Consider the following 68847-nt stretch of genomic DNA (forward strand, 5'->3'; position numbering starts at 1 on the left):
GGGGGTCGTGACCAGCAGACTCCCACATGAAGCAGCACAACGGAGATGATAGATATATATATTTTTTCGGCATGACGGACGCCTGTAGCTCCTTTACGGGGCAGCGCACCGTCAAACACTCAGCACATCCGAATAAACCGCGCACAAGAGCGAAACATCTGGATGTGTTGTACGATAAACAAGACGTGGGCAAGTCACACCCCTCCAGATAATCCGTTGTTCAAAGTGAAAGCTCGCCACAGAAATTTGGAAAAGGGGGGGAAGCAGGGCAGGACTCTTATTATGCTTGGAAACTATTTAAATATGTCAATATTAAGGGAGCATAATTACCACTCAAGCCATTTCAGCAAACAAGTCGGTTACAGCGCCTACTTTACGGGAAGTGCATTTCCTCTTGGCAGTCTTCTGGCTGGGAATTATCGAGTACACAGCTCTCCCGCTCCCCTCCATCCACTTCATCGCCGGCACCGGGGGGACCAGCATCTTCCAGTGGTGTGTGCTGGGGTGCACGTAACTGCAGATGGGGAACCGGGCCGGTTACCGTACCCTGCTTGGAAGTGATGCTCTAACCCCTGAGCAAGGTCTGCTGTGGGTCCGAGGACACCGGGCAGCCCCGTGGTGCTGAGGAGCCCCGTCCCGTGCACTCTTACTGTGCGTGCTCTCCTTGGGGTCAGTGCCGACCCCCCTTCACATCATTTCTGTGGTGAAGGTCTACTCTTCTTCCCAGAGCATCTGCCCGGAGCAGCCCTCGCAGGCAAGCTGAGGGAAGGGTCAGAGGAAAGAGAGGACTGCGGTTAAGGGACCAGACTCCGTACCCAGATCTCCTGAGTCAGCTCCCAGCATCGCCACCGACGTCCCGTGTCGCGCCGGGCGAGTTGCTTCACCCTCTGCGACGCCAGCTCCTGCCTTATAAAGCCCTTCTGTGGTCAGCTGTGTGGCAATGCAGAGTCGTGCTGGCTTTCTTTTGCTGGCTTGGGGAAGTTACTAATGGTCTTTGACTTCTTCTGTTTTGAAAACACTGAACCCAAAAGCGAGGTTCCTTGAACCATTAGTCATCGAAGGAAACGGCGGCTTCCCAAAGCTGCTGAGAACCTTCCCAGGGCTGCTGGGAGGGGACAACCTCCCCCTCCCTATTGGGGATGCTTGGAGCGCATCCAGGCTGGCACGTGGTCCAGGGAGACGTTGAAACCGGACAATTCCCATGCACAAAACCCATCTCATGGGAAAGCCACCCTTGTAGAGTGGCCACCCTGCAGCCGTTCCCTGCGGGATCACCCACGGGCGCTGCTGACCCCTCAGCTACCTAATGCCATTTACGCAAGAATCCACGAAGGACACCAAAAAATAATCTTCAGCCGAAGCGGTGACAATTAACCTCATCACTCATTAGCTAGGGTCTGTTTGTAATCCTTATCATTGAGTATGAGCGTTTTCCAGCATCCCTGCGTGTTGTGGAAGTGCTTTCAGCCTCACTTTGCAGATGGCCAACCAAGATTTCGGGGATTTATCCCAGACCACCCAGGAGACTCACCCATCTCCACCGAGACGCTGGACCACTGTCCCCTCTGCTGGGACCCAACGCTGGGTGACAGCAGCGGTCACAGTCCGTCCTTCATCAAGGACATGTCCCAAAGTCCACGTGGGGCGACACGATGCTCAGATGAGGTGCAGGCATTTGGGTTTGGTCGTCGGGCTCTTCACGTTCCTGATTTTGCCACTGCTCTGACTAGTTTCGAATTGCATTGACTCAGCGTTGCCCAGGATATTCTTACAAGCCCGACGTGAAGTGTGCGCGGGCTCATTATTGTTCATAACACACAGACCGTGGTACGGGCCCTTTTACGTTCGTTAAAAGCACTTGAATATTTTTAATTGATTCTTTTTTTTTTCTGTTTTTGCAATATCCACCCAAGTTGACTCTCAATCCCATCTAACGGCTGCAGAGGAGCTGTAACAAAAGATTAGCTCATGTTTAATGTCTGGTTAGTGCCTAAAAGGCATCTTGAAAATGTAAAATGCCACAGAAATGCTGAATAATCTTATTTTTTGTTGTCAACGCTTCCCTTGAGCAATGCCCTTAAGCCTGACAAATGCTCACCGCAAGCAAAGCGAACGTCCTCTCATTATATTTGAACAATCAAATCTCATGCTCGGGCGTAGGGAAAGCCAACCGCGATGGTGCCTGGCTAGCTGGGGACGTTATTTTTCTGGGCAGCCCCATTTTTGAGTCGCCCCAGAATTTCTCATTGCGAAGCTCAAATTTCTGCCTGTTGCTCAATCGCTGCCTGCAGGAGCTGCTGCCGTGCGAGGTCCAGCCTCCGGTGCCCCAGCAGAAAGAGGACGGATGGGGTCCTCCATCAGCAGCCGGGGGGGTACCTGAGCTGAGCTGCTTCGTTTTCCTGTGTTTCACCCTTCATGAAAGGCGTTGGCAAGCGTTATGCTAAATCCGTGCTGAAAAGGCACCACTGGGACAGCAAATATTTTTTAAGCATATTTTTTTTCCATTATATTTTGCCCATGTAGGGGGGGATGGCCCCATTCCCTGCATCCAGAAGACACCCCACTCCATATTCATTATTTTTCTGTCGCACCCCTCAGATCGTACCAACTGATCCCATAGCTGCATCCATGTTTTTCTCCCCAGACAGCCCCAGCTCATGGCATTCCGGGGAGCCGGGGCTGGCTGCGGCCGCACGCTCTGTGCCGCATTGATCGGCGCGGTAATTCCTCCAGCGGCGCAGGGCACGCTGTGCATTAATCTGCTCCCGTTAGCCGTAATTTGATAACATTAATGCTTGGAGCCCAGCCTGCGGGAGCATATGGATGGCTTCCCACTTGCGCCGGGCTCCTGCTCTTTCTCATGGGGCGCTGTGACGCAGGGCCGGGCGCCGTAATGCGTGCAGTTTCGGGGGGGAAGTCTCTTAATGTGGGTAATGCGCTCAGGAAGTCAGTTGTGGGGAAAAAAAAAAAAATCAACAAAACCTTAGAGGAGGCGGCGGGGGAAGGTCCTTTCCATCAGGCTGCCGTGCTGCGCCGGGGTTAGAGTGATGATGGACCTTCACAGCCATCGCAGCGTCGGGTCCCGGTTAATTATGGCAAGTGGCAGAGTTGACACGGGCAGTAACTCAGCACGGGAGAGACATGGACCTGTTGGAGCGGGTCCAGAGGAGGCCACAAAAATGATCAGAGGGCTGGAGCACCTCTGCTATGAGGACAGGCTGAGAGAGTTGGGGTTGTCCAGCCTGGAGAAGAGAAGGCTTCGGGGAGACCTTATTGCGGCCTTTCAGTACTTGAAGGGGGCTTATAAGAAAGATGGGGACAGACTTTTTAGCAGGGCCTGTTGCGACAGGACAAGGGGGAATGGCTTTAAACTAAAGGGGGTAGATTCAGACTAGATAGAAGGAAGAAATGTTTTACGCTGAGGGTGGTGAAACACTGGCCCAGGTTGCCCAGAGAGGTGGTGGATGCCCCATCCCTGGAAACATTCCAGGTCAGGTTGGACGGGGCTCTGAGCGACCTGATCTAGTTGAAGATGTCCCTGCTCGTTGCAGGGGGGTTGGACTAGATGGCCTTTAGAGGTCCCTTCCAACCCAAACCATTCTGCGATTCTATGAATAACAGCAATGCAGATGAACTCAGTGGTGGCAAACACCGAGTGCCTCAATCAGGGTAGAAGGTCTCGGGTGCACGGAGGAGCTGCTCGGTGAATTGAGGACAAACATGCTGTGCTGATGGCTGTGCCAAGGCAGGGAGCTTCCTCCCAGGCAGGGTGGCAGGAGGGATGCTGATGTTTTACAGCATGGACCAAACTTTTCTGATTTGATCCCGTTAACCCACCGCAATGTCTTAATATTGCCTGGTCACTGCAAATGGGGCGGGGGAGGCGGGAAAGCACAGCCCCACCTCTGCACCAGCGCTACCTCCGGCAGCACGTGCCGAGGCTGTCTCGAGGCTCTCTGCATCCCAAGTAGGTGCAGGGATGTAGAGAGGGATGTGGTGACATGCGTGCCAAGGGGGGGTGTAACGAAGTGCATGTTAACGAGAGGAGAAGAGGCCCCCGTATAATGGCCACGTCCCCGTGCTTTTCTGCCTCCCGGGTTATTCAGAAACTCGGAGAAAATAAGCTGCGGGTTACCGTCATGTTTTCACGAGCAGCTCTCCCGTCTCTCAGCAAGCCGAGCGCGTGGGGGCGAGTTTCACAGCAGGAATCACAGCTTCTGCAAGGTGCGAGACTGTCTGGCTCCCACCACCTGGGGATGTTGTGCGGCTCTTCCCTCGCCGGCGGAGGTCGTGGTCCTGGATCCGGATGTCCAAGGCTGCGCTGGCCTTGTCCCGACTGGTAATTAAGGTGTGGGCAATCACTTGAGTCTGGGGATTAATTTTTAGACAGCTAAAATTAGGAGACATTAATCCCAGCCAAAACGTGCAACTTTTGGCCCTATACGTTATATAGGATTATATCACATTGCATCCCAACCACGCCATCCTGAGAAGAGGGGCTGGTCCCTGACGGTTGCTCCACCTTCATCACTCCTGGTGGCCACAGGGGACGTGGACACGGGAAATTTGGGTCACTCGCTGCTTTGGCTGGATGACAGCATCCTCCAGCCGTGAGCTGCTTTCTTGCCCTTTCCTCATGGGACACGTAGCTCAGTAAGGACGGACTTTCTCAAGGCGGGACAACAGTAGTTGGTGGCTGAAATCAAGTAAGTTCCTTTAAATTTAAGGTCTGTTAGGAACAGCCCAGCCAAAACCTAATGTAGATGGAAATATAGGAGCTGGAAGCTTGAATCCTTCGAGATCAACGATAAAACTGCTGTTGCCTTTGGTAGGGCCAGAGCACAAAGAAAAACCCAGCTGTGTTACAGGGAGTAATTGTTCTCCTAAAGCAGTGGGTCACGCGAAAGAGTGATTTCTGGCTGTAATCCCAACAGTATTACACTTGGAGAGAGGACTGAGACAGTAATACCGAGGAAGCTCGATACTTCATGTCTGGTTTATTTGTTTGATGAAAAATTATCAAGGAATGAATGGGAAAAGTAGTTCTTCTTTTCTCTAATACATAAATGTTATCCCAGAAAATAATTTCTCTTCCCTGTAATAAATTTTGGGGAGGAACTTCTCTGACAGGCATTTCACCCCAGCTGTCAGCTGAGAGAGATGTATGGGAAGATGTAGAAACAAAATAAGGAGATTTAAAAATAATCTAGATTCCATTTCTCTATCAGACATAATTTAAAGAGAGCCTAACCATCCGCATTTCATTGCCTGCAGTCAAAACAAGGTGTAACATATATCCCTTCAGAAGCACTTGAGATGATTAAGAGAAAGGCTTTCATAGGAGCGTATTTCCTTGAATAAACACCAGCTCTCCTTCCCCGCTTCGGCACCGAGTACCCCACCACAGCGATCTCAGCACCTCACAAAATGAATTTCAGATGGAAAAAGTAATCTGAGGGTGCAAAAAACGCACCAAGGAAAGAGGATCGCCTCCTTAGGCAACGCGAGGTCTCCAGGGAGACCCATAGCCAGCCCGCTTTTCAAGCAAATATTAAATATCCAGCTCCGAACGGCCTCAGACACCCTTGGCCTGGAAAGCCCTGCCGAGGCAGAGCATCTTGCTTGTGTCATGCTTTCATATGGATGCAAGCTTGGATTTTAACCAAAGCGCTCTAATGGATATTAAACAACTCCACAAGCAGCTGCTCTATGGTGATATTAAGTGGAGACTGGATAAAGTTATCCATTTAGATTGAACTGGGGAAGTTCTGCTAATGCACTTGAACAACAAAGGTGCACAGATGGCAACTGAAATGCTTAGGGAACTTCTTAAGAAAAATCCAGCTGAGCCTTATAAACAAATGTCCTTTGTAAAACCGGCATCTAAGGAGCGAGCGAGGGAGACTCTGTCTGAACTACTTTAATTTTTTCTTTTTTTCCTTTTTTTTTTTGCCATCAGGGACCTGCCTGAAGTGTGAGATGTTTAAATTATCAGTACCGTTGCGACAGCCACATGGCTGCAGGGAGTAAAAAAGGGAAGGCAGGATTTGCATGTGGCCCATCGGTGCCTGTTAAGGAAACGGCAATTCTGGTTTTTCTAAAAAAAAACAGGGTAAAGAAAACCAGCTTTATCCAATTCTTTCCTGCTCATTTCTGTGGGGCAGGGGCCTTTCTGAGCGCAGCACCTTGCATCCATTCGCAGAGGTCTTTGAAGCTGCCCAAACACAAAGCAGGCTGAAGACCTGACGGATGTTGCCTCGCTTGACATGCACACAACTAACGACAGAAGAAGGCGACGCAGCTTAGCCGACGGCTTTGAACTCATGCATATGCCTTCCAATTATTTAAATGGCCTGGTTAGATAAACATCAGCACCCAGGGATCACCGTTAATATGCACAAGAACAAATGTTCCAGATTTTTAGCCCGTAACTTATTCAAACCAGTTGGTCAGGGACCGGGGCTGTTGCACTCATGTTGCCTTCAAACCCGAAGCCTCCCAGGGGAGGGACTTGTCTGGCCCCGTTCACCTGTCCATGTGCTCTTATAGAGAAACAAGGGTAATTGCAGGGGTCGAGCGATCCTGTCTTTGAAAGGTCCGCAAGTGTGCCTCAACGTCAGAGGAGCTGTTCCTCTGCGAGAGGTTCTTAGCAGGTGACGGGGTGTTTGTATTTTGCCGGGGTATCGAGCAGGCTGCATCGTCAGCATCCTTCCATCGCTGCTCCCCTCGTACGTCGGATCTGCTCTCCTCCAGTTGTTTCAATGCCAGGTCCCCAGCAGTACCGGGAGGATGCTGCCTGCTGTGGCTCCTGTCACCCTGGCCGAGTCCCTCCTTTGACTGTACAAAGATCTAAGGGCAACCAGGCTCTTCATGGGGTGCTGCGGGTCTTGCTGCCCATGGCAGGGTTTGAGGCCAACAGGGGACCTGAGACGTTGACGAATAAGTGCTAATTCAATGTAACTAAGCTTCTGGTCTGTGGCTCACCAGGATATCCAGAGGTGGTCTACAACACGATCGCCATTCCCAACGTGTATTATCAGGTGGCATTAGCAATATGTCTCCTTAAAAGTTCATGCCAGGAGACGGTGCCCTGAGGAAGGGGAGGAGCGCACACATCCTAGTGTGATGTCCAGGAGCCCAGGCTCAGCCTGCCTTCATCAGCCATCCCACACCAAGCTCCGTGCCCTCCAGCAACGGGGTGGAAGCAAAGAGCTGTAGGTTAGAGACACGGTAAAACACCGCCGCTGTTCGCTCGGTGGCTGCGTCGGTCCTCGTACAGCTCCTCCTTGCAAGTTTGACCCCAACCCTGGCACCTTTGGTCAGTTCAGCAAGGCAGTTCCCCAACACCCGGTGTTACTGCTGGGTCCCTCGCCCTGATCACCCTTCCCGCAAACCATTTCAACCACCGGCAAAGGGAGGTTTGCACGAGGACACTTCTGGAGCAGAGATGGTTGCAGTTGGGCACTGGCAGCACCCCAGCTCTTGCAAGATCCCCACCACCACCAGCAAAGGTGAGCTCTGAGCTTTCCCGGCTGCCAGTAAGAAACGTTCTTCTACAGCCTGGGCCAAGCAGAGGACAACGACGACTATTCATTGCTACCAACTAAACCAAGGCAGAGCAGGTGGGACAAGAAAGGGCAAGCTATCACAGGCGAGCGCTTTAAGTGACACAATAGGACAATAAATGAAAGCAATGAGCAGACAGCACTTTCAGATCACTGGTTTTCCGAATATTGCCTGTCCCTGTTTAGCTAATTTTACCCTTGGTCTGCATGGGAAGGTGAGTTCATCCTACAGGCCTGAAATACAGCACCTCGATACAGACCTGGGCCAGATTTACAAATATATTTGATGTGGTTTGCACGTCTGTAAGTTCTGTTAGGTCCAAGCTCCGGTGTAACCTGGGCTTTCTGGGGCACGAGACCTTCATTTGGTGGAGACTGACTGAGGGAGGGGAAGGTGAAAGGTGGGTTCTGCAGACAGCCAGGAGGAAGAGTTTGCTGTTCCAGTTATGGGTTTACCAGAGTTAAATTATTCTTTAAGTACTGGTATTACTTACCTTTGCAAATCCAACTGGTTGAGGAAAAAACAAGAACATGTTGACAGGCTCTTTGAAAATTGATTTTGCTATAGGCTGAAATGACACAAGCCGACGGCAGAGGTGTGTACTGACATTTCTGAAAGCCAAGTGACGTATGTGGTACGTGGACTGGGGTCAGTGGTTTGACTTCTCATGGGTAAAGGGGTCTGCGTCTTCACTGCTTAACCACGACCAGCCACATGCGGACAATATGGACGTTCTTGTCTTCTTTGGAAGCACAATAAAACCACTCACATGCTGGAAGAGCGTGCTAGATGGAGGAGTTATGCCATAATAATAAAAATTACTATACAGGCTGTGCCAGTCAACTTCCTCTTAAAAACAAGCCCTACCATGTGCCTTATTCCCTGGCATTCAATTTAAAAAGTGTTTCCCATTTCTGTTTTAAACCTGGACAGCAAATGCTGTGATGTTAGGAAAGGATAAGGGATTTTTTCACTGTGCAAAGCAATTTTTTTACTTCACAAACAACCATGGATATCAGCTTCGAGGCCTTACACCAGACACTGCCCTATTATCTTGAAACCTTCCCGATAAAAGGACTCCAACAGCCGCCCCCCCCCGAGTTTCCCAGCAGCCATGGAAGTAATGCACTGGGCGTTCCTGTAAACTGGTGCTATTTAGATTAGATGCACTTCGTAGGATAGGTGGAGACTTCTTTTCCAAAAAAAAAAAAAAAAAAAAGAATTAGATATTGATGTTTAGCTTGTTCATACTTACAAACACATACTAATGTATCAAATGCAACATAATGGCCGTGTGCTGCAAACCTTGGCCCGGGCGAGGACTTTCTGAAGTCCGCAGAGCTGCTCGCTCGAGTAGAGACCACTTGCATCAACGAGGACTCGGGCTCTGCAAGCATCAGTGATTAACTCGAAACACAAACGGTTGAGATCAAAACTTTTCAGAAACCCATTAAAGAAAAGGCTGGTGCCAAATCAATAAAAACACCGTTTGCAAGACCAATTAGCCGACGTATGAAGCAGAAGAGAGTGAATCGTACATTCACCTTTCCTGGACTCATTTCTGGCACAGCCTAACTGTATTCCGTAACTGTCTGCCTGGGTACCTTATTCACATACACAAATACTTCCATATAATCATATACTGGGGGTGGGGGCTTGCACTTTTTCTTTAAAATACTCTTTGTATTGGGAAAAGGAGGACTTTCTTGCTGCATTTTGACGCATCTTGGTTGCAGCAGCCCTCTATGTTTCACGGCAAGTATTTTCAGAGCAAGTCAGAATGATGCTGGCCTTCCTCGTGTGCATGACAACTCGTGCAGAGCTACACCCGACACCCCTGATGCATCGTTGCGCAGCAGGTCCGTGTCGGCGAAGAGCGGGGGCAGCGAGAGTTCACGGCTGCTTGAACTCCGGGGACACCAAAAGTGCCTCGGCCTGCAAAAGTTTTTGTAAACCTGTCCTTGAACAGCAAGAGATGGGGATCCCCGGCATCACACAGGGCTGGCACCCTATCTGCCCCCGAGGTAAGGGTCCGATGCCAAAGGCAGACTGGGGAGAGATCAGGTTGGTATTTGTGGGTACCCAAAATGTTACCCCAAGGAACTGGGCTCAGTGTTTTTAACACAGGGTTGTTTCTCCAATTGCATATAGTCACATATATCTGCTTCTTTGCAGGCTGAGCTGACCCAGAAGCTAATTCATAGGGTGTTTAGTGCAAATCAGTGCTGACAACTGTAACCCATCGTCTTTTGGGTTATCCAGTATGAACCAAATATCAAGATTGCTACTCTTGCTCTGAAGTCACAACTGCTACACTTGGAAAAGGCTGCGCAGGTTTTAGTAATACATGTTGGTTGACCTGATCTTATTTGTCAGCCATTCTTAGAAAAGAAGAAGTTGTATATAATATTTTGGTGTCTAACTACAGGGTCCATTTTAGTACTCCATCTGCCGTTCTTGTGCACTGAACCCTTATATTGTAATGTATGTTGAAAAACGCCTTTACAGTTTATCATCTGGTAAAGGAGACTGGTGTACCGGTCAAGTCACTCTGAACGGCTGAGATGTCCTCGCCCTCAGGGCACCAGTCCCCATTTTCTCCTTATTTGTGGTCCGGCAGAGCAGTGACCCTGCTCACGTTGGGGTTTCCCGAGATGCTGAGAAGCCATCCAGCTTTTCTCTCAGGAAGGGGGCTCTGAGCGCATGGGTATGGCTTGTGCAAAGGTCCGTATGTCACAAATAATGGTGGCTGTTGCTTCGTTGGGATTTTCTCATTGAGTTGCAACGGGTGCAGTTCCCAGCCGTGCTTCGCAGAGCGCCCGCCATCATCAAAAGACATTCAGGAGTCTTGCGCACCTAGGACATGTTTCAGGGAAAATGAGCGAACCTTGGAGGTGCAGCAATGGAAATAATAATCTAGTTCAGGATTTGGCAAGTGGGTAAGGGCTTATGTCCAGAAACAGGGTGGAGGCACGACGGGCTGATGCCGCCCAGCAGAGAGCCAGGACTGCCATTTCTTTGAGAGAATGGGGATTGTTTGCTCTGGTTGCTTTCCAAAGTCATTCTGATGCCTCGGAGGTGAAAAGGTTTCAAGGAAACATTCAAGATGCTCATTCGGTCACATCCAAACCTTTTTTTTTTTTTTAAAACATGCCTCAGCAAAATGACTCGCTGTTTCACACGGGAAGGCTGCACAATGCGTCAGCAGTGGAAAGTGCCGGAGGCAGAGCAACGCCGCAAGGACGGCACCGAGTCCATCGGGCGTCTGGAGCGGTCAAAGGCCAACGAGATTTTCCAATATCCTCTAACTGGTGCTAGAAGGAGAAATATGAAAAGTCTTTGGGGTGCAATATGAGCTGATTAAAAGAAAAATAAAACAAAGCCCTAATTAACTGTGCTATTAAAGGTCCATCCACTTCGCTGGCAGAAAGAGCAACATCTTCTAGGATGGATGCTTGCTAATAAATCAGGAGGGCTTTGTTCATCTGCCAGCTCCCCCACAGCCTGGCTGGGTGGTCTTGCTGCGAGTCAAATCTCTTTAACCTCAGTTTCTCTATCTGCAAGATGGGGAGGAAAACTATGTATTCCCCTCTCCCCTTTAATGAATGTTGAACTCCAAAAAAAAATTTTAAAAAAATTAGAAAGTGCTATAGAAATCTGAGGTGTTGCTGCTATTTGTTACATAGCAAAAGCCAAAGTTCCTGGGTGAGGAGTCCTTTTACCCTTTGTTATCGCAGAGATTTTTTTAAGATAGAGTGGACCCAAGAGAGGCGATGTGTCAGCTGCTCCCTAAGGAAGGAGATGGACAAAACCCACCGAATCCTGCACGGGACCCCTTCCAAACTGGAGGAATTGGGCAGAAGTCTTCCATCAGCAGACTGATAATCCGCTTTGCTGCCTAGGAAGGTAGCTGGCAGGAGCTGTCTCAAAACGTCTGATACCGCCTTGGACCTGGCAGGGTTTCCCACAGGAATGCCGTGGCCCGCTTCCCATGACGAAGAGGACGGCGCGTGGAAATCAAAAGGCCGTCGTGACGGCAGCTCTGCCGCCGAGGTGCGCTACGAGACACCGCGGCTGGGGAGGGGGGATGGAGTACGGGAGCTTTGCAGGAGGAAGGAGAGACGTGGGCGGGCTGCAGTGAGTCCTCTTGCTAAGCTCTACCCCACCTCGCGAGAGAGCAGAGAGGGGAAGAGCTGGTGGAAGCGGCGTAGGAAGAGAAGAGCTGGGCGCGAAGACACGTGGGGCTAAACCCAAACCCAAATGGGTCACACCCAGCTCCTTGCCAGGAACGACGGAGGGCCACACATCAGGATGCTCGTTAAACCAGATCAGGTTTCCCTGCGCTCGCTAAGCCAGGGCTCGCTCAGTCTCTTTATTAGTTTATAGTTTTTCCTGATCCAGTCTGTTTTTCAGTTAATTGCTTTTTACCTTGGCTTATCTAGAACAGGCTTTTTACGTAACAGCCCTTGCTGAGATAGAAAGCGTGATAGGTGGAGCCTGGGCCCTGCAATTTGGTATTTAGGCTGCTCTGTCAAGAGTGTGGTCAAGAACGTTGTAAGAAACGGTAAACCCGAACATCCATGGCGTCTGCCAAGGCAAAGAGCTGCAACTCAAACGCGAAGGCAGCCATCCGGAGGGAACTGGATTTGTTTTTCAAGGTAGCCAGTCTAGACGTAAAATTACCATCTTGCACCTTCATATTCTCGTGCTCGCTTCTTCCTGTCCTTTGGGGAAAATTCTGAGATCGCATTTCGTGATTTTCTACCATCAGTTCCGCGATTTGCTAACGCAAACTGCAAGGTGTTAGCAAACAGTAGGAACGGTAAAAATACTTACTTCGCTGCTGTTGTGAAAGCGTAGGTATAATGTATCTATTTACTGAATTACAGAAAATTGCTTTCCTCCTGCAGATGAGTGTTGGCAAAATTGGTCACTTAATTCTGAAAGACTGAGAGTAACAGCAATTACTTCAATGTCATGGCAACACATGCCAGCACTGTGAGGATCTCAACATCTCCTCGCTGCAGTCCTCCCTCGGAAAAAAAATCGTATTTTTTGGCAGCAGTTTAGCACTGAGGTTTCCTGGGAGCAGCGCTCCTGGGGAAGCACTACCCACGCTACCAGGTCTGCTGGATTTGGGGGAGCATCTCCAGCCAGCCCCATTTCGAGCATCCTTCAGGCAGCTGCCTCTGCTCTGCCCAACCCAGAATTACTATCAGCAGGCGTTTGACAGCACCTCCCTGCCTGCTGTTAAAATCCTCCCCCAGGCACGCATGGAGCTTTTCAATAGAGCAACCTCTGCGAGAGCACAGGACCCAACATTTTGGGCCGCCTTTGCAGCCATCTGACGCGATCAAGGGCTTTAAGGGGCTTTGGTGGGTGGTGTGATGATAGTCGGTGCGGGTGTGGGGGCTCAGGCTTTTGGCTTCTCCATGTGAGAGTAAATGTAAATGATCTTGCTATCCCAGCTGATCGTACGGGAATAAAACCCTCACAGGCTGTAAATTACGCTGAGTCTCTAGGATCTACAACTCACCCTCCCAAAAATCAGCTCTCTTGCCTTCAGCCAGGGCTCAGTCGAACGAACGTATGGGTGGAGTATGGGTGGATTCCCAATGATATCATGGAAGGATGTGGGTTTGCCTGCGAATTCCTGTGTCTTCTCCTGAGCTAATTTCACTCTTTGTTTACTCTTATCAGGACCTCTGCAGCCAAGAATTAATTAGCAGCGCTGCCTTAGTGCATCGGGGTCCTACCAGTTCAAGGCATTGTACGCACACAAAGCCAAGAAGATCTGCACAGCTTAAAACAATTTTTTTAAAGGAAACCATTACTAAGCACTATTACTAGTAAAATATCAGCTAATTACACCAGCAAAAATAAACACTTAAGTGGGGAACGTCTCTCCAGCTTCACCGTACAAAGCAAGCAGTGGTAGGGGCTGGGAAGATGTTTTTAGTACGGGCTTTGGCATTTTTTTGCTTGCTGAAGAGCTTTTCTACTGCCCTCCACCATGCCTGGTACCTGGATAAGCCAGGCCAGATAGCCTCAGTTATTGCATTGCCTGGGGCTGTGGATTTTTGCTTGCTTTTGTGTTTTGGTTTGGTTTGGTTTGGTTTTTAAGAAGGATATAAAGCATCCTAAACAGACTGATACTGTATCGCACAGCATTAATGCAGTTACTTGAAGTGAGACACACAGAGGTTATTTGCTTCCTCTATTTGCTAAAATAAATAAATTGGGGGTAGATTAAGTGCTGTGCAATGAAGGCAGCATTGTACGCAATATTCCCCGGCAGACGCTTACATTTCCTAGATAAGATACGTGGCAGCGAAGGCTGATGAACTACAGACTTTCACATGAAACTACTACTAACTACTATTACTACTAAAAATATCACCTAGCTATACTTGCTAAAATAAACATTTATATGCACAGATAATCCCCGAGCCTCAACGTATAAACCAACCGGTGGTGGATAACTGTTAGAAAAAGCTGTGCCAGTAAGTAGGTTGCTGCAATTTGCCTGTTACAGGCTCTCTTCTGGCATCACGTCCAAAGCTATTGACGGTAGTTGGGACGCATCGGCAAGTGGAAGCAAATCCAGACTGCCTGTCCCAAAAAGAAAAAAAAAAAAAAGTAATTTCTTTTTTTATTGGCTTTAATTAGAAGAAAATCATTAGCAAATATTTTCACATCGTAATTTTCATGCCGATGAGAGCATCGGACCAAAATAATGGGAGTCTCATTTCCTCTTAGGAAACTAAATGAAAAATGAGGCTTGGAAAGAAGCTCGTGAAGTCAGCTTGTCTGTCGCACAGCTCCAGGAGAGGATTACCCGCAGCCAGCGGGGCTTCAGGAGCCCTTTTCCTTCACGGAACGTGTGCCGGGAAGCTCTGCATAAGCCAGCCCAGGGATAAAAGCCTCCATCCCAGTGTGCTCCCACCTCCGTGTATCTCCTCTTGAGAGAAAGTCCATAATCCATGTCTGGCAAGTAGACATCCTTAGCCGTAAAAAGGTTTCTGACCTACAGGAGGCATTTATTTGTTTTTCTGTTGTGTAGGAAGACAGGACGTTAAGTAGTCATTTGCCAGACAAAACCAACTCCAGAATCCAAAACCTTCCACAATGGGAGACCAAAAGCCAGATGAGAAACTTATTCAAGCATTCTTGTGTAATGTTTCTGCTCAGTGAAGATTATGGCTATGGTTTCATCTGAATAGTTTGCAAGTGCGTGTGAAATAATAACGTTACTAAAGTTACCCTTCATAACACTGTTCTTGTTAATTTTTTTTTCCCCCAGGGTGGACTGAATTTAGCCATTAACGTAATTCTAGATTCGAGCAAGATCATCGAAAACACCTTGGAAACATCACTGAAGCGCCCCAATAAACACTTTGTTGTTGATGCCCAAAGACACGACCATCTCGGGCAAGGTGGAGCCAGATACGTTGCTATGTTCGTTCTTTTGGACCAACCCGATCAACAGCAACCTGTTATTTCAGGCAAATCAGGTCAAATGCAGCTATCAGTTCTCTTAAACTACTTCTGACCCTGTGCTTCTGCCTCTTTTTGCATGCCTGGGCTGGGAATGCTGCATGCGAGGCAGCACCGTGGCCTTGAGATAAAACAACACAGTTCCTGAGGCACGAGAGAAATAGCCGTCAGTGCTTACACAAGGAAGAGTTCGTCAGGTAAATCTGAACGCAAAAATAGCGAGGTACATGCCAAAATCATGTACTGGGGCTCAGTACATACAAATCCCGGAATAAAGATAAGCCAGCCTAACCATCTGGATAAGTGTGTCATACAACAATCTATGCAATTTGGGTTTTGCTCTTAAATCCTCCCGTCCTAAAAAAAAAAATAAAAAAAATAAAAAAAAAATCAAGTTAACTTTAAACAGGTTTTTTCTACCACAAAGATCTAAATTGGAAAATCCTCGAGCAAGCTGTTCCTTTTCTATTCCGAATCTTAAAGCAAAAACCGCCCCCAAAACCTGAACAATTAAATTCTGCCACAGAAATCCATGCAGACAGGCCCCCTTTCAATGCTAGGTATTTGTTTTCCTGTATTAAGTGCTCCTAGTAGACGCGTGAAAGAAAATACCTCAATTTTTGCCTTTCACAATGTGACTTCTAAGAAGCATTTTTTTTCCGTGCCAAGAAAGATCAGTCACATTATTGCTGGCAGTAAGTAGCACTCCCACAAGCTGTTAAATTCTTTACCTGCAGACGAGTGGCTCTTGAGTAGGTAAAAAAACTATTATTTCCTGCCTTTTGAAGATATGAAAGAGACCCAAAAGGATTATGAAATCACTGTAACTGATAACCCTCAGACAGCAGCATTATCAAAAGGCGAGGATAAATGACAAAATTCATCCAGCATCTAACTGTTTAAAGTCAAGAAGTTCAAACTGGAGATGAGTTGCCTTCAGCAAAGCCAGGGTCTACAAGGTGTTGTGTTAATGAGTACAGTGAAAGAATAGCGGATATTATGATTGACAGCAGTAGTATATATATAAATATATATATATATGTGTGTGTGTGTCTATAAAAATCTGGAAATAGCACACAACACTTCAGAGGAATGAAACCATAAACCTGGGGTAAAATTAACAAAGGTGCCAGCATGATACAGGAGCCTATTTCCCAATTTAAAAGAAGAAAAATCCTACAGTCTAGACCGGGAGTCTGGAGCCACGAAACTCCTGCGGTCACTTCGTCCAGAAGAGGAGACAAGCTCGCCCACAGTGCGCCAGCGCAGAAGAGCTCAGAAAAGGTTCATTCGTTGTGCGTGTCCTACAACCACGTACGACCAAGCGGTTACCTGAAAAGATTTTTGATGGGTTATTGCTTTTTAAAGACTACAAGTCCAAGTCCTACGCATGCGGTGAGCACTGGGACCGGAACTGGGCTGTAGACATGTCTCTCCCCTCCTTCTTCCTAGGATCTACCACCTTCGTCGCTCGCTTCATTTATGGCTGACCCATGGCTGACCCATCTGCCAGCAAGGTCAACATCAGGAAAATGAGGTCCATGCCACCACGAGCTCCCCGTGGTGTAACACAGACCAAACCCAACTTTCCAGGCAGGGACAGCTCTATCTTTAAAGGCGTTGTGTCTGTCCCCCCCCCCCCCGAGAAAAATTGTAAATACTTTCAAGCTCTCCCTGATATCAGTAGTAATTGAGAATGCCCTACTTCCCATGGGAACGAGCTTTGTTTCCAGGCATATTAAAAGTACTTTTAGGTTATTTTGGCATCTCATTTGAAATAATCCCATTGGGCTCTTGCTTTCACCGTGCGTACTAGGTTTGGCCGGCGTTCCACAGAGCACGAGGCTACGGCACGAGAACTAAGTAACTCAATCCTCTGCTTCTGTGTTATCTTCCTCTCACCCGTGATATTTTGAAAATTCACAAGACCACCATAATTGGTGTTATTTATTATCCGTCAGTGTTAGCACCCTCACAATCCTGGAGGATTTCTTCATTCTCAAGAGGTAGCAGTTCCTGCTCCATAAATGGCTTAGCATCCAAGCAAGCAAGTCAAGAGAGGGCCTTGAACCAACACCTTGGAAATGAAAAGAAAGCAAGCGGCCTGTTGATAAAACTTGAGGTTTTATTGGCAGGGCTAACGCGTGTCAGCAAAAATATCCTCGCAGTAGTGTAAACTTGGATTATCAACACAGGCAGGTAGGTCCTCCTGCTCTTCTAGCTCATGCCATTTGGGAGATCAGTTTAAACTACCCAAGAGGAAGAGTTTTAAATTCCCTACGAGATGTATTTCCTGAGCAAGGGGTATCTGGTTGCAATGGTACAATTCTGCCGCTGACTCCTCTGAGCATAGACAAGACCAACTCCTGCCCTACCCATCCTCACCCGGAGGGCTAAATCTGCCGAAAAAGTATTAATTCAGAACTATTCACCTGGAGCCACACCTGACCGGTGTTTGCACCGACAACCAAGCCAGAAAAAGGGCAGATGAGGCAGGGGAAGAAACCAGGCGAAGAGGCACTCTGCAAGCGCTCCACGAGCAGAGCTACTGAGGGCAAGGAAAGACATGATGACACCACATCACTCCACGAACAAGCTCTGGATGAGCAAAAGATGGCCCGCAGTTGGGTTCACAGAGGATGAACCATGTACCAGCAGGTAAGAGCAAGCCAGCAATTAAGAGATTAACATTCTGGCAGCTAGCATTTTGTCCATCGTAGCTGACAGGGGACTCGGAGACAGATGTCTTACCTGCAGGGACAAATGAACTCACGTTTTGAAGCTAACAGCTTCCCTTGAATTCCTCTCATTCTTCTATACCACAGACTGCTCTTGCTTTATGGACATCTTCTCTTGAGCCACCCCTGCCAGAATGACTGGATTTAATATTATATCACAAAGGGACAGGAGGAGATAGTGATATGTGTCCCCTCTGCATGCCATTTCCCACGAGGCCTAGAAAAGATCATCATGCTTTATTTTACGATCAGCGGGTCATTCATCTATATCTGCTTTGAAGCCATGGTAGACTTTTTGCCAATCACTAATAGAAACTAAATAAACACAGCCAAACAGTGTCATCTATCTGTGTGGTGAGTAATTATGAGGGATTCCTCTTTAAATAGACGCTTAAGTAAATATAGAAATATCACTTTACAAACGCTGGCTCAAGAAGAGATGTTGGGGAATTACAAAGAAGGGACACCTCACTTACATATGTTACATATATAAGTGCAAACGTGACCCTACGCTGTTATCAAGTACATAGCAAAGGAATTTATTTTGGCTTTTGTAGTCACGTGTGTGCTTTCTTCAGTGCACCATACTCAAGATGGAAAAGTAGTTTTCTATTTCCAAAGCTTCATTCATAAAAATGACCTTTTCATTGAATGTTTTCATTCTAGTATGCAACACTATTTATTTCCCAAGGAGGCTATTGGGGGACTATTTCATGTAATATGTTACGAGTTCGTGCAGCACGATGGAGGGTTATAATGCAGCTGTATGATCCTTCTGTACCCTATATATATGTGTGTTTATTAATGACCCTGTAGCACTGAGCACAAAGCCCTGGGTGTTCCGGCTGATGTGAGTTACTTTGCTCTGCCCACTTCAATCCTCCCTCCGCGTCACCGGGACGCAGTATTCGGCCTCATCTCTGCTCCTGCAATGTCAGGCTGGGCTGCGGGTGGAGAGGTGGACGTTTCTCAGTGCCATGCGGAGCCGTTTGATACCTGTAATGCAGTAATTTAAATATTAAGGATGGGTTGGTTTGGGAAGTTCAGCTCTCAGTGAGCAAAACTCAATTAACTGCGGGAAGAGGGAAGAAAGAATCGGGAAGGGGAAGCGATGGTGAAGCAAAAAGGGTTTCAAATGCCTCCGTAATCGTCTGCGGGTTGGACAAGTGGCTGGTGACTCCCATCGACGCCTGCCAGCGTAACACCACGATGGCTCCCGTGCCCAGCTGAGCTGGAGAGTTTGACTGAAAGATTTATCTCCCAGACAGATAATGGAGACGGTGGTATAGAGAGAACGGGCGTACATGCAAGCGAGAGCGGGGCACAGAGAACCGCTGCCGGGCAGGAAACCAGGGCACCCGAATCTGGAGGAAGAAGGGAACAGGTCCCTGCCATGGGCAAGTGAACGGACGCACTTAGAGCATCTGGGGTTTGAGCATTGACTGTTGTTGCATTTCTATCATTTGTTCTTCTTCCCCTCCCCTCCGCAGCCCAATCCCTTCAACCTCCACACACTCACAGCCCCCCCCCCCCGCCTTTCTACCGATAAAACTCTTGAACCAGAAAGGAAGAAAAATGCAGACCTTTTGCAATATCGCTGCCATTGCATGAAAATAAGTTGGCAGGGAGGCCGGGAGTTAGGATTCCTGGGACTCGCAGCCACGCAGAGGGAGACGGCAATAGGACACGGGCTTTTGCAAGAGGACATCCCTACTTCTCCAGCGCTCAACGCCTCGGAGCTCAGCAGGATTACATGGCGAAACGCCATATCATTGTTTGCTTTCTATCAAACGGGGCCATGCCATCGCTTTTTTAGGGAAACGGCTGCTTTCCGACTGCCTGCAGCTGCTCAGCAGGACCTGTGGCCACGCATACGGGCTAGGTACAGCCCAAACTGCGGCCAGCAGGTCGAGGGAGGGGATTCTGCCCCTCTACTGCGCTCTGGTGAGACCCCACCTGGAGCACTGCGTCCAGCTCTGGGGTCCTCAGTACAAGACAGACACGGACCTGTTGGAGCAGGTCCAGAGAAGGCCACAAAAATGATCAGGGGGCTGGAACACCTCTGCTATGAGGACAGGCTGAGAGAGTTGGGGTTGTCCAGCCTGGAGAAGAGAAGGCTCCAGGGAGACCTTATTGCGGCCTTTCAGTACTTGAAGGGGGCTTATAAAAAAGATGGGGACAGACTTTTTAGCAGGGTCTGTAGCGACAGGACAAGGGGGAATGGCTTTAAACTAAAAGAGGGGAGATTCAGACTAGACAGAAGGAAGAATTTTTTTACGCTGAGGGTGGTGAAGCACTGGCCCAGGTTGCCCAGAGAGGGGGTGGATGCCCCATCCCTGGAAACATTCCAGGTCAGGTTGGACGGGGCTCTGAGCAACCTGATCTAGTTGAAGATGTCCCTGCCCACAGCAGGGGGGTTGGACTAGATGGCCTTTAGAGGTCCCTTCCAGCCCAAACCATTCTGTGATTCTATGAAACAGCTGCTCCCAGCTGGGCAGTGGCACCATCTCCCCCCACGCTGCTGCAGACCTCCCGGGATGCAAGCGTTTGTTGGGGTGCAAAGCAGCGGTCCCCGAAGCAAACCTCGCTGAGCTGCAGCGCATCACTCGCCTGTGCCTTACCCTGGTGTCTCACCTGGACCACGCAGCTCCCTGGGCATCTCCTGGCAGCAAGCGGGGTCCCACCGAGGGTGCCTCACCCACACTGTGATGGGTGTCGAGGAGAAGGGAGAGGAATTGCCCTCTGGAGGGATTTGTCTCCTCTCGGAGACCCTGAAGAGATCCTAGATGACATTAGACCAGGAAATCTAACTTTCTTCTGGCCAAATTTAGGTAAGGTGAACACCACCTTATAAATGGCCCCGCCAGGTAAGTACCAATAGTGACATTAATTATTTCAATCAATGTCAAACGGTCGGTGAGTTAATTGAGTTTTTCCTATCCCGTCTAGAGAACAGCGATGAAGTGCCTTGGAAGACGCTGGAACAGAAATACGCGCTGCCCTCAGGGGTGCATATAATGGCATGGGGTTTCTGTACGTTGCAACATTCCTTTAAAACCATGTCATCTAATGACAGACTTTCTTCTCTTTGTTTGGGGGGAGGGAGAGAGAAATTAGCTTTGTTATACAATTTCCGCCCTCTTAGCTATTTCTCGTTTTACTTTTCAGATAGATGCACGCCATACAATACATGTTCACTGTAAATAAAAAGTATGTTCTGCTTTGTAGCACCTGCCTTTTGAGAGCCTTGGAGGAGTAGCCGTGCATCCCCGGGCTGCAAGTAGTTCATCAGCCTTGGAGTAATAAATAACTCGGCGAGGAACCCGTCAGCAAGCAAGCTCACAGCCTGGTAAACTGAGGCAGGGGTTCGGCCCTATTTAAAAAAAAAGGGTCTCGCGGAGCAGGGATCAAACCAGCAATTCGGTAGAATGTATGAAAAATCTCTACAAATGTATGAGCAGCTCTATAAAACTTACGTTATTTGATACAGAACGACGCACGTTCAAGCTGAAACGGTGGTTTTTTTGTTGGTTTGGGGTTTTTTTTTCTCCTGTTTACCCGCTTGCCCCGCGCCGGGGCAGCCAGTGCTCCCTACCAAAGCCCGGGACGATCCCACCCCCGCAGCGCCGAGGCCTCCGCCGCTCCCGCCCGCCTCAGCGGGGCCGCGCCGGCGAGCAACGGCGCCGGGGGGGGGACGACGACGCGGGGCTCCCGCCGCCGCCGCCGCCGCTGCCCACCCAGCCCCGGGGAGCCTCCCCCGGCCTGCGCCGTCCCCGCAGCGGGGCCGGGGCCGGGGCGGGAGCAGCAGCCGCCGCCGCCGCCGCCTGAGTCACGGCTGCCGCGGGGCTGTGGCAACGCGGAGCGGCGGCGTCGGGCGGGGCCGGCTGAGGGCGAAGGGCGGCGGGAGGCGGCAGGGAATCCCCCCCCCCCCCGCGCCCGCGGCGGCGGGCAGCCCCGGGCCCCCGCCCGGGCAGGCGGCGGCGGGAGGGGCTCTTCCCGCTCCCCGGGGCTCCCCAACCCGAGGGAGGACCCCCGTGGGGCGGTTCAAGCAGCACCGAGGCCGGCGGGGGGTGTCTTGCCTGGGGCCGAGCACCCCGGGGGGCAATTTTATTCCACGTGAAATAAATAATAACTAATTTTATTACTTATATCTTAACCAAATACCTCACGTTTGTGCAACTGAGAGATGCTCTGAAGCCGTGGCGCGGCTCGCACCTTTTATCCCAGGGCTGCATCCCAACTGGTGCTGTGCGAGAGCCTTGGGGGGGGGGGGGGGGGGGGGGGGAATGTTGTCAGCAAAATCTTGTACGCGGGGAGGTAGCGCTTAAAATAGTTCAGCTGTAGAGAAAGCACGTCCTTGCTTCTGGGACCCCGAGTAGCCTTGTGTCCGCGGTAAGTCAAAGCAATTAAGAGGGCTCTGTGGCTTTACTTAATCTAATTTACTACATTTTTCTGCAATGAATGTGTTGCAAGATAGTTTAACTAGTCCAAACTAAACGAACCTTCACATCGGTGCCCGTGTAGCTTACCTGCTGGCCTTTGAGCCGACACGCTCGCCAGCGTGAGACGGAGGAAGGTGACGCACTCAGACTCGCCTTAAGGCTCACCAGAGGTACCAGGACAAGATGGCATGATGGTTCTAGCTTGAACCGAGGAGCCGAGATCTTGCCGTCCCCTTCTTTCTCTCTCCGTTCCAATTTTGCACTGAATTTATGGGTTCAGTTATTAGAATCATAGAATCATAGAATCACTGAGGTTGGAAAAGACCTCTAAGATCATCGAGTCCAACCGTCCACCCAACACCACCATGCCCACTAAACCATGTCCCTAAGCGCCTCATCTACTCGTCTTTTAAATACCTCCATATTGGAGCGGAACATGAAAAGCTGGAGTCTGCAAGGACAGACGGCCAGCTGTGCGTTTGCTTGCCGTATAGATGGGTGAAATCTGTAATCAGGCCGATGTAACCGGCCCCATCAACGTGTTGGAATTAAGGCTGCGGTCCAAGAGAACGACCTCCCCACGCAGGACCCCGCAAGGGGCCGAGCGCTGGTGGGGAAGCCCCGAGAGCTCTGAACTCCCAAAAGCTCGACCCGGAGGTGAGGCTGGCTCCTGGTAGGAGTCAGTATGGTCTTGAGAAACCCGAGCTGCAGACTTCCTAGCACATCACCATAAACAAAGGGAGTAATAGAAATAATAGTAATAATAATGATAATAATACTTAGCACGTAAGGACAATAGCTGTTGGGGCTGTGAATGGGAGGGTTCTTGCAAACCTCTGTTTATGGTGCCAGTGATATCACTCGGTCTGGCAGGAGGTCTGCCGCTTGGATTTCTTAAGGCCTTTAGGAGGTGGTAATCGTCTCGCTTCTGCTTTAAATACAGCGTTAATTACAGTTTTGAACAACGGCTATAAACTCGTCCTTTAATTCTTTGTAGAGTGCTCTTCTGCGTCTCTATGATTTGGGGGGGTGAGTGTTGGAGGGCTTTGGGGGGGGTGTCAGAGTTAAATACCATCACTGGGGCTATCAAATGAAAAAAAAAACCCAAAAACACTTTTAATTTTGCTCATTGCAGTTGATACACTTCACTCTCAAAGTTGTGTCTTGCCTTTGAACTTGAAGGCACAGTTAGCACAGGATCCATTACAGTGCACTTTCCCTCTTTGCTTCAAATCGGTTTTCTTCTCTGTTCCATAGGTGGTGGTGGGTGGTTCAACTTTGTGTCATTAAATTATGCCAGCAAACCCCCCCAAAAAACATAAAATGAAAAAAAAAAGAAGGAAAAAAAAGGGGGGGGGGGGGGCTGTAATATCCTTTGGCTATTTCAGATCCAAAGTTACTTTTACGTCTTTGAAAAACCAAATATTAATACATTTGGGAAATGGTGGGCCATGTTCTGCAGTCCCTAGAAGACCCATCCAGCAGCCCACAGGTATCTCAGCCAGTATGGCTGCTTTTACCCTCTCAGAGAATATGTAATTTTTCCTCTTAAATGAGGAGAACAAGTCTGGGCCTCCTTTGGATTAATCATTGCTATCAGATGGCATGCCTTCTTCCCTCCAGATGAAATGAATGTGCAGGTTTGGGTAACGTGCTTTTGAAAATCCAATCTTTAAATTGCACTTTACTATTTATACTTTTTTTTTTCCCTTCAGTTTATGCAATTTGGATTGTGAAATCAGGGTAGTCAGATCCTGTCTGATCCTATATTTCTTGTTTACCTGAAACTCCCTTATTTCAGGTTCAAAGGCAATTTCTCATCCTGGAGGCAGTGACTATCAGACGGGGTCCCAATTTCATTTCAGTGCCACTCTCCAGTTCTCAAGCGATTTCCATCACTTGGATATTTTAGAGAAAAAAAACTCAATTCCCAGCAGGTTGTTTTTCCCTGGAACTGAGCCATGTGGAAGACTGTCATGAAAGCACTTCTGTTGGGTATTACTATTTGTAAAAAGCTATTAAAAATCCCAACCCTACATTTAGACAAATGAGGACTTTTCAATCCTCTGTTTTAATACGCAGGCTCTACTAATTCATAAATTATCAGGTACGAAGGGCTATTCCTACTGTCTAGACTACCCACCTGAGTAACTCAGACCAGAAAGACTCCCTGCATCCGTACAGGTTTAAACCAGCTGGAGCTCATCTTCTGAATACCACCAAAACCTCACTCCAAAATTATTATTGACAGAGCATCCACCACAACCAGTGGTTAATTACTCAGCCGGGATCGTTACCCGTGAAAAATGATGCTTCGTTTCTCACTTGTATTCTCCCAGCAGAACAGCCAGCTTTTGGCTCGTCCTGTATCTTTGAGAGCCTCGAGAAACCATTATCAAACCCTTTTTTTCCCCATGCAGGTATTTCGTGACTAAGTTGTTGTAGACTTCTAGATAAAAGCTGTTACTTGTCTGCAATTGTCCTGATTTTGGAGCATCTTTTAGTTATTTGCATGCATCTTCTAGGTTCCCTCTTAAGCACATCATAGGGGTATATCATACAGAGCCCAAAATGTTGTCATATAGCGATATGATGCTCCCATAGGAATGGAATGTAAAGAAGCATCCAAGAATTTGTTATTTAAAATGAGAATTTGTACTGGATTGGAGGACGAGAAACCTAAAACGTGTTCTTTAAAGCAGACTGTTGCACAATGTAACTGCAATACTCCACACTGAAAATGTCAGTGCTTTATAAAGGGCTTGCATCGCAGACGTCTGATCATTGAATCTATTTTTTTTTAACATCAAGCTGCAGGTCAGTATGAGGAACACTGATCCCGAACAACCCATCATAAACATGGGAATTTTCTTTTTCCAAGAGGCTGATCCCAGTCTCTGACTGGACAAAATTGCCATTAGCATCAGTGGGAATTGTCCCTGGAAAAGAACCCGTGAAAAGCACAGGCTGGTATCTCACCACCCGTGAGGACAGGGCTAATGTTCGAAGGAGAGAAATCAGCTCCACAGTGCATCTGGCCAGGCCACCGCAATAAATACAGAAAGACACATAAATGATGGTAAGGTTACGACCTATCCCATTAAAAAGGAAGGAACTCCAAAATTACACCCCTACCTGCTAGCAATAGGAAATACAGAAGCTGGTGATTTTCCTCTTGCTTTGCCTGCTACTCTCCCATCCCCTTTACAACTGTTTCCTTCTGCCAAAAAGGGTTTTGGTAGTTTTGTTTGATTTTAATGAAGGAATTGTGGGTTCCTCCCGCTGGTAAACTGATCTGCAGCGGCCGCTGGCAGTCCCCTCTTTCTGGGTAAGCAGCTGATGCTGAAGGAGGGCACGTCCCTGCATTGCGGCTGCCATCTGAGCAGCCCAACTTCAGGATCTGATAAATCCCCCTAAAGCTCGATACCTCCCGCCAGAAGTCAGGGATTAGCTTGATCACGTTAGGACTGAAATGCTGCTTTTAAGCGGTAACACCAGACACCCCCCCCCCCGGGCATAGGTGTTGCAATGTCGTGTATACCATATATTCAGCATCCAGGAGGCAACGGATCCCCACGTCGGATGTACCCTGAGGTCTACAGGCAAATCGGGACCACTGGTTGAAACCAGAAAGTAGCTGTCTCCACCTCCACTCTGGACTCCAGAGGTTTCAGGAGAAGGAATGGCAGGGTAACAGACACCCCTATGTCCCATGTCAGCCCCGGCTCTTTACATATACCCCATTATCTGGTCCAGAGCTTGCCATAGGTAACTATAGGTATAGGTAACTATAGGTAACTGCAAATAAAACATTGCAGTTCATGCATCTGGCAAAGGTACTTACTTGAAATAAAGAGGATTTTGATTTACGCCACTGAAACTAAAATGCTGAAAGGGGGATACCAGCTATATTGTCCACATGTGCTTACCTTTAAAATGTTCCAGCAAAGCTGCAATGCTTTCTGTTTCCGTATAGAAAAAAATACCCCTTTTTGAGAGCTTACACACCAAAAAAAAAGTCTGAAAACAGGTATTCACTATTTCGGATATCTGAAACACAGAAGTACAGGTACAATAGAAATGAAGGAAGAGTTACACGTAAGGTGGTGCACTAAGGTTGTATATTTTATATTAATATTGAGCCTCCCGCTCTGCAAGATCCTAAGGAGTTCCACAGAGTACACACAGATCCCAAAGGCATTGGGATCTCTGGGTTGGACTGCCGGAGGAAGAAGCCGATCCCTTCCTCAGCATAATATGTAGCAAAAGGGATTTGCAGGCTTTCCTTCATCTGTAAAGCCGAATATTCCACCTGCCCCCAATCCCCCCCCCCTTTACAGCTCCCCTTCAACAGACCCACGTCTCCTCTGTCTGGCCGCTGGCTCCCAAACGGTGTCACGTTCTGCTGCGCTGCAATCCCCGGCTCCCGGGTCATCCCCTCCCAGACTGCCTGACCTAAATCCCTTTCCTCTCGCCTCCCGGTCATAAATCCCACCGGCGACATTCGGCAGGAGCTGGGCAGAACCTCGGCCCCACTGGTGACGCGGCACTGCCGTCACGGGTTATTTGGGGGACAGCGGTGTGACGTGGGCAAAGATGTAGGTGTGACACGGATTATCGGACACTGTATGGCTGTGAGGGACTGCCGGCGATGCCACGAAGAGCAGGCACCGCTCCTCCTGCCCACCTCGGCTTGCACCGCCGCTGTGGGACACCAGAGCCTCTTTTGCAGCAGCGCTTGCCCTCCGACACCGGCCCACGTTCGTTCTTCCCTTCCCCGCAGCACACTGGGTCCGGCCTGATCCCTGCACCGTGTATATTCCTCTTTGATGGACATCGTTATACCAGCATCTTATGTTCAAAACAGCAAATTAGGGAGAGATTATACCGATTTAATATATATCTTTTAATATACAATTTCCTTTATGTTGGCATAAGGGAGTCCAGGTAAGGAGACTGCCTTGTGTTTAACCCCTCTCTAGACGGAAAACCTCAGCAATACAACCTTTGTGCGGTCGAACCATAAAGCTAACAAAATTTCAGCTAGCAAAGCACACGCGTGAAGTCAGGCACGTGTGAGTGCTTTGATGAGTTTTGTTGCCCACGACCGAATGAATCCCCCGAGCCAGTGCCGGTGCCTGCCGTAGCTACTGATGGACCACTTGATTTGGATGGACCAGGGCTTGAGAAAGGAGTGTTTTGCCTCGTGCCTGATAAGCACAGGTGAGGGTCCATCTCTCCAGGCTTTTTTTCTCATTTATTCTACCCACTCGCAGTGAATCTCTTTCCAACAGATGCAACCTTGGAGTGGCTGGTAGCACCCAAGAGCACCAGCACCGAAACGGTGATTTTTAGCTTGCAGTGCTGCGTGAGAAGAGCGAGAGCATGAGGACCTCATGTCTCCCTGTGACCTGCTGCTCAGCACACAGCAAGGTTGCCTGGAGAAGAGTTTTCTTTGCAGACCTGAGGTCTCGTAGCTTGAACTTGCTGTGTGCGATGTGAGCTGCTGGAGCGGAAGGAGCCCTCGGATACAGCCAAAATGGCATCGTAACCCAGACTTTGAACATTGCTTGAGAGCTCTGCTCTGAAAATAATGCGTAAAAATAGAAGCAGGGCCACAAGCTTAGCTATTCCTAATGTGCACAAAAGGATGGGAGAGTGCCAGGAGCCTGCCTGCGCTGCCTCTGCCCTGCCTTCAGCTTGGCTTGTTCTCCCCTACCTCCCCTGAATGGCTTTTCACTGCTGTTAAAAAAGAGAGACATACCCCCAAAAGAGCAAAGTGTGTTTGTTATTGACCCTCGCCTCGAAAGTGTATGAAGAGGGATCAGCTCTGTTTGTTTGTACCCGGTAATGATGTCAGGAAAAGGTTTTTTTCCCCCAAGTCTCGTTTTATCCCCTTTGTTGGAAGTGCCTTTGGTGAGTCTCACACCCTGGTGCTGTTAGCAAAACAATTAGGTTAACAGTGCCTTGGCTCCAACTGTCTGTCAAAGGCTGAATTGCAATGCAAATGAACTCGGCTTTAGCTCTTCAAAGACAGCTGGGTTCAGGAAAGGTCCCCAGAAACCGCCATGAGAATTGAGGTCTAGGGATGGGGAGTGTGGGCTCGGTGGGATTTTACATACAGGACCTAACGTGTTTCGCATGAGGGATGCAGTACATTATACAAACACATTATAGAAATGCAATATGTTATACAAATATTTTCAGTACTTAAAGGGGGGTTCTAAGAAAGATGGGGGCAGATTTTTTTTAGCAGGGCCTGTTGTGACAGGACAAGGGGGAATGGCTTTAAACTAAAAGAGGGGAGATTCAGACTATATAGAAGGAAGAAATGTTTTACGCTGAGGGTGGTGAAGCCCTGGCCCAGGTTGCCCAGAGAGGGGGTGGATGCCCCATCCCTGGAAACATTCCAGGTCAGGTTGGACGGGGCCCTGAGCGACCTGATCTAGTTGAAGATGTCCCTGCTCCTTGCAGGGGGGTTGGACTAGATGGCCTTTAGAGGTCCCTTCCAGCCCAAACCATTCTGTGATTCTATGATTCAAACAGGTTTTATTCCTTCTCATGGGTTAGCAGCAACCCTGGTACATTTTGGGACAGGTTTCTGGTCCAGGCTGACATTTACCTGCCCGTGAGCAACACCATCCACAGCAGCACAGGCTGTGGGTATCACCCCCCCTTTCAGACCGTCTCCCCAACCCAGGTACCATGCACATTTTTATCAGCTTCATTATGCTTATTTCTGCATTTTCCATATGGGCACATACATATGGTCTGTTTAAGCAAGTTTGCAGGGTTAATTAGAAAGCAGTTCTTTATCAGTTATTTAATATTTAGCACTTCTGGGGTAATTTTCACCTGCGGAGATCACAAAGACAGGCAAGCGCTGCTGGCCCAGCTGTATGGATGGGCAACAGAGGTGTTAAAGCCCAGGTCCCTACTCACGGGGAAAGGGATGTGCCCAAGATCACCTCGAGTACCTATAGCAGGGCCAAAAAAAAATATATTATTACCTCCTGGACCCCATTCCTATTCTCCATCCCTTCACAGCATACACCACGTTATGCTTTTTGTCACTCTGTTGATGACAATAAAGTAATCGCAGTCGTCAAGTCATCGGCAAGGCAAGAGGAACCGCAAAGGGGAAAAAAAAAACCCCTAAAGACATCAATCTCTTTTATAACAGCCTGGAAAGTTTTTAAAATTTAAAAAGTATAATGCTTGTATTAATGGGCATGTCCAGTGTGTCTTTCACCAGCAGATACGGGAATGAGAAGGAACTCTCCCCCCCCCCCCATCAATTTACCATATGCATCACGGTGGAAAAGGGATTGAGGTTCTCTAAGGAAACGAGGAAATTGGCCTCGGTGTACGTGAGGTCACTCCGGAGGCTGGTGAACAAGATGTTAACCTAAAAATGTTATCAAATTTCCATTTTTCAGGATGCAGAAGTGACCATTTTAAAAGCAATGGGATTTTCCTGCAAGCGCAGCAGAGCCGGACGCTGATGCTGTTCTGCTTTGGCACCCTCCTCCGTCACCCCAAGGCCCGAGGGCTGCGCCCTGGGCACCGGGCAGCTCACCCGACCTCTGAAACGGCCTCGGCTGCAGCGTCAGCAACTGCAGAATTTGATGGACCATTTAATGGGCAGCTTATGCTTGTGCCCATTAATTATTTGGAGGTGAAGCGAGGAGCCCATCTCTTTCCTCAGCCTCCAGTTTCGTAACAAACCTTGAATTTTTCTTTTGGATGCCAGCAAATAATGTTCTTCCCCTCCTCAATTTTTTTCATACTATTTATCGCAAAGCAGATTCTGAGCAGATTTGGGGCCTGGGCGAGTATAGTCTCACGAACATTTAATAAGGCTGCCCCAAAATCTAGCGCCTATCTAATTTAGAGCCAGGTTCTGCAAATACCGTGAGCGATTCCAGGCCCGTTAGGAGTCTCCCTGGCCTGCTCCTGTGAATATTTGCAAGGCCGGGCTCTAAAATTATCCCTGCACTCCTGCCTGCACCAAAGGCAGGCGATCCAGGACAGACAACCCCGGGAATACCCTGCCTGCACGGCGCGTTAGGTTTGTCCCCCCCCCTGCGTTTTATGGCTGGTGTCTTGTTTAGTTGGGCGCAATTGTTTTAGGAATGGATTTGCTTATAGCAGCCATGATTTAAGAGTCTTGGCTTCTACTTCCAATGCGATAACTGACTTACCGAGTGACCTGAAGCAACTTGTCCGCCCACACTTATTATATGAAAAGGGAGCTACTCATCCGTGGGAGTGCGTGCGGGATGGGCACCCTCGGGGACTCCTCCTGCCCTGCAAACCCCGGCGCTAGGAAGTCTAGCCAGCGTTCCCGGCTCCCCGGCAGACTGCAGCAGGGCTGCACAAGCCGCGCAGCCTCTTGGTGGCTCAGTTTCCCCATCCTCTGCAGGTTCTCGCTGGCAGAATTCGAATGGGGGATCTGCGGAGTACCCCGGGGTGCCAGAAATTATTACCGCTAGTAGTACCCATAACAAGAAGAGTCACAGCGCTACGTCCTAATCATTTCTGCTTCTCATTTTGTGAGAATTGGCGTATACTTACCCGCTATGAAACACTTGCCCTTCCTTTGGTGACAGGTGCTGTAAACGTGCAAAGTATTATTAGCATTATTGCTTTTCGTGCCATGCCCTCTTTCGATGGCCAGAATCACACAGACGTATTTTTTATTATTATTATTTTTTTTTTTAATGGCTGGATCGGGTTTAATACCTCAGTATTTACAGCGAGCTACAGCATCCCCGGCACACCCAGGGTTCCCCCCCCCCGCTTTGCCCCCGCTGGGCGCCGAGGTGCTGGGGCAGGGACGGGGACACACCAGCCGCTCCGCACCCGCGCAGCACTCCCGGCGGGGACACCCCCCCCCCCCCCCCCCCCCCCCCCCCGTTTCCCGGGGCAGGGGTGGAGTGGGGGGGGGGGGGGGGGACGGGGACGGGGACGGGCGACGACGACGGGACGACAGCACCCCCGGGCGCTACCGGCGCATCCCCCCGGGGTGGGGGGGGGTGGGGGGGGTGGGGGAGGGAAGGACCCACAACCTTTCAGCAACCCGAGCCGCCGCTTGCGCAAGGCGGTTTGAGATAAATATAATATATATATATATTTATTTATTTTTTTTTTCCCGGAGCGACACGGTGTCTAGACGCCCACGTGACGGGGCCGGGGCCGGGCCGGGCCGGGCCGGGGCCGCGCCGCTGCGCACTGCGAGCCGCCGCCGGGGGGGGGGGGGGGGGGGGGGGGGGGAGCGGAGGGAGGGGAGGGAGCGCGGCGGGAGGGGGGGGCGGAGGGGGGGGCGGGCGCGGCCGAGCGCGCAGGCACCGCGCCGCCGCCGGCTCCGCTCCCGCCGCGCCCGGCTCCGCCGCCTGGGCTCCCCCGCAGCAAGGGAAAGACGGAGGCGCCGGTGCGGGGAGGGAGCCTCATCGCACCGAGCGGAGGGAAGAAAAAAAAAAAGCGGAAAAAAAAAACCCCAAAAAACCCAACCCCAACCAAAAACCCCAAGAAAGGAGGAGGAGGAGGAGGAGGAGGAGGAGGAGGAGGAGGAGGAGGGGAAGGAAGGCAGGAAGGAGGAGAGAGGAGGGGGAAAAAAAAAAAAAACCTCAAAACCCCACCGAGCCAGACGCGCCGGCAGCACGGAGAGGGTCGCCGGCGGGCTGCCCCCGCACCCATGTAAGCACCGCCGGGGAGCTGCGGCGGGAGAGGCGGCGGCTGACAGCGGCCCCGGCGCGGAGGGGCGCGGAGCGGGGGGCGGGCAGCCCGGCTCTTCCCCCGCCGGCAGCACGCTCCTGGGGAAGGAGGGGACACGGCCCCACTTTCTTCTTTTTTTTTTTTTTCTTTCTTTCTTTTCGTAGCAGCCGGATCAAGACTCCGTGTGTGTGTGTGTGTGGATTAAAACCTTTGGGAAGAAGGAGGAAAAAAAAAAACAAACCCAAACCCCGCATCAGGACGACCTGGGCTTTAAAAAGGGATACAACACTCTGGATGCGCTTGTTCTTCTCTTTCGTGACAGATGCTTAAACCGATTCCGACGTCCAAATCTTAGGGTTGGTGTTTTGTTTTTTTAAAATTTTTAATTTTTTTTTTTTTAATAGACATCGTTTTGGCTTGCTTTTTTCTTTTTCTCTTTCGATTCTGCCCTGCGTCGCATCAATCCCGTCTCTCCCCCCCTCCGCTCCCCCCCCCCACCCCCCCCCAGCCCCCACACCCCCCCTCCCCAGCGCTGGCGGGTTGATGGGAGCTGCGGCCCCCGGGAGGCCGAGGATCCCCCGCGGCTCCAGCCGCGCTCCGCAGCCGCGCAGGGCGGCGCGGCGCCGGCAGGCTCAGCCCGCCTCCCCCAGCGCGATGCGCCGCAGACTGTAGACGGGCTTTTTATTTTTCTTTTCTTTTTTGGGCAAAGCCAGAGCGAGCAGCGGCTCCCCCCTTCCCTCCCCCCCCCCCTTTTTTTTTCCCTCCCCCTTTAATTTTTTTATTTTTATTTATTTTTTTGTTTTTCGCAGCGGGCAGAGGCGCGGGCCGGCGCAGCCCCCCGCGGGAGGCGGCGGGACCCGCGGCCCCAGCGCGGAGACTGGCGCATGCCACAGCCCGCCTCGGCCCCGCCGCCGCCGCCGCCGCCGCCGCCTTCCCCCCGCCGCCCGCCGCCTGCCGCTGCCCGCCGCCGCCGCCGCCGCGTCTCGGCTCCCGGCCCCTTCATGCGCGGCGGACGACATGCCCGTTTTGTAGCCGGGGGCCCCTCCTCTCGTCCCGCATGTTCAGGACCAAACGCTCGGTGCTCGTTCGGCGGCTTTGGCGGAGCCGTGCGCCCGGCGGCGAGGAGGAGGAGGAGGCGGCGGCGGGCGAACCCGGCGCGGCGGCGGCGGCCGAGGCCCGGGCGCATGTCTGCGGCGGGGGGCGCGGGTGCTGCCCGGGCAAGGCGGGCCGCGGCGGCCGGGCGTCCGCGGGCGCGGAGGCGGAACTGAAGGCGCTGACCCACGCCGTGCTGAAGCGGTTGAAGGAGCGGCAGCTGGAGGGGTTGCTGCACGCCGTGGAGTCCCGCGGCGGGGCGCGGACCCCCTGCCTGCTGCTGCCCGCCAAGGCCGACTCACGGTTGGGCCAGCACTGGTACCCGCTGCCGGTGCTGCTCTGCAAGGTGTTCCGCTGGCCCGACCTCCGCCACTGTTCCGAAGTGAAGCGGTTATGTTGCTGTGAATCCTACGGCAAGGCTCACCCCGAGCTCGTCTGCTGCAACCCGCACCACCTCAGCCGGCTCTGCGAGCTAGGTAGGCGGCGGGGGGGGGGGGGGGGGCGACGGGGATGGGGACAGGGGTGGAGGGGATGCAGCCCCGCTCGGCTCCCTGCCCACCGAACTTTTTTTTCGGGGGGGGGGGGGGAAACCCAAAACCCCGCAACAACAAAAACTTTGCAGTGCCGTGTTTCTTTTATATGTATGTATTTTTTTTTTTATTTTTTATTTTTTTATTTGGGGGAGGGGGTGAGACACCCCCCCACCGCCACCACCACCCCCACCCCCCCACCCCCCCCCCCGGGGGGCCCCGGCGCGGCGGGCGGCGCTGCCTCCCCGCCGTCCCCGCGCGGTGCCGGGGGATTAGGGGCCGCCTGGCGCGGCCGGCCGGCCCCGGCGCTGCCGCGGCTCCGCCGAGCCAAGGAGGCCCCGATCAGACAGCCCGAGCGGCAGATAGCAGGGAGACTGGCGCCAGACGGCCCCTTTTGTTTATCTGACAGCTAAATATCAAGGCAATCACCGCCTCGCTGCCCTGCCTCCAACCCCCAGAGCTAAGACAAACAGTTTTGCTAAAAGAATGCCACTGTTATCATAAGTTCCTATCTTTTTTCTTTCTCTTTTTTTTTTTTTTTTCCTTTCTCATGGCTCTGCCTTTATTTTCTCTGTACTTTTCTAATTCCAGAGTCTCCCCCTCCACCCTACTCCAGATATCCAATGGATTTTCTCAAACCAACTGGTAAGTGGACTTTTTCAATGCAGACTGCAGATAAAAAAGGGAAAACAGCCCCTTTCTCAGGGGAAATGTCTCCTGCCTTTGTCGCGCCGCGATGCATTTTGCTTTTGGGCTGCTTGCGTGCTTCTGTACCTTCTGATACCCCTGGAAGAATTAACATATAGAATTTAATCTAAGACACCCTCTGCACAAAATAGGATTTTAAAACTCTGGCAGGAAACTTTAGGAGGGATTGCAATGCAGCACAGGCCTTTGCCGCTCAGGTCACTTGGGAAGCCAGGAGAACCGTGGGCTCCAGTTGTAAACGGCAGCGGTGCTGCCTGCTCCTGCGCCCCTGGGTGAATTTGTAGGGATTTAGGTTGGGATCCAGCACAGCTCGGGCTGGCATCTCCGCCATGGCTGGGAATCCCAATGAGACTCGACAAACGGGGTTGCTAGGAATCTTTCCGTGTTTTAAGGGAGCCTAATCCCACCTTGTCAGGTTGGAAAAATTAGGAAAGGGGGTGGAAAAGTTACTTGTTTTCCATTTTTATTTTGTTTTTTTAGCACCGCTCTGCATGCCTGTTGCTTGTAATTGAATGTCAGGGTGCCAGGGGAGAAGCCCATTTGAGGCTGGCACCAGCTCTTTTGCGGTTGTCTGCATAAACTCTTGGTTGGCAGCGCGCTCGCCGGGTGTGAGATAAATCGGGCTGGAAGAAGGAGGAGAGGTGGGGAGAATCGGAAACGGAGGGGGGAGCTCGGGGAGGGGCAGCTCCTGGCTCCCCAAGGATTAGTGGATCTGGAGTGTTGGCTGGAGCACGGTGGTCTCTGTGGTCGTGCCCCTCGGTCACAGCAGGCAGGAGGGGCACGGCGGTGCAGGGAGGCAAAGATAGATATATTTCTGAAGACCAATACCAGGTCATTTCAGGGGGGTTTTTTGCCACAAGAGCAGTTCCTATAAAATCGCTGCTCTTCAGATTCTCAGGACTAGAAGAAACCCCAAACTTGAGGTTGCTTTGGACACAGGGTACCGTTGTGGGGTCCCATCCTGCCCACTGCTCCCTCGCAGGCTGGACTGTTGTTTTTCCCCTCTAAGAAACACTAATAACTCTTTTTATGCCTTGTGGAAATAAGCAAAGCTGTTTAACAAACAATCGGGTTGCAAAGCATGAAATATTTTGCCTCCGCGTGAAAAAACAGGAGATAAAGGCTTATGAATGAAAGAGGGATATCGGGAGTAGGCTCAACATCCCGAGCACGTGCTGGGATGCGGAAGGGTGGTTCCATAATAGACTCTGAGGGTCTGCTGGGTCGCAAAGTTTTGCGGGTTTGGGTGAGATTGGCATCGTTTCGACTGCGTCCCTGCGGGGCAATGCTCCCCCAAAAGCTTGTATTTCTGCCTTTATTGCCTTTGTTTCTACCCAACGATGATCCTGGCGTGGGATGCAAAGGGGTTCGGAGCTGCAGGAGAGAAGGGTTAAAGCTTGCCTTCAGTTTCCTGTAAAGATGTTGGGATAAATCTATTAGCAGGGTTTAAACATCCAATCTGCCTCTGCCAGGACCTCATTTTCAGTTAGCCGAGTGATATATTTATTCATTAGCAAGTGTTGACATAAGGTAGCAAAATGTGTGTAAACAGAAAAGCCGCAGAACATGAATGTGCCATTTCGAAAGGAAAAGTTATTCCTATCGGCCAATAGGAAGTGATTAACGCTGCCCATCGGAAACGCAGAAACAACTGGGTTACTCACCAAAAAGTCCTCCTTTTTTTTCCTTTTTAAAAGAAAAATCCATTTGGCAGCTGAACTCTGACTAACGGGGCCGTGACAGGCACAAGCGGAGCCTGGAAGTCTGTTGTTGCAGGTGGGTTTTGCAAGCTCAGGGTTTCTCGGCGTTTCCTCTGCGGAGGGACCGAGGGTTTCCCGTCCCAGCATCGGTGCCATCTCCTGCGGCATTTTCCCAGCCGTATGTCGAGGATTGCTGGCCATGGGCTGGCTAGATGGAAGAGGGACAGTAGATGACGATGGGAGGGTGTGAAGCCTTTTACCTGGCTGATGCACATGAGCCATCTTCTCCCCTGGGACCTTGGGTGGGAACGGTCCCTCCAGTTTAGACTTGGGCAACTGGATGGCAACTGCATCTGCCAGTGGAGCTGGGAACGTGCATCCAGCCGAAACTTCTGCTTTTCCATCAAGCGTGATAGTGGTAATAAAAATACTTAAGTATTTAGGGCTGCGTCTTGTAAGTGCTTCATATGGACAGACAGACAGTGCCCGTGATCATAGAATCACAGAATGGTTTGGGTCGGAAGGGACCTCTAAAGGCCATCTAGTCCCACCCCCCTGCCGTGGGCAGGGACATCTTCAACTAGATCAGGTCGCTCAGAGCCCCGTCCAGCCTGACCTGGAATGTTTCCAGGGATGGGGCATCCACCCCCTCTCTGGGCAACCTGGGCCAGTGTTTCACCACCCTCAGCGTAAAACATTTCTTCCTTCTGTCTAGTCTGAATCTCCCCTCTTTTTGTTTAAAACCATTATGATGGGGATTGCATTTTTTTTTTTGGAGGTGATGGAGGCTGAGACAGGCTGTGTTGCTGGCTGGGGGAAAGCAGGGATGGACGGGGAGCTGGGGGTCTGCTGCAGCCAGGGAAATGCCACATCAGACACTGTGTTGATAGAATAGATCTGGTATTTGTGCACTCGCCGTAGAGCGGAAAGATCTGCCCTTGACAGCCGGGTTACCTGCAGGAAGGCTGTAAGTCCAGGCTGGCTTGCTCGTTCATCCAGGAGAGGACTTTCCCTCTTCCTTACATGGGATGGTTGCAGGGATGGGTGACGGTGGCTAGCGCGGGGCCGGACTCACCCTGCAGTCCTGGAGGCATGTGGGAGCTCAGCATCCCCGATATCCCTGCAGGAGCTGCCACTTGCGGCTGTGTTGGAAGCAAGATGGATAGTGGTGCCCCCAAATCATTCAGGCAGATGTTTTGACCCATCATTAAGTGGGACAAGGGACTGCAAGTGGCTGTGTCCATCGTGCTACTGGGTGGCTGCTCGTGGTGGGGCTGGAGTATGAGAGTGCAGGAAACCCACTGAGATATCGCTGCAGAGCCAAATGCCCTCCTGTGGCATCGACTTGCAGGGGAGCGGGAGGTTTGGCAGCTTCCAGGAACTATTCAGCGCCTTGCAAGGCTGGGCTGGTGGCCACCAGGAATAATTGTATGTCTCCACGATGGTTTTATATTGTGGGAAGGCAGTTTTGGGAGGAGGTTCACCTTCAGTTGGCTTGATCGCACCTCTGATCCTACGACCCCTCTGATGCTGAAAATAAAACAAGCCTGAGTACCCCCTACTAGCGAGAGCCCTAGGCAGATCTGTGGGAGATGGGAAGAGTGCAAGGATGAAAACAGCCACGTGTAGAGCAGAGAGCCCAGGAGGGTCCCGCTTTTGGGCTTATCCCACACCTGACCATCATGCTTGGTCTTGAGTCAAGGTGCATCAGCTCTGAGTCCTCTAAAGAGACTTCAGAAGGTAATTAATGGATGAAGGGAACTGGCTGTTGGATGATGGGACATGGGAAGAGAGCTGACAGCTGTAAAGAGGTCTTGAAAGCCCACTTGGGCTTTCCTTTGATGGATAGTGTGGATCAGGGAGTGGTCCAGCTGTTGAGGGAGGCTCTGAATCTGTCCTTGTTTTCAGCCTCAGTGCAGAAATGCCAAATGGCACGTAGATTCGGAGTCAAACCAGAGCAGCGCTGCCGTAACGCCAGCATCACCCCATTGCTAGGGTTATGCATTTTAGGTTGGGATAGGATTCTCTCCTGCCATCCTGTCCAGTGTGCTAACGGAGGACCTTGTCACATACGATACCTAGAGTAAGACAACATGGAAAGGGCAAATTATGTCCTTTATCCCATCAGGGAGCTGTAACTGGGGGCAGATGGAGCCCAGCGTGGGGGAGGGTGGTCCAGCCTGCGTTCAGAAAACATCTGTAGCCCAAGGAGTTGAAGCCGTCTCAGGGAAAAGGGCATGGGGAATCTTCTATCTGGATTAGAAAGGGTTAAAAAAAGAAAAAGCGTGTTTCTTTAAAGCATAGAAAGCAGGACAAGGCATTTAGAGAGTGTATCGTATACAGTATTTCACAAGTAAGTCCATTTCCTGTCTCCCCTATTGTTTTTGGTTTGATTAAGTATATCCTGTTAAACTGTATATTCCTGTTAGGGCTTCTACTTTACTCTGATAAAATGAGGTTATGCAGACAGGAATTTCTTTTTCACTGGGATTTCAGGGATGAAATCTGGAAAAACTACTTTTAGCAGTAGGGAGAAAGTTATCTCGGCTCTCCTGGTGGTGGGCCTTGCTTGGAGATACAGCCGTGAGCAAAACGATGTCATTAGGGAGCCCAAATTTGATGAAACCCAAAGTCCCCGAGAACCTGCTGAGGGCCAGAAGGTTGCGTGAACTTCATGGATCTTCTCGGGCGTGGAGCGTCCTTGAGCTTGTCTCCCCCGTGGTAGTGACCGAAAACCTGGAGTTTGCCTGTAGGACCAGGGCGTCGGTGTTGGCTCCCGGCTGTTGTCACCTGGAGGAGCAGGCATGGGATGGAACGGTCCAAACCCTGAGCTCGAATGCCTCCATGCATCAGGAGAAACCTCTAACGGGGCGACCGATCTTACCCTGCCCTTGCCCTTCGGTGGTGCATGGAGGGGTATGCCCGTCTGTCCCAGGAGGTGACAGCGGGGTGTAAGATCCACCAGCAGCTGGCGGTGACAAAAATCGAGCGGGGGAACACAAAGATAGACCGTTTGCCGCAAAAGGGTGGCGATGAGACATTTCCCTTTCGGTTCCCATTTCGGTGAGTTACAGGCGTTGACTAAATTGGGTGCATAAAGCCACGATTTAAGCATTTTTGGGAGCTCGCTTACATCAGAACGACGACAACCTTGATCTCATTATCCGGTGACTTGGCCAGAGAGGTGGCAGCCAGTCTGTAATTTTTGCCGGTCTATAATCAGCGTTGGCTGGTGATGAAGCGCAGCGCGCAGCCTTGATTGAGGCGACGAGTTAGGGTGGATGCTTCTTGATGAACTACCGTCTCTGCGCGGACAATTAGTAATCGCTTCCTGCTAAACCCTTTGGAATGTGTGTTCTGCTCGCGGCGATGCTGGGAGCCTGCGAAAAACCGCCTATATGCTGATTTTTTTTTTTTTTTTTTTCTTTTCCTCCGCTCCAGCAGATTGTCCAGACTCTGTGCCTTCCTCCACTGAAACAGGGGGAACTAATTGTCTAGCCCCTGGGGGGCTTTCAGGTAAGACATCTCTTGTTGCCCTTGATTTTGACCGTGGGTTGCGTTGACCGAGGGTCCTGACGGAAGGCGAAGTGATGCTGGGGAGTTTTGGGGCTGCGAGTCATTAAGAAAGGCGTGCTCGAAGGGGGAATTAGGTTTCGTTTCAGTAGCCGCCGCGTACCTCTCATGCAGAGAATGTGTTGAAATCCCAGGCGAGGTTCTCCATTCCCGAAAGCCCGTATTTCCTTTGAATTCCAGCCTTACGCTCCATTAATTTTTGGAGCGAGGCAGGAAGAGGCGTGTTGGGGAAGGTGAAGTGATGTTGGCCACCCGTTCGTTCGGATGCATGGATTATCGGAGCTGGTGCGGTTGTGCCTTGCAGAAGGATTTGGCGTCAAGCTCTCCTTGACTTGGTGGTGGCACCTCTTGTCTCTGGGACGAGAGCTGTGCTTGAGCTTTGCTCCTGGTAGGGAAACCAGCATGCCACATCTCAGGCGTGAGGCTCGTGGTGCCCAGGGAGGAAAGGTGACCCCGTTTTTTGCAGAAGACGTTGCAGAAGGAGTTGGACTCAATGATCCTTACGAGTCCCTTCCAACCTGAGATATTCTACGATTTCCCCTCGTTTTCCCATTTGCCATCTCCTTCAGCCTCCAGGTGCCGTTATGGGATGGGGGTTCAGAAGGTGTTTTCCCCACCCCTCCTGGGCTTTTCATAGAATCCTAGAATGGTTTGGGTTGGAAGGGACCTTTAAAGGTCATCTAGTCCAACTCCCAACACCTTCTCCAAGGTGTGACGTCTCCAGCACCTCATCTCCCACCCCGGACCAGCCAACTCTGTGGCTGGGCTCTGTCTCTACCAGGATTCGAGTGTCTGAAACCATGTACCTGCATGTACTCGCTGATGTTTGAAGGTGCTTTCCTTTGTGGGGATGTCTCCGTGATTTATGATTTATTCATCGCCCTGGAACTGGAATTTCAGAAATAGGTCGGCGGTGGCCGCACGCGCGCATGCATCTGCCCCTGCCTCTCTCCAGGAATTGCGTTCGGTGTGGATGTCTTTAAGTGAGCCTTGTTTGTTTTTCTTTGGGTGTAATATATACCCTGTCTGTTATTTGAGAGGGGAGCATATTGTTTGTTCAAAGGCCCTAATGAGAATTAATCAAACGGAGGGGGAGAGGGAACAGAGAAACTTGTCGCTGCCTTTTTTTTTTTTTTTAAATGCAGAAGACTGTTGGGTTTGTCTTTATTTTTTTGCTATTGGAGCCTATAGCTTTAGGGAAGGAAAAAAAGAGACTGTTAAAAGAAAAAAGACAAGAAGCAAAACAACACAATAAGGATGTTGTTAGATCTTTTTTTTTTTTTCCTTTTTCCTCCTGAAATACACCCGTTGCGGAGGGGAGGAGAGAGTTCAGTTCCACAGGATACCACATGAAATAAGCAGAGGAAGTACTCGCTTTTAAAAGGGGGCTTTCTGTAAGGTTCAGCCTATTGATAACATCTCGTCTGGCTGCTCTGCTCCCGAAGGGAAGGCGGGAGGTGGGGGCTTGGGCTGCAGGAAATAACACGGCTCGTTCCCGGTGCCTCCCGAAGGGCCGCTGGAAGGGGAGCCCCAGCTCCTTAATAGAGCCTCCTCCCCAAAAGAAAGCACGTTTCCTCCTGAAAATGCATTTTTTTTAACTTATTTTATTATATTTTTATTATTTCATTGGATTGGATTTTTTTTTTTTTGTCTTCCTTATCAAAGGTTTCCCCCCTCCAAAGCCTGGAAACAGAACCTTTTACGATCATTAACCGCTCTTTTTTCCTCCCCAAATGTAATTGTAGCCATTTAGTTTAATGAGGAGCTGATAGGAGAGTTGACTCATGAAGGGATACGGTTAGCTACCCAAGCCCTGAAACAAAGCCGAATGCCTCCACATGAAAGAGCATTTGTTTTGAATTTGCTCTGATTTACTGGCATCTCCCTTCCGCGTGCAGAAGTGCAGCGCTGAAAATTCCCAACTGGAGAGACCCAGTCGAGAAAGGAAAATAAACGCACTTTGCAGCAATCCTCCAAAGCTCACTTTCTCCTTTTTTCTACCCCCCCTGCATATTTTAGTTAGCAGAAGGGTGTATTTGAAGAGGACTTTAATGAGTTATTGGCAGGGCGCACGGGGAGCGCTTCGGCTTGGTCTTACCTAAGTTTGGGCAGGCGGGGATCGGTGATGCTGGGTGGAGAACCCAGCATCCCTCATCCCCTCCAGACCAGGGCTGTTAGACGCTGGATTTGTGGTTCCTTGATGAAAGGACAGCCTTAGGAAAAGCAAAAAACCCCTAATTTTGGTAGACTTGGAAGCTGGAGCAGGAGGCTGAGGAAGAAGACATCACGGGTGGATGGTGGTGGTGGGTTCCTATAGGCTTTGGCCGCCAGTGATGGGCAGTGGATGCTGGTGTAGTAGCGGTGTTCAAAGTCAGTAGACCTGCCCTGACGTCCGAAAGCTGGAAGGGCAGGATTTAGTGAGGCAGATCGCTCTCGGCGCTGAGAATTTGGGAATGGGGCCAACCTGGGGTTCACAGCTGCTCTGACAGGGAAACCGCATGGGGGGGGGGTTGAGAGGATGGTGGCAAGAGGAGCATTAAAAAGGGCATGGAAGTGAGCGCCCTTGCAGCTCTCCATGAGGATCCTTTGATGATGAGGAGTCTCAGGTCTGGCCACCGCTGGGGTCGCAGTCTCCTTCTGGAGGCTGAAGGCAGTTTCATTGATGGATACCAGAGGCGCTGGAGGATGTGGGAGGGGGAGCGGCGCGGCCGGGGGGATGTATGGGGAGTGTTTCCCCCTTGCGATAACCGATCTGAGCCGCTCTTTCCCTCCCTCTGCTTTCTGTTCTCCTTCCTGGCCCAGGAATGCAATATTGGGTAGTCCTTCACGCCGTGCTGGTGTCCTCTTCTCATCCCACCTCTGCTGTCTCTTCCCCAGCCATCCCCTTCTCCAGCTGATGCACCCCTCGCTCCCCCGAGGTGCTGGCTCCCGCTTCCATATTCTTGCCTTTATTTATTTTCTTACATCTTTATTTTTTAGTGGTCACTCTGTGGGTAGGTCAGGAGTCCTCGCTCATGGTGTCTCCCACTGAGATAGTTGTGCTCAGGTATTACCAGTCCAGATCCTTCGTATCCTCGATATGGTTAAAGAAGAAAGCAAAAATATCCCATTGGAGATAAAAAAAATTCCGTAAACAGGAGGCAGAGGGTGTTTTTCCTATCTTTTGAGCTGAATCGTTCCCAGCAGATGTGTTTGGTGATGACTCTTCTTTCAAACAAGCAAAGCCATGCTTGGAGAGCCTGGAGGTGGCCGGCCCGTGGTCCGGTGGCATCTGATCGGTGGGAGCTGAATTCCCGTATGACCCATGGAGGGGCTCTGCTCCGAGGGTAGAAGTGAGCTGATGGTGCTTGATGGTGTTGGTGCTGGGTCTCCATGGGATGCTCTCCACCCAGCCCTGGACATCTCCCTCTTCGCCCATGTGTGGCATGGGGCTTGTGGCTCTTGGCTGATGGAAGGTTGTGGTGCCCATGGTGGGCGAGAAGGTGGCTCTCTTGCAGGACAGATGAATGGTGCTGGATCTGCTGGCAAAGCGAAGCTCTCCAAGAAACCCATCATGGAAGGAAAGCGAGATGAGCTGGCCTGTGTCCTCGACACCTCCACTGTTTTTTTATTTATAGAGGTTATTCATAAAACACCGAACCCGAGAGTTTACCCAGATTTCAGCCCAATCCTGTTGACTTGCCCTGACTCTGGAACCACCCCAGCGTCTCCTGGAGCCAGTGGATGTTGAGTGATGGTGCTTGGTGGGTGCTGGACCAAGGCTCTGCAAGGCTTGAGGCTGGGAGACCCGTAAGGCTCTTCTGGAGCAAACGCAGCCTCAGTTTCTCCCTCCTGCCTCCTCTGCACCGAAAAGATGCAAAAAGACCTCCGGAGGCTGCAGAAGCATCAGCGTCGCTCCCTGCCCTGGCTCTCCCAGCGGTGGGACCTCGTCTGGTTTAAGGGACCGCTTGGCTGAGTGACATTTCATTCCGAAATCGCGGGCAGGCCGGGAATGTTTCACTATGCCTCTGATCCCCGCTGGTATCTGCTTGCCAGGGAAGAAGCACCTTGTTCAAATCCGGAGCTATTCGCCCCTCGAAGCGGCTCCCCATCGCTCTCCCCCCCCCAATGTAAACAGGATCCCGCGCGGTTTCTCCGGCAGAGTCCTGCCTGTGTTTTCCCATTCCCCCCTCCTTCCACCTCCCTCTCGTACAGAGTTTATAACCTCCTGTGAAATGCCTTTATTTACAAATTGGCATCCTATTATAATCTGAAATTGAGACATCTTCCTGTGGAACTAGGATTGTATATTTGTCCCAGGGATAAACAATTGCTTGGGAATTTCTTTTTTTAAGTCACTTATTCTTGGTTTATTTTTGAGCATACGTCCTTTTAATATTTTTTTTTATTTGCTTTGAGCACCGCAGGGCATTGCACCCTTTCCTTCCCAGCGTCGTTGGAGACACGACTGCCCCCCCCCGCCCCGCTTACCTTAAAAACACCGTCCTGTCCTGGAAGGGACAAGGTTATCAGGGGTTAACGCCAAGATGACAGCACTGGAGCCTCTGGAGCAAAACAGGCTGCCTGCCAGACTAGGAGCCTCCCGGCTCGCCTCGCACATCATCTGACCGTGGCCGGCGGGGAGGAGGGAGCCGGCGCTTGGCACCGACCCCGGGGCTCTTGGCTTGGCCGCCCGCTCCGGCTCCTTCGGCCCCGTGGGGGTATTTTTTAAGGGGGATCTCGCCAAGCGGGGACCCCCCCTGGGGACACGGCCGGGATAGCCCCCGTGCTGCTGCGGGGATGCTGGAGGCATCCTCCTCCCGGCTCCTGGCTCTTGGCTAATTAAAATCCCCCCAAAGCAAATAGGACCCATTTAATAATTACTTTCAAGTGCTCTAGAGCCTTTTGATCCTTTCCTAGATACCCTTCTAGGATGGGTTTTAAAAAAAAAAATGATGGCAGAGGTGTTCCCACCATTAAATGCCGGGTGTTTCAATCCATCCCTCTACAGCTCCATTAAATTCATTTTTCCACGTGCCGCTGGATTTTCCCAACCAAACGGTGCCTTGAGAGCAGTCGACAATAAAATGGAGAAGAAGATCCCACCACCAGCGAGTTCTTTGTGGTGGGGACCACGATGGGGACCACTCGAGTTTTATTCCACCACCTGGTGTTTTTCAGGGAGGAGCAAGGACAAAAAGGTGAATTTTGGAAGTTAGGGTGCCGGGGAGGGATTCAAATGGTGCTCTGCTCCCAAAAGATGTCCCGATGAGCGCCGGCAACTTGATCGTTGGGGACATTTAAAACTCGACGGGACGAAAACACTCGTAGAGGAGCAGCCCCGGGCTGGCAGGGATGCGGGCTGCATCGTTTCCATCCCCGCTGTCTGCCAGCGGGTATCACTTACACTAGAGGAACCAGTAACATTAACCACATGCGTTTCCCCGCCGCCGGCATGGGGGGGATGCCTATTTCTAACTGCGGCGGCCAAGACCGTAAACCTCGATGCTGGGTTAAAACGGGGTACGCCCCACTTTGGGGTGAACGGGGGAAAATGGGGTGTATGGAGCCCCCCCCCCCCCCCCAGCCCTAACCAGGTGCTTTAGGAGGGTGATGGGCTGGGCGGCGGGTGCTGGCCGGGGCCAGGCGCGGGTGGGTGCCAGCCCCACCGCTGTCCCCAGCCGGCTTGAATGACCCACGCCGCAGCCTGGCCGCCTGCCTACTGTCACAAAGGAGCTTCCTTTCCAGTTTATTTTCAGCACCGAGATATTATTAACCGCTGAGGCATGGTCTCTGTTCTAACCACCCTCGCTTTTTGCCTAAATCGCTTTGTTTTCACCCCCCGTCGGCGTGCCGAGGCCGCCAGCTTGGCTCTGGTGCCGCCGGGGTACCGGCTGCGTCACGGCTTGGCTCCGGTGCCGCCGGGGTACCGGCTGCGTCACGGCTGCTGTTGAGGAACGGGAGGGCATGGAAAAGCGAGCGGCCTGATCCTGCGTGGGGCTGAGGTTGGGGAAGGGAAGGAGCTCGACGTCTTGCAGGATTTCCACCCGCTGGCTTTGGATTAGCCCCTTGGTTTGGGTTTTTTTTGTAATTCTTTAACTTCTTTTGATAAAAGCAGCATCTCGGGTGTTGCAGGCTGCCTCTTTCTCTGCATTTTTTTTTTTTATTTATTTTATTTTATTTTATTTTACTCCTTTCCTCTTCTCTTTCCTTTTTCCTTTCCCCTCTTCTCTTTCCCCTCTTCTTTATTTTATTTTACTTTTTAATGCAAGAAGAGAGCTTTTCTGGGCAAGCATTGCAGGGATTTTCCATCCCCATCCAGGGAAGGGTGGGGGCTCGCATCCCCTGTGCACGGACCTGCCGCAGGAGCCACCCTTGGGGGGGTGTCTTTACTGATGGGTTCAAGCCATCGGGTCCAAAAAGCTTTTTCCAGGGGGTTTTGTGCTACTGGGGATGTGACGTGGTGTTTGCTAACAGACAGCCCTTCTCTCCCCTTTCTTTTTTATTTTCTTTTTTCTTTTTCCCTTGTTTTTTTCCCCTCCCCTCTTCTGGGTAGCCATTTAAATACGTGATGATAACTTTCACCCTGTTAATTAACAGGAAACATTGGGACAAGACAGGAAATTACATCAGTCTTTTATGAGGAAAGAGCCAAGAGAAAAAAAAATACAAGAAAACATAGTTATTAGTGAAAGGAAAGAAAGTGCCGGGGGAGGAGGAGAAAGAAAAGGAGAGAAAAGGAGAAAAAAAAACCATTCCATGGGCCCCGCTTTTCCGAGGGAGGCTGCTCCAGTACTTTTATTTTATTTTTATTACGTCGAAAAATATTTGACTAGCAGGGTCACCTTTGCTTGAGCGCGACGCTCGAGCTTCCCGAGGAATCTTTTTTTTTTTTTTTTTTTTTTAATGCCTTTTCTCGGCTTCCTTCCCCAAACTGTGAGGCCTAGGAAGCTCTTGGCCGGGAGACTAATTTTGGTTTGGCTGCTCAGCCCTTCAAATTGGTCCCCACCCAGTGTCATTATCTTGGTTTTAACTTGCAAGGGGAAAAAAAAAAAAGAAAAAAAAAAAAAACCACCACCCTGTAAGAGCTGGCTCAGCCCTTCTCTACCCTTTTAACCTCACTGCATAAAAAACCTCCCGGCTTCAGCTCCCCGGTTGGGTTGTGCCGGCAACGCTGAAGCACCACGGGGTGGTTGCAGGAGGTCCCGGTGATGCTCTCGGTGATGCTCCTCCACGCGCGATGGCAGGTACCCGGCTCTGTGGTCCTTCCTCATCCTCCCTCGGGGGTGAAGTGAGATGCCCGGTGGGGTGGTTGCAGGAGGTCCCAGTGATGCTCCTCCATGTGCGATGGCGGATACCCGGCTCTGCGGTCCTTCCTCATCCTCCCTCGGGGATGAAGTAAGGTACCCGGTGGGGTGCTGGGTTTTGGCGAGCCATCTTTGGGGTGAAGTCCTGGCTCCCGTGGGCTTTCCCGGCTTTTCCCTGAATACCTGGGCAGGTGGAAAAGCAGATTTCTCCTTTAAATGAGTAACTCGGAACCGCTCAGGCTGTTAAGCCTTCAGAGTATTGTTGCAAATACGTACCCATATGTGTACGTAATAAGTGAGGCTATGGAAATATGTTGAATATATTATATATATATTTTATATATATGTTTTATATATATATGTAGGTTGAATATATGCAATACAACCACTGCAGTTGGCTCCGGATCTGTCAATTTTCGGTGATGGAAACCGATGGGTTGAATTTATAGATGCTAAAAATTGCCGGGCATCGCCGCTGAGGGGGAGCTCCCTCCGCGGCAGGTGATGCAAAAGAATTACTAGAGGGGTTGTGTGTCTGTTTGCACGTTGGTGTGCAAGGTGAGGTTTTTGAGTGGAAGAGCTTGGAAAATAGCAAAATAGTCGAGAAATTAAACAGTGAGACGGGGTGCCGCTCGCCCACACGGGACGGCTGCCGGTGACCCCGCGGCTGGGCTCCAGTGGCACCTTCCTGGGCAGAGCGGACAGAGTAAATAACTCCATAAAATCATCCTTCGAGCAGGAATCAAATAACAGGAGTTTTATTTGGAAAAGGAGTTAGGAGCCTGAAGTTACATCACCACGTTTGAACTGATGAATTCATTTTCTTTGGAAGCCGGGCTGAGACTTTTTAGCTCATTATAAGGAACAAACCCATAAATCTTCATACGCGGAGGCCCGTAGTTTTCCTGTTCTTTGTCACAAGCGAGCATGGAAAATGTATCCCGGGTGTCAAGAGCACGAAGCCTTGACACACCTGAGATGTTGCACCGAGGTTATTTTCTGGAGCGGCTGGTATGGTATTGGGTTTGCCGAGCGGCGGTGCCAAGCCCCAGATCCCCTGGGCTTTGCCCCCGCGGGAGGATGCTGCCGGGTGTCGGTGATGCCCCAAATCCCCTGGGCTTTGCCCCCCGTGGGAGGATGCTGCCGGGTGTCAGTGATGCCCCAAATCCCCTGGGCTTTGCCCCCCGTGGGAGGATGCTGCCGGGTGTTGGTGATGCTACCCCGGCTGTGGCGTGGTCCCCGCCTGGGACATGGCTCTGCCGCTGGCACCGAAAGCGGGGTGGGATGAGCACAGGGAGCTTTTTTTGTTGGTTTTTCTTTTTTTAATCCGGGTGCTGCCGACCTGCCCTGTTTTATAGCCCCGGGGCAAACCTCTGCCGGCCTCCGTCTGCGAAAGGGGGGTGCCAACTCCGCCGGAGCGCCGGGAGGGTTAATTACTTAATGAATGTAATATTCTCTATAATTGCTAAGCGTTATTAATCCAGAGTAAAGCGAGAGGCGAGGGGAGGGGTGTGTGCGTGGCCAGACTTGTGAACTCCATCCAAACGCCCTCCGTCCGTCCGTCCATCCCTTGCTTGCCCCCTGCCCGGGTAGGGGCTGATGCTCTCTCCGTCCATCGGTCCGTCCGTCCCTGGGCGGCGACCCTGCCTGTACGCGAGCGTGCTTCGCCGCCTGCTCTTAGGAATAGGCGTGATTAGATTATGAAGGCAGACAGAAGTAATGATTAACTTTTTCAGTCTGCATGCTGTCTCCAGTCTGGCGCTGGGTGTTTTTTTTTCCCCCTAAGTAGGCCCTGGCCCCGCGTCGACAGGGTATTAGGTTGTAAAGAAAGCCAGGAGGAATGAAGGCAAGGGAAGGAGGGGAAAGGGGGGGGGGGAGCCTTTTCCATCGGATCCGGGACTGGAATTTATTGGCAGGAATGCAGTAAATGCTCCAAATGCCAGCCCAGCTAAACAGTTTTCATAATTGTTACGGAGCGGGGCACGACGAGCGTGAAAAGGACTTTTGTTCCAACCCTGCTTTTTCCATGGGTTTACATCCCTGCGAGGGATGCTGCTCCGGGAAAGGGAGCTGGGGGGGTGGTCTTTTTTTTGGGGGGGGAGGGGGGGGGGAGTTTAACACATATTTACGTCTGTTTTCAGTCTTCGGGGAGAATTCTAGGTCGGTGTGCTGCGGGGAGAGGCTTTTTTTTTTCGGTGTTGAAATGAGAGCGGCAGCGATGCCGTGTGTGCGCGTGGAATGCAGTTAGGGGGAAAAAAAAAAACCCTAACACACATCTGGGTATTAGGTATCCGTTTGGAAATCCTAGACTGCTCTGCTTCAGTTTTTATTAAGGTCTTTACAAGGTTTTTAATGTGTAACCCATATAGCTACATGTTGTCAGTGGAGAGCTGTGGCTTTCCTGGGGGCTGTATCCCTTGGCCCCCCCCCCCGCCCCGGGGCATCGCCGGGTACCGGGCAACCTCCCCACCTTGCAACAGCGGAGCTTTATTTTTAATTGCAAAAGCGTTTTAAGGTCTTCATCCTGTAGAAGCGAGCTCGATGGCTGCGTTGAGGGGGGCTGTGACCCCGGGGCTGGTGTGGCCCGGTGGCCTCTGGTGGCTTCGGCATCCGTGTCGGTGATTTATCCCTGGGCTGGGGAGGTGGTGGGCAGGTTGCTGTCACGGGAGCCTCCAGCACAACCCAAGCCGGGAGAGAGATTTCGGCAAGCTCGTCCTCGGGTCTGATTTGCGTCGTCGTAAGTCAGGAGCCCTTTGTGTGCTGGTTTCTCCTTCTCAGAAGGTTTCTGGTTGAGATCTGGGTTGGGTATGGGTGGAGAAGAGGTGTGTCTTGGTTGCTGCTTGAGGACGAAGCACGGAGGTGTTTGCTCATCTCTGGGAGCTGGGGCTGGTACCAACCCCGAGTCGCTTGGTGGTCGCATGGCAGCATCTCATGAACGCCGGCTTGGGCTTCCTCTGTTTTCCAGAGGACCCCCTTGGCTGATTGTCATTAAAATGCGATTATTCCGGGTTGCTATCAAGGCAGGGGAGGAGGTCGGAGGGTGCACGGGGCTGCGGAGCATCCTGCAACACCTCCCGAGCCAGCAAGTCCTCCCAGGACGTCCCCACCAGCACAGGAGAACAGCAACGGAGACCATGCAGCAAAAATAGGATTTCTGGGGGTTTTCCACGTGGACCCTGCATGCCTTTGTGCCTATCTGGCTGGCCCGGGGGTCTTAAAAACCCCATGGATGTTGGCAGCACCCCTCTGGAAGGGTCCCCTTTCTTGAAGCATCCCTTCGTCCCACCCGACCGGCGGGTTGGAGCTTGGGGAAGGGATTCCCGTCCTACCGCTTTTTTGAAACAAGGGAAAAGTTTTCCCACACCTTTGAGGGGTGCAGAAGGAGAGGCAGATAAAGAAGGTTCTTTAAATTAAAACTTCAAAAATAATTAGACTGACTGTATACTAAACAACAGCAAAGAGGCCCATTTACTGTAAATATTATGAATGGATTTGGCTGGCTTCTTCATCCCCACCCTTCCTCTAAGGCTTTTCTCTGAGCTGAGTCGAAATTCGGCCTTCAGACAGCACGGTACTCTATAATTTGCATGGCTGATGAGGCCTGAAGCCTGGTACAGAGGAAACTGGAGTCAGCTGGCTCCTCTCTAACCGCTGGAGACAGGCAGACAGGCATTTTTGGTGTGTGCCTGCGTATTTCCCGCCCCCCCCCCCCCGCCTTGTAGCTGCAGCCTTGTTTGGCTTTTAAAGAAAATGGGCACAAAAAAAGGTTCTTCTCTTCTCGAGTCGTTTTTAGCTGTGGTAATTGATTAATCACTGTCATTAGACAGTAGCGGTGACTAATAGGATGTTTATGAATCAAATTTCTGGTTTGGTGGACTCCATGAACTCAGCAGTTTCACTTTGGTTCTTTCTTTGCCGTCCTTTGATGCAGGGGACGTCGGGGAGCTGGGCTTCCTTCACACATGTATATTGATCACCCTATATTTTTCAAGCTTGGACATCCCTCCTGGGCCAGCCTTGGCATTTGCCATGCTGGTGCCCGCTCTTGAGGCTTTGTAGGTCTGCAACAACATGCTTGCAGGGACCCTTTCTCGGTTTGTTTTCTTGCTTTTGTGTCCCATCCCTGAATTAACCCTCAAAAGGTCAGGGCTGGGTTCCAGCTTGGGAGAAGGTTGACTCAAGGCACCACCAAGTTGGGGTGGGAACCTTAGGGGATGTCCTCAGGGACCAGTCATCTCTACCCACTGTCTGACCCGACCTCGTTTTTGTCCTGATTTCACAAGAGGGTTTCCCAGCCGTGGTGAAGGTGATGGAAGTTCTTGGTTGGGTCAGCAGGGGACCGAGCAGAGCACTCCCAAGCTCGTAGGTCACCGCTAATGTGAGTCTGAACCAAAGCCCTAGTTACAAATACCGGGAAATCCCAGACTCCTTCCCCTGATGGCTTCTGCCAAATTTTATCCTCTGTGTCCCCATCAGACTCGCAAGGTTTCAAATCTGTTGGCAACATCTCGGCTTCTGGATACCAGCCCTTAGAAAACTTGGGCAAACTGAAGTCTTGGGGGGAAACTCAGGTGGACATTTATTTTCACGCAAGGTTGACTTAGTTTGCTAGGAGCAAGGAGCCATTTAAGTGATTGGGTGGGCAACTTGTTAATAAATTAAAGAAATAATCTCAAGGCTCTTTAGCCCGCATGACTGCTGTATATGTTGAGTAATAAGAGCTGCCTAATTAGACATAGACACAAATTTATGGTCTAGCCTGTCAATCCGCGGATTAAGGACTCCATAAGTACCTACTGACACGATGGGCTGTAATGGCTCCTAAAGAGATGTTGTGGTCTATCGTGTCAATAATCCACAGATTAAGGGCTCCTTAAGTATGTCTTGATGTGACCGACTGTCCCAGCTCTTCGGGGGCTCTTGTGTTGGCGTGGTGGAGGGACCCCACGGGCCACCTCGGATGGTGGCATCCCTGCAGTAGGTAAGGGTTTATTTTCTCTGCAAACAACAGGAGCTTAACACATGACCGTCCTCTAAATTAGCCTTTCAGAAATCATCCCAGCCATCAAAAGCGGGGGGGCGGGGGGTGAGGAAGCTGAAGCTGTCTAGCCCTTGTGTGCAGGGAGATATAAAAGGGTTGGGGCAAACATTGCCATGGGTGGTGTCTCCAGGCTGCCCACAAACTCCGTTAAAGGCACAAAGACCCTTTTCTGCAGCAGGATATATCCTTTAATTTGGAATTTTTTTTTTTTTTTCTTTGCTTTTGCAAAGCATACCTGGAAATCTGGCTTTGAAGGATTTTTCTTGGGGTTTTTTTTTGTTTGTTTGTTCCCCTGCCCAAGTAGCCTGTAAATTACCCGAGAGACTAGAAAGGAAGTAAAATTTCCCTTTTTGGTGCCCGTTTTTCTTCGCTTTGATGAGCTGTGCGGTTGTATGTCATGCTCGGTGTTGTCCTCACCTTGATGTAATGCCTGTTCGCTTCTCGAGTAAGAGTTCAGGGGTGTTTTTTCCCTGAGATCCTGCAAAAACAGCACTTGCCAGTAACACGAGGGGCAAAACTGCAACTGGAGCGCCCCGAGCTGCCCCGAGGACCGTCAAGTAGAGCATGCAAAAACTGATAAAAACCTCCGGGATTTGCGTCTCCATCTCTTCCATCTCGACGAGCAGGAGGAGATGGGGGGCACGGCTCTGCCCTGGGCTCGCAAATGCCGCTTAAGGTCAGCCAAGAGAGATTACCGGGCGTGAGACGGACTGAGCTTGGTCTCAGCCTTGGCCCCGGCCAGACGACGCGTTGCGCTGACACCAGTCCAGCCAATTTTTTTTAAGCCCTCCGCCTGTGCTGACGGATAAAGGAGGAAGGACCATAGGTTCATCTGCTCATCGGCGATGCCCACATCGCTCGTTTTCCGGCAGAAAGCTGCCTCCTGGGAAGCCAGGCAGGGATCTCGCCACCCCTCCAGGTCTCCTTGCTGCCCCAGGAGCTCACGTCTCAGTCCTGGTCCTTCTAGGAAAGGTCCGTAAGACCAATCTCCTTTTGGTGCTATGATTTCTTGGTGGACGTCTACATTAATTTATCTGTTGGCTTTACGCATTTGTGTTGGTTATCGGTCGTGCGTGCAGTGTCACTTCTGCAAGTGGCGCAGGTGAAGGTACCACAAAACCTGAGCAACCTGATGTAGTTGAAGATGTCCCTGCCCGCGGCGGGGGGGCTTGGACTAGATGGCCTTTAAAGGTCCCTTCCAACCCAAACCATCCTGTGATTCTATGAAAATTTGGAGACTTTTGTTAGCGGTTCAGGGTAGATGATGCCACGGTGAGTATTGCGTCAGGGTTGATGTTCGGTGGGAAATCCAGCCCCAGGGATCACAGAGGAATGAGGGAGAGGAGGGGGTGTGACGATGAGAAGTTTAGGAAGAGCATGAGAAGATGCTTTGCATCAAAGCTGTTCCTTAAAAAAGAAAAAAAATTAAAAAAAAAAAAAAACGTAGTTTGAAACACTTCCACAGTTGGATAATTTAATTTGCATCTAATCCTAATATCGTCGAGGAAAGATCCAATTACAGGCATTTAAAAACCTAATCAGGAACGCAGTTGTATTCCCATTTTCAGCGACGAGTTATCATTGCAGATATCGGTGACAACTTAGATAGCTCTTGACTTGATCAGATGGGAGTAGTCCCGGCGGGTGAGATAGCTCAGTGTGTGCTAAACTTGCTGTTTTCTTTAGCGGTCGGTTGATTACAGGAAAACCTTTAGCTATGTCAAAACAAAACAAAGCAAAACAAAAGATCCCCAGCCCACCTCCCCTCGACGTTCACAAACTTGGCACCGGGACGAGGCTGAGATCCGAAAGCCGGCCAGGAGCTGCGATGGGGTTTGGGGTTTTGGGTTTTTTTTTTTTAATTCAGTTTTGCTGAAATGTTTCGGTTCTTCCTGAATGAAAAAAGAACTTTTTCTTCCCAAACTCCTAATAAAACTGCCAGAGCGCGGAAAGAAAAAGTACAGATGACATGGTTTCATCATCTTAAAAGTGTTCGTGTGTCGAGGAGAAAAGCCGCACCAGAAATTTTCTGCCACTTCCAAGCGATGCGAGATGCGAGTCCTCCTGCCACAGCGTGGGAGAACCAAGCGTGGGGCCTTTACTGATAAATTCGGGTGTTTCCATGGTGTGAATCTCCCATACCCGCCTTCATCTGGACCTCCTTGGTTTCAGCAGCTTTTAAATTTTTGGGGTTATTGCTCCGGTGTCCCATCCTCCAGGATTTCTGTATGGATGTGGCATTTTCTGCAGCATCCCTCCCCGGAGCAGGATGATGCCCCGAGCCCACAGGCAGCGCGTGCACACCCGAAGCTAGAGAAATTCTGGCTGTGGCCTTTTATTGAGCAATTTTGGGCAGGACTTGATGTTCGCGAGGGTCAAGGCAAGTGGTGGGAAACCTCGCAGCCTCTCAGGCTGGTTGGTGTGTTGGGAAGTAGCTGGGATGATGCTTTTGTGGAGGACACTCCTTCCTCTCGAAGGGATGCGCCGGTAAAAGGGCAGCCCCTCAGGAGGGTGTAAAAAAACGTGGGAAAAAATCATTTTTTCGATGGGAATGTGATGTTGAATAATGTGGTTGTGCTGGGGCACCGCCGTCTTCGTCACCATCCACACCAAACTTCGTTACCCCAAAGACTTGGGGTATCAAACTATTGCCTTAATGTCTCCCCTTCATGCAGAAATGTGCTCTGCTTCGGATGGCCGTTCTCCGTAGACCCAACTCTAAGCGATCAATACGACTAATTCTCTAAATTCCTGAGGGCAGACTCGCTTTATTATTTATATATATTTTTTTTCCACAATAAGCTTGCATAATGCGCTGGGGGGAGCCTGACGGAGCCCCTAGGCAGGCTGTAATGCAAACCATGGAAAATAATAATAAACCACTGATAGCAGCAAATGGAGGGATGCTTAATAACGAAATAATAGCGCGGATGTTTATAGCATTAAACATTATCATTGTTTGCTGGAATATGGGAACGCTCCCAGTTTGCTGGGAGTTTTCCAGGCATTTAGAAAGGGTTGTGTTTGCTCCGAGGAGCTCGTAAAAACGTTGCTTTTAACTCAAAACAAGAACCCCAATGCGTTTCTCAGCTGTTCCTGGGCTGTCGCACACGAGGACACGCTGAGGGTGATGTGGCTGCGAATTTCCGGGGATCTGGGTTTTTGTGTGGGTTTGCGGCAGGCGGAGACGGGAGTTGGATGGTGGGTCCAGGTGAACCCGGCGGGGCGTTTTGGGGCAAAATCCACCTATGTGCTTCATTTGCCCAGACCCATGGTCTTTGCCACCAAAAAAGCCTTTCGGGGAAAAAATCTCCGTCCCCGTAGGAAGTATCTCTGCGTCATTTTTTCCTCCTCTCCTGCAACCTCCTCTCCTGCCTCTGCCGCCCGAGTGACTGCACCGGCTTTTCCCACCCCTTTTCCCGGCGGATGCCAGAATCAGGGAGGCGGGTGGGAGCGGGGCGGCTCCGCCGGGGTCCCAACAACCGTGAAAAGCCGCTTTGGTGGCGGCTGGCAGGGAGGCCTGGTCCTGTTTATCCGAGCTCAACCCTTATATTCTCATGGCTTTTTGACTAGACATCCAGTCAACAGCCGAATCCCGCAAACGGAAGAGGCTCTGGCATATTTATACTGTGTGCTGGCATTGGCTCCTTAAAAAAAAAAAATATCCCGGATTACCTAAGACTTGTCCTTGAGGTCTGGTCACCCCATGTCATTGAAAAACCTAGTGGGATTCATTCATGAACTTCCAGCCCTCCATAAAGGTCTGTTCATTCATAGCCAAGGCAGTTTTCTTTTTTTTTTTTTTTTTAAGGTTTTTTTTTTTTTTTTAATGCGCTGGCAATTAAATAACTCTTTGTAAGCGGCAATGAGCTACTTGTTAAGTGGTCTTCACTAATGCAAGCACAAATATCAGGTGAAAAAGTCTTTTTTTTCCCTCCGCCTCCTCCTGAAAGGGATGCTTTTATGGTCAAGTAAATAAAAACCTATAGGAATTTCAGCGGGGTTCAATGACTGGTGCTCCAAAATTCCCTCAACTGCTGTAAAACAAAACCCAAGAAGCTCTGAGCATCGCTGGCAGGCAGTTGGCAGGGAGGGTGCAGCAGAGGGGGGGCGATGGGTGGTCGAGGTGGGGATGGATCCAGGAGCATCATCCCCCTGGATCCAGGAGCATCTCCCCCCTCCCCCCCCCCCCCCCCAGATTCCTCTATCTCCCGGGCGGGTGGGGGAAACACCATCCTGGGGGTGTTTCTTGCCCCTCTGGGTGCACCCTTGGGTGGGGGGCACCCCGTTTGGGTTAGGGGGGAGGTAACCCAAACCGCCCACCCCGCCTCGGTCCCTCACCCGGTGCCAGGTTTCAGCAGGATATAAAGTTATCCGCAACAAAGCCTTGGGGGGCACCGAAAAGGGGAGGTGGAAGGACAAACTGGGGCACACCTCGGCGGATGCTTTCCCAGGGACCACCCCCCCCCCGCCGCCAGAACCCTCATCCCCGGTTTCACCCGGCAGCGAGGGTCCCTATTTCGGGGTGTATGCAGTCAGGCCCATTTTTAGTAGCTGCCTCCAGCGACTGGAGAAATATTTTCCTCGCTGGCATAGAAATGAGGAAATTAAAAGTGTGTGGCTGGGCTTTCCCCCCCCCCCCCCCTTTTTTTTTTTAAAAGCGCAGCGCAGGCACAACTCGGAGACGGGAGAAGAACGCCTGCGCCGGGGAAGCGGGCTTATTAATAGCAAAAAATACAGAAAACAGGGCAGCCAGCGTGCCGCTGCCGTTGCTCATGCTGGGGGGGGGGGGGACGGGACTTGGGGGGCTGCTAAGGTGATGCAGGGAGAGCTTTGGGGTGCTGGGTCACCCAGCATCCCCGGTCCCATAGCTGCTCCCGTGGTGCGGGGGATTATTTCGGTAGCGCTCACTAACTCGCATTCCCAGCTTGATTCCTTTTTTTTTTTTTTTTAATTTTTTTTTTTTTTTTTTTGGAAATACAATTACGGAGATGAATAGTTCCCAGGTCTTAACATGCCTACCGAGGCTGGAAGGAATTACCCACTGAGCAGCGCCAGGCTGCTAGGGATCCTCCGTCAGGAAAAGGGGCTTTTTCACATTTCTCGGCCCCCCCCCCCCCCCCCCCCCCCCCGCTTTTTCCTCTTACGTCGTATCCTCGCTGCTCGCACAGAGTAGCTACGGGCAAGGGAGTCGAAAGAAGGGCTACGGGAACGACTTTCTGGGTTTTGTGGAGTATTTTTAGGCCATTTTTGTTAACAAGCGTGAGATTTCTGGTCCGCACCCTGCCGCCGTCTGACGGCACTTCCTGCGGGTCAGGCCTTCATCCGACGTCTCCATCCTCTCCATCACCCAGGCTCTGCCTGCGGGCAGGGAAAAGCCCCATGACCTAGAGCAGGCGCGAGTCCTTGTCCCCTCCGGTCCTATGGGGTGACCTTCAATGTGCTTTTCTTAGCAGCACCTCATTTTTTTTCAGCGTCTGTGCATAGCAGATAGTTATGGAAATGGATCCATCGTCTGGTGGGTGCAAATAAGGGGTTTTAGGGTGCTTGGTGTTGCTGGATGCAGCTGGCTGGAGCATCTCGTCTCTCCTGTTGGCACTGAAGGTGGTCCTCGTGATGGTTTGGGTGAGGGTTGGCTGTGCCGTAGGTGCTGCTGGTGGGTCTCAAGCCACTTCTGAAGGTGGACCTGGTGATTTAGGGCCCATCGCTCCAACCAGAGCTAGGCACTGAAGCAGCACAGGAATCCCCAAACCTGGGTCAACTTAAATGGTCTTAATAGTGGCCTTAACACGTGGCTTTTGGAAACGGTGGATGTGCTATGGGCGTTGATGTGTGCATGGGGAGCATCATGAAGACATAGGCAGGCAAGGACCTGCCAGCATTGCGTCGCTTTTGGGTCGTATTACCCCCCCGGTGCTCAACTTCTCCTTTTCTTCCTTTTTTTTTTCTCTTGTTCTGTAGATTCCCAAGTTCTTCAGGAGCCGGGGGATCGGTCACACTGGTGCGTGGTGGCATACTGGGAAGAGAAGACGCGTGTGGGTCGGCTGTACTCTGTCCAAGAGCCCTCCCTGGATATCTTCTATGATCTACCTCAGGGGAATGGTTTCTGCCTCGGACAGCTCAACTCGGACAACAAAAGCCAACTGGTGCAGAAGGTCCGCAGCAAGATCGGCTATGGCATCCAGCTCACCAAGGAAGTGGACGGCGTGTGGGTGTACAACCGCAGCAGTTACCCCATCTTCATCAAGTCGGCCACACTGGACAACCCCGACTCCAGGACGTTGCTGGTTCACAAAGTGTTCCCAGGTTTTTCCATCAAGGCTTTTGACTACGAGAAGGCGTACAGCTTGCAGAGACCCAACGACCATGAGTTCATGCAGCAACCATGGACCGGATTTACTGTTCAGATCAGCTTTGTGAAAGGCTGGGGCCAGTGCTACACGAGACAGTTTATCAGCAGTTGCCCGTGCTGGTTGGAGGTTATTTTTAATAACCGATGACTCGAGACAGAGTGGACTCATGACATTTATACTACTTTGCTGCTATTATTTCCTTCTGAGTGCTTGCTTTTCATGCAAACTTTTTGTTTTTGTTTTGTTTTGTTTGTTCCCCCTCCCTCCCTCCCCCCCCCGTTTTGAGAAATAGCTTATGGAAAGATTTTTTTGCCTTGGGTATTTTGATAAATATATCTATTTTTTAAAAGTGTGAATGACCAATAACTCAGAAGGGCGAGAGAAGGGCGGGGTGGGGGGGGAGGGATTGCATATGATAATTATTTCACGCCTCTGAAAGGGTTATCGTATGTGATCGATGGATTCGGAAGCCACTTGCTATATTTTACAGCTCCTTCTCTTGGATAAAACAACAAGATACCTGTATTTTTTACGCACCACCTTCCCCTTGCCGCCAGCCATCCCGGGTGACGGTGACACCGAGACCCCTTCCCCAGCGGTGCTAACCCCACGTTGCCGCCGAAGGATGGTGCAAAACCTTCCCAACCAGGTCTTTACCCACCCTTTTAATTTTTATTTTATTTTTCTTGTTCCTGGGTTCACGTCTTGTCACTGTGTTCATCCTTCCACTGCCTTTTTTTTTTTTTTATGGTCATGGATTGATGCAAGGGGAGAAAACAACAGCGGAGAAACCTCGTGCGTGGCCCGTGCTTTATAATTTGAGCTGAGATGCGAAGCGAAAGAAGCCTAAGCCTAAAACTAAACAAAACAAAACAAAACCAACAAAACAAATGGGAAAACAAAAGAAAAAGTGTTCACAATAGTTGGTCTGTTGTAACCTGCTTAGATCAGGTTATCCCGGTACCATCCTATCTGGAAATGCAGTTGTGCTTTCATTTCTTCTTGAATTCATACACGAGTATGATACTTTTACACTGTTCTTAGCTCAATGAGCATGTTTAGACCTTAACATAAGCTATTTTTCTAAATATAAAGGTTTAAATGAACAAGAGAGCATTCTCATTGGAACTTTAGCATTGTAGTGCTTTGGAAATAAAACACACAAAAAAAAGGACTCCTTAAAAAAACCCTGAGATTTATTAAAGAAAAAAATGTATTTTATGTTATATATAAATATATTATTACTTGTAAATATAAAGACGTTTTATAAGCATCATTATTTATGTATTGTGCAATGTGTATAAACGAGAAAAAAATAAGAAAGATGCACTTTGCTTTAATATAAATGCAAATAACAAATGCCAAATTAAAAAAAAAAAAAAAAGAACACGAGATTGGTGTTTTTTTCTATGGGTGTTATCATCCAGATGAATGTTTTTTCTAAAGGAGTTTATGTTCCATTAAAAAATAAAAACGTACACTTGATCCCAGGCTGTGCCGAGTGGCTTTTTTAGTGGCGGGGACGAGGCAGGCAGGAGAGATGCTGCTCTAAGCGGGTACCGCGTGGGGTCGGCGGTGGGGGCACCCACCCCTGCCCCGTGTGGGACCGCTCCGGCGTGGGTAGCGCCCAGATAGGGTCACTCCTGAGCTTTGGGCTCCGTTGGGCTGATCTGGTGCATGTGCCTCTGGGCTCCCCAGCTCGGATGCACCCAGTCGGGCCAAGTCTGGAGGGGATGGCCGGATCCAGGCAGGTTGCACAGGGGTGCCCGGCTCGCTGCCCAAAATCTGCTGGGGTTATTTTTGTTACTACTCCCGTTTCTCATAATTTCAACCTGAAAGAACCCCCATGCTAGGGACCCAGCTCCCATTCGACCCTGTCCCAGTCCCTGAAATACCAGGGGAGGCCAAGCTTCTGCTCTGTGCTGGGACATGGGTGGCCCATGCCACCAGGCGAGGAGGAAAATTTGAGAAGAGGGGAAAGCCAGTCCTCAGGTTTTCCTCAACTGTTTCCTGCACCCTTCATCTCCCATGCCTCTGGAAATAAAGGTTATTTTTCCTTTTGCCCCGCTCCCCCTGCCTTCAGGCGTTCACTGCTCCACTGTGTCACATCCAGCTTGCACATGTCCTCTGCCAGGGAGAAGGTCCCTACAGCTGGTTCCTGTCTCTTTTGTGGAGAGGGACCCTGAGTGGAAACCAACAGAGTCCTGGAGGCTGAAGGATTTGAAGAAGTAGAAGGTCCGGATGGGCTTGTAAGTTCCCTCCCTGCCAAAGCACCTGGACCCGAGGAATGCGACTTCCAGCTTCTGCTGTCCTTCACGTGGTTGGTGGCCATAGCAGTAGATCAGGCTTCGTGAGCATGTGGACCAGGTTGGTTCAATGCTGTGCCTTTCTGTTCAACGGAGATGTCCCCAACCCAGAGAGATTTACTGAGATACCGTATTTGGTTTGCTCTGAATGGACTGTGCCTTCCGTTGGATTCATGTCACCGGGCCCATGAACCAACTTCAAAATGGCTTTTGATCATGTGTGAGGATTGCAGGGGAGTTTCAATTTCCAGGCTCTCGCCTCTCGTCCTTCAGGTGGGAGTTGGCATCGAAGGCTGAGGGCATGATGGATGTAGCCACCCTGTCTTGCTTGATATGCACTGAGACACACCTGGAAGGGCAGATGTTGGGACAATGTCGTCTACGCTAAAATTTGGCTCATCTCCTTTCCGTTCTGCACCAGCAGACTTGAAATATCCAATAATCACATCATATCTTTGTGGTCCAGCAGCCAAGCTAGCATTGATGGCTTGCATCAGAAGCTCAAGGAAGAGCACTCCCACCCATGTCCTCAACACCCACCCAGGCAACACACCGTCAAAGGCTCTACAGATGAAAGATGAAGCAGACGACTTTATTGCAAAACTGACTGTTGACCCCTCCGAGCTTTTGTAGCATTTATCTGCAGGAGCAGGGCTGTGCAGGCAGTAGGGACCTGGGGTTAGAAAGATCCCTCCAAGTCTAGGAGCCACCAGATTGATGGCCACACTAGGGTTACCGTCATCTGGCTGAGAAGTTGGCTTTTACTCTGGAGTAACCAAAAGATAGGGAATATTGGGCTCACTCGTACTTCTCCCACCTCCAAGCTGTTGTGCTGGCAACTAGGCATGGGTCTTTACCCCGAAGAGATGAGACGATAGTTTTGTCCCTGATGTATGACACCAAAGTAGCAATGAGCCACGTGGGCACACCAGAGGACTCTGCGTTTAAGAGATGTTTTGCAGATGTTTTCACCTTGTTCCATGAGGTATGTACCATATCCAGGGCCCTTAAAGCCCTGAAGCCAAATTGTAGCGTAGATGACATTGTCCCTTGAATTGAGATCTGGGTTCTTGTTCCCGCTCGTCGGTCCATGAGATGCGACCAAATCATTTAACCTTGCTGTTTCTCAGGATTTCCACTTGTAAGATAGAGGCTACAAACCACTGCTCCTTCTGAGAGCTGAAAGCAGAGGATGGAAATACCGTACCCCTAAATGAACACTCTTCACAGCAGCTTTCCAAAACACATAAGGGCCACAAAAATGATCAGGGGGATGGAACACCTCTCCTATGAGGACAGGCTGGGAGAGTTGGGGTTGTTCAGCCTGGAGAAGAGAAGGCTCCAGGGAGACCTTATTGCGGCCTTTCAGTACTTGAAGGGGGCTTAGAAGAAAGATGGGGACAGACTTTTTAGCAGGGCCTGTAGCAACAGGACAAGGGGGAATGGCTTTAAACTAAAGGGGGGTAGATTTAGACTAGATATGAGGAAGAAATTTGTTACGCTGAGGGTGGTGAAACACTGGCCCAGGTTGCCCAGAGAGGGGGTGGATGCCCCATCCCTGGAAACATTCCAGGTCAGGTTGGACGGGGCTCTGAGCGACCTGATCTAGTTGAAGATGTCCCTGCTCGTTGCAGGGGGGTTGGACTAGATGACCTTTAGAGGTCCCTTCCCACCCAGATCATTCTATGGTTCTATGATAATGCAAAGAGGAAAAATGATCCAGCAAAGGTGAGAGGCTGGCTGTGGAGGTGTCCCCATGACGGGCGCAGTGCTGGTGGGCTGTTATATCACTTGCAAGGTGCAGCGAGAGTCTGCTTGGCCTGGGATATCCTCCACACACCCCACTTTACACCTTGTCCTACGTGACTACCCCTGGCCGTGGCTGGAGACATGTTGAGCTGGCTGGCCCTTCAGCTGGACATGGCTTTCCAGGTTGAATGGTACAGTGATCGTCTGGAGAATAAGCTGAAACATCTCGCGGAGCATTTTATTTTATGGGATCTTTACTTGCATTCATCTGCCAAAAATAAAAGACCAGGCGATGCTGTTCGCAGTAAGAAAGCTGGGAAATAATCAGCAAAACTATGGCTTTTCAATACTATGGCAGCTTTAGCTAAAATGTTCCAGTCTTCACCTCCTGCTGAGCTAATTTTAGCCCTCATTCAATGCAAAAAGAAAAAGAAAAGAAAAAAAGAACACGACAGAAGGATGCTGAGCACCAGCTCATATGTGTCCCCATTCACCCAGAGCTTCTTCAGCTCTAGGGCTGGTAGATGCAGGGTGGGAAGAAGTCTGAAGGTTAAAATAGAGATCGGAGGTTAAAGCGAGGAAGAACTTCCCCTTGGCTGGGGTTTGCCGATGCTGTAAATCCATCTTTAGGGCTCAGAAAAGCTGCAGCCACATAAAGCAAAGAGCTGACCCGGTGTAAACCCGCTCCGATGCGGTCCTGCTGCCTGGCTGGAGACTTCGTCTGGTTGTACCACTCTCACTTCACCTGGGTCCCTCTGCAGCTGGCGTGAAGCCAGGCTTAAACACACGCGCTTACATAAACCCCGAGTGCTGGAGGTAATTTGTCAGAAACGCAGTTATGTGGCCGCTCTTGATCTGGTCAAATTTGGATGATCCAGTAATGCCCGGATTAAGGAGCAGAACCACAGCCCCGACCTGCCCTTGGGCGGAGGAGCTGTGGGTGAGGGCAGAGCTGGCTCCTTCCCAAATGAAGACGCTGATATCCACCCTCCACGTCCCTCCTGGCCGGCAACATGATGTCCTTCTTGCTCCATGCCCACAGTACCTAAATTCAGGCACCTCCCCAGGGATGAGCACCCCCAGCTCCATGGACATCCATGGACATCTTCCAACACAGCACTGGTGGCCCTGGGACCTCACGTATCATCATGCTCTGTACGGCTTAGCTGTGGTTTGCACTCTTCCCTCCTTGGAAATCACCTTACAGAAATCTCATTCACTTAAGAGGCTCAGACATTAGCTGGTTGAGACAGCCTTGAAGTCCTGATTTCCCCGTGGCCGGCGGGACGTGTCTCCCTCCTCTCTGCCTTATAAAAGGATTTCTCTGGAAATTTGGGATGCCTGAAATCAGTCTGTTCTAGTTAACGGTACTCTTGCTTTGGACCACGGCTCCAGCATAATCAGTGCTAAATCTTCTAATCATATACTGCAACACAGTAAATTACAGCACGGTTGGGCCTTTTTTTCCCAATGTTGCCGAGTGGTAATTGAAGAGTGCAATAAAGAAGGGTCAAACGATGTAATTTTTTGCTGCTAAATCATATGTAAAATAAGCTCAAAGTGTCAGCTGCTGATAAAAGATAGTGTCTATAATGGCTGATGTACTGCAATGGAAGGAGGTAAAACTCCACCATCTTGAGATCATTGTTTTCCGCATGGGAAAACCATTTGCAAATGGATTTCCACTGGGATCATGGTGCAGAGCCATGATCCCAGTCTCACTTAGGTGATGCTCAGCGTCTGACTCGTTCCCCATCCTCCCCAAGGCATCTGTGGGCTCTTGTCTTGCAGGTTGTTTGCAAGCCCCTTAGGTGAATGGACCCTTCCGTCCATGCAGCCCTCAGGACGATGTGGTGGTTATGGGTTGGCAGCTCCAGACAATTCAAAGAGTGAGTCCTTGGAAAAGTATTATTTGCTTTACGCTGGTTTTACTTTGCTCTCACTGTTTACCGGTGCAAAGTTGCCCCGCTGGAGCTTAACTCAGCCTGCAAACGGCAGCTCAGTTGGGTCTATGTACATATATGCATGTCCTGGTCTGCAAGGGCTTCTGGAGGCAAAGTGGTGAAGAACTGGCTTAAGATGAATTAATAAAAACCACCCATACATGGAAACAGCATTTGCTTTGTGTTGTCTACGTGTGTTTAAAAATACATCCTGGTTTACCGGGCACGCTGTTGGCGACAAGATGTCAAGGTGGGGATACATCTCTGGTGGTTTAAGGGAGGAGATGAACGTTGGCTGGGACAACTGATTGGGAGAAATGTTCACAGCAAGAAGTGATGGATGGAGCTTCTCCTGCGCCATTTGTTTGTACCGTAGTATGGACTCACATGGGGTCCTGAGCCTTTTTTGGGCCAGGCACTATAAAGAGAAAGGCCTTGCCCCGAGCAGCACAAGTGGCAATGATAGGTGTTGTGCCGGGGATGACAGCAAGGCCAGGATTGGACCTTAACCCCCAGCCCATGGTTGGAGAGGTCTATCCCCCGTGACCCCGCTGTGTCACCAGGCTTTGACAGGAGGACGTCCCTGCCCGGCCTTTGCCCATTTGCACAGTGGAGCCAGAGGGACATCCCTGGGCACTCCAGTGAGTCATTGTACAAATTTGTGGGTGGCTTAAAGATGAAACTGAACAGAAACTGAAACACTTGAGAGGCTCAGGTAGCTCTTCTGGTTAACAGAGAAGTCACTGCTGTGTCACGTTTACCAGTCAAGGTCCCTGTCATCAGCTTCAGCGGAAAAACCTGGGATGTTTTCTCTTCTTCATGCTGGCTGGACCAGCATCATGAACTGCCAAATTACTCATAGTGATGAATCTGATCATCCTCTTTTTTTTTTTTTTTTTAAACACTCTGGTTTCTGAAAGCCGAGAGGTTCCAATGCTCACACGTCCGTCTGGCTGTCAGCTGCACACCAAATAACTCCTGAACCTTGTGACAAGTCTGAAAGTGTGATGCAAATCTGAGGGTGAATTCAATTCCCACTTGCAGAAATGAAAAAAGGTTGGCTGGAGGGAAAAGACCTCAATTAGCAGCTGTCCTGGAGCAGAGGTGGGTCGAGCCGTGCCATGACTGGTCCTCCTTGAAGGACCCCGTAGTGAGAACAAGGGTGTGCTTTGCCATCCGGGCTGGGGCAGGGGTCCTTTGGTGGCTGGGCTTTTGAGATGCTCATTGGATCAGCGAGCAAGGAGAAGCAGGACTGAGCAGGAGCAGGACTCTACCTCAGTGGTTAAGACACCCCGTGCAAAGGGACGTTGATGTCCCCGTCCCAGCCCCAGCGTGTGCCCGGTGCCATATGCAATAGCGAGATATTTTTTGCAGAGGATGGGAAGCCCATGCACTCTCTCCTGTAAACGCACACCCATTTGAGCTGAAACAAGAGGGGATCCCCTTACACCCTCCACCCACCCGACCACCCACAGCTCAGTCTGTAGGCACCACCGGGAGGTGGGGGCTCTGAGCTCCTTCAGCCAAGAGGTGTTGAGCCCCTTTGAGCCTGGTTGAGCCCCATGTTGTGGGCAGGTGCTCAAAGCGCTCGGCTCCATCGCTTGCAGTCTTGCATCTGTGCAGGCTTAGGGCTAAAGGAAGGGAGGTTGAGGCCCTCTGAGTGTTAGAGCAGCTCTGAGAGTAGAATCTGGCTGGTTTCATTAGCTTTCAGTGGCGGTGAAGTGTTCGCAGTCTTTCTTCGTGTCAGATGGGAACAAAGCAGCGTTAAGTCAGACGACGATATGGGTGCTGTCGGTTACCAGGATGACAACACGCATGGGAAAAAGAATTAAAAAAATCTCATATATTGCAAGGAACTAACTATTAATTTTGCTGTAGTGGCAATACTTAGGACTGGAATTACCATGAATGTATTTATATCCTCTGTCCTGTAGAAAATATGTAAGTTATTCTGAGGCAAGTGCGTACCCGGAGCTGGAGCTGGGCCACCAGAGACCTCTGGGGAGTTGTTATGTGAGAGCCGAGGGGGTCCCCTGTTATTCCCCACAGCTGCCCAGACGAGAATGCCAATCTGAATATGCTTAAAATTAGGAAAAATCACATTCTAACCCCAAAGGTATCTGTTTTGCACAAGGCACCCTGCAAAGAAGGTAGGACAGCTCGGGGTCCCATCATTCAACCAGTGAAGGGACATAACTGACCCCCAGTATCACACCTACTGAAGCTTGTTAGCTCAGTTTAGAGCCGACCTCCAGTAGTAAATGGGTCAGAAAACAAATTTTGCCTCCCATCAGCAAGGCAAGCCAAGGCTGAGAGCTTGCCAGAGGAGGAAAACAGAAAATAAAGCCGTTGTAAAAGGGGTCCAGTGAAAGAAAGCAGAAACAGGTGTCAAGGCATTTGCTAGAGCCCGACGGAGGTGAAAGACGGGCAACCAACCTTCTTGATCTTGACAGGAGCTGGGGCAGCTGGGAGGGCGGTGGGACCTGGCAGAGCAGCGGGTGCGCAAGGTGCTTGGCCGAGGTGGCTGCGGGAGCCAAGGGGGAACATTGGTGCCAAGAAAGCAATTGCTGGAGATGCCCCAGCACCCCAAAATGCCCCACTGGAAGCGGTATTTGCTCCTTCCCCTGGAAGCTCAGGCCCTGCAGTTTGATTTTTCCAGCCCAGCACGCCATGGGGAAGCTGGGATGAATTTCATGGTTGGAGAATTTTCTGGTTTTAATAATTGATCAAGAGCGAGCAGTGGGACAGAAAGGCCTCGTGCAGCGACGTGCTGCCTGCGGGCTCCCCGGCCGAACCGCTTCCAGCGGGGAGATGAAGTCGAGCGGGGCTGGAGGCAGGGCATCGCCTCCGCAGGACGGGCTATTAAGGGCTTAGTGCCTCCACAACCAGGCCGAGGGAATTGCTTTCATCTTCCTGCCTGCAACATCTGGAGCCTGGACTCGTAAAACTTTCATTGTTACTTTAACCCTTCAGGCCCCCTTTTTTTAGGGGTTTTTTTTTTTGGGACATGATGCTGCAGTTGGTGGAGCACTGAGCCCGTGCATCAGCATCACTAGTTGGAGGCGCTGCCGGCTCCGTCTGCTGCCCATGGAGAGAGGGACAGTGGGGCCTCAACCCACAATTGGGAACATCCCCGGGAGACCTCTGGCCTGAGAGAGGCTGTTGGGCTGGACCACCAGCAGGCACCGATGTTTTGGTGGGTATCCTGTAAAAACAACATTTCTTGGGACTTTTGAGGTCTTTTGCGGAGATGCATTACCACTCTTGGCAGTGCGGCTCCGGGGTTGGATTGATTTTCAGCACAGTCAACCCCGATGCTCCTAAGCCTTTCAGCTCTTGGAGGTCATGCTGAGTTCAGGAGGCAAATTTCTCACCTGGGGCATATTTTTGTTGCAGGAAAACAGATCTCCAGATAGGGACCTGCTTTTTTACAGGAAACCGATCTCCAGATACAGACCTGCTCGTAGCTTGGGAAACTGCAGGAAGATGGAGAGAGGCTGATTTTGGTGTTCAGAGCTCAGAAGTTTCAAATACGTTCACCTCCTTCCAGGGGAGATGGACAGTCCAGTAAAACAACCTCAGCTGAAGCAATAAGGGGCACAGGATCATGATAAGGCAGAATCTGAGGAGTGTCTAAAATGGGCCTGAAAGTGGAGATGGTCGACATGAAGAGCAGGAAACCACAGGGAACAGCAGATGTCAATCATACGTTTCTGCCCCAGAGTCTCACCTGCTTTTTTAAGCTCCATGCAGTGTTCCCACCCGTGGGCTCCTCTGCTTGGTGGCTCCTGGGTGTCTACCAGAGGCTCACAAGCATCCGCGAGCTCCAGGAGCTGTGTGGGCATGAAAAAGCTGAAAGCACGCACAACTCTCCAGTCCTCCAACCGCAGGTGAAACTTGAAAAGTGCGGGCTGAAGACTCAGAGGCTGGATGGGTGAGGAAAAAAAAAAAGGGTTATTAGGAGCTATCCTGACTTTTAAGTCAGCCTGAGGATCTGGGTGATTTATTTATTATTTTTTTTTTTAATGGTTGGGTTGGCAGGGCTTGGCTGGGCTCTGGGACTCCCGATGAGAGCAGCTGAGGGACAGCCCCAGGCTTGACGTGCCCAGGGGTATGCAAAAGCTCCTCCGTCAGGCACTGAAACCTCCTAACCTGAATGATGTGAGAGATTCACCTGGTCCAAGTGAGCTGCGCTGGGCTGAGTGATGGGGGAGGAGGAAAAATGGGAGACCTTACACAGAGACAAGAAGTCACGCTGGATATGGATACATATCCATATCCACCACCTCCTGAAGCGACAAATTTCTGCCCCTCTGTGGTTTTACTTTAAGCGGTTGTATCGCAGGGTCTGCCCCAGAACCCTAAAAGCTGGACTTTAAGCTTGGCTTTTGGTATCTGGCCCATGGGCGTGATCTCTCCCTCGCATCTCATGGTTACGCGGTGGTCCATGGTCCGTGGTAGCCTCGCTCTGCCAGTTCCTTTCACTGCTGCAGCCTTTTGGATGCATCCCTAAGCTTGTCACATCGCAGAAATGCTCTGAACGACCTCGGGCAAGCTGCTCCTGCCTCAGTTTCCCCTTCACCCCAGTTATCAGCCCCTGCACCTT

General features: G+C 50.7%; 1 protein-coding gene across 2 annotated transcripts; it reads left to right on the plus strand.

Annotated features, from left to right (window-relative positions):
• The first annotated feature begins 32955 nt into the window (after positions 1-32955).
• On the plus strand, positions 32956-58536 carry LOC143172472 (mothers against decapentaplegic homolog 7-like). 2 transcript variants are annotated; one of them, XM_076361970.1, is made up of 4 exons: positions 32956-33528; positions 34174-34227; positions 39432-39506; positions 57852-58536. In XM_076361970.1, exons 1-4 carry the CDS (start codon positions 33018-33020, stop codon positions 58388-58390), a joined length of 1179 nt encoding a protein of 392 aa, XP_076218085.1. In that variant the 5' UTR covers positions 32956-33017; the 3' UTR covers positions 58391-58536. The 2 variants fall into 2 exon arrangements, with proteins under 2 accessions (XP_076218085.1, XP_076218086.1); XM_076361971.1 differs by having other exon boundaries at positions 39435-39506.
• The last annotated feature ends 10311 nt before the right edge of the window (positions 58537-68847 follow it).

Source organism: Aptenodytes patagonicus, chromosome Z (genome assembly GCF_965638725.1).
Source record: "Aptenodytes patagonicus chromosome Z, bAptPat1.pri.cur, whole genome shotgun sequence".
Taxonomy (NCBI): Eukaryota; Metazoa; Chordata; class Aves; order Sphenisciformes; family Spheniscidae; genus Aptenodytes; species Aptenodytes patagonicus.

Excerpts from the sequence above, each read along its gene's own strand:
- LOC143172472 (XM_076361970.1), top strand. The coding sequence starts at position 33,018 with ATGTTCAGGACCAAACGCTCGGTGCTCGTTCGGCGGCTTTGGCGGAGC. Across the intron at positions 33,529-34,173 it reads CAGCCGGCTCTGCGAGCTAG|AGTCTCCCCCTCCACCCTAC; the intron begins GTAGGCGGCGGG and ends TTCTAATTCCAG. Across the intron at positions 34,228-39,431 it reads GGATTTTCTCAAACCAACTG|CAGATTGTCCAGACTCTGTG; the intron begins GTAAGTGGACTT and ends CCTCCGCTCCAG.